This window comes from Tursiops truncatus, chromosome 20 (assembly GCF_011762595.2).
Source record: "Tursiops truncatus isolate mTurTru1 chromosome 20, mTurTru1.mat.Y, whole genome shotgun sequence".
Classification (NCBI taxonomy): Eukaryota; Metazoa; Chordata; class Mammalia; order Artiodactyla; family Delphinidae; genus Tursiops; species Tursiops truncatus.
This window is the reverse complement of record NC_047053.1, coordinates 13,238,476-13,306,523: the sequence shown is the minus strand read 5'-3', so window position 1 is coordinate 13,306,523 and position 68,048 is coordinate 13,238,476. Positions and strand designations below refer to the sequence as shown.

Sequence of the window (68,048 nt, the reverse complement as noted above, 5' to 3'; positions counted from 1 at the left end):
TGAAAAGACAATCTACAGAATGGGAGAAAATATTTTCAAATGATGCAACTGACAAGAGGTTATATCCAACATAAAGACAACTCATACAACTCAATATCAAAAAGAACAATCTGATCAAAACATGGGCAGAAGGTACTTCCCTGATGGGAAATAAAAACAACTAAAAAACTAAAAACAGATCCAGCAATTCCACTCCTGGGTATATATCCATAAAAAATGAAAACATTAATTCGAAAAGATCACCCCAATGTTCACAGCAGCACCATTTATAATAGCCAAGACATGGAAGCAACCCAAGTGTCCATCAATGGATGACTGGATTAAGAAGATGTGGTGTATATATATATACACCGTATATATATGGAATATTACTCAGCCATAAAAAGAATAAAATACCACCATTTGCAGCAACATGGATGGACCTAGAGAATATTATGCTTAGTGAAATAAGTCAGACAGAGAAAGGTAAATACTATAGGATATAACTTATATGTGGAATCTAAAAAATAATACAAATGGGGACTTCCCTGCAGTCCAGTGGTTAAGACTCCACACTTCCACTGCAAGGGGCGTGGGTTCGATCCCTAGTTAGGGAACTAAGATCCTACATGCTGTGTGGCGCAACAAAAAATAATGATAATAATACAAATGAATGTATATGCAAAACAGAAACAGACTCACGGAGAAAACTTGTGGTTACCAAGGGGGAGGGGGAAGGGGGAGGGACAAATTAGGAGTATGGGATTAACAGATACAAACTGCAATATATAAAATAAAGACGCAACAAGGATATACTGTACAGCTCAGGGAATTATAAGCATTATCTTGCAATAACCTATGATGGAATATAATCTGCAAAAATACTAAGGTACTATGCTGTACACCTGAAACAAACACAATATTGTAAATCAACTATACTTCAATTAAAAAACAGAAAAAGAAAAAAAGAGTGAAAGGAGGAAGAGAAAGGAAGAGGGCTAAGGGGGACTAAGGAGGAAAAGAAGGGAATGGTTGCAGAAATGGGCCTGGGAAGGGCCGAGAAAACAGGCAGGGGTGAGGAAGGCCAGCTCCACTGCACACTCAGAGCCCCAGGGGAGGTGGCAGCCCAGGATGGGCAGAAGATATGGCTTTCCTTATTATCCAGTGGTGGGGGAGAGTGCTCCAGGCAGGGACTGAAGGGGGATCTAGAAACAAATCACACCAGGAGGGTCATGTCCCCACATCCATGGCCAGCAGCAATGGGCACAAGGAAGCAGACTCATGGTCCCGTGCAGCCAGGGTTGTAGTAAACATCCTGATCACTAAGATTCATTGGGGCATGAACAGGCAATGTGTTAGGCTCTTTATGGGACTGTTAGAACAGATCATCTCCTGGTCAGGAAAACTGTACAGAACAAGTCTGGAGATGGAGGTGCGGCACTGGTGGCAAAACTAACATAAGGCGCAGAGGCTGTGAAAGGTCCCTGGGATGCATGAGACAGGGACAGGTGACAGTTGGAATGTGGGCAGACGTGCTCTTCTGGGAGTGGGACCACCCTCCATGGACACTGAGGCCTGGTCAGGGCATTGTTTCCTCAAAAGGGCACCCTGGACAGCCCCCAAATCTCCAGGGTGCTCCAGCACCAGCAGAGGCTATGGTGGACTCTGCTCTCCCCCTAAATATTCCACCACACTAAAGGCAGCAACCCCACACATCTGCCCCTACAAGCACAAGAGGAGGGAAAAGGAGAAGGACTATTTGGGGGCAGGCAATTTGTTCCTGTGCGACTTCAATGTGAAGGGAATCCTTGGGACCTCCCTGGTGGTCCAGTGGTTAAGACTCCACGCTTCCACTGAAGGGGGCTCAGGTTCGATCTCTGGTCAGGGAAGTAAGATCCCATATGCCGAGTGGCTCGGCCAAAAACAAAGGAGTCCTTAAGGACACGAAGAAAATAACTGACCAGACAGGAGGTGCCAGAATTGCAATATCAGCAGCAATAACACCCATATATAGAGTGCATATCTACACACAGCATATCTATATACTGCATATCTCAGTAAGATATGCTGACTGCTCTACATGTTATACTCATCTAATCCTCATAATTATATCTCAATCCCCATTTTACAGATGGGAAAACTGAGGAACAGTGGAGGATGCCCAAGGATAATTAAGGGGTAGAACTGGTATTTGAAGACTTGTAGCTCCACAGTCCATACCCTATTTCTATACTATGCAGCTACATGAGGGAGATGGTGTTGCCAGACCTGGTAGAAGACTCTCAGGTCCCACCAGGTCCCTTGCAGGTTAGGTCCCACTCACCACCAAACTCCAAAAACTAGCAGGGTCTCACTCTGCTGAGGAAGATTATCCAGGGCTCCCCCTCATGGCCCTTGCTGTCAGTCTCGACCGAATGCAGCACTCATCTTTGCCCAATGGATTCCCATCTGTCACAAGCCCCAATTCCCCTCTGTGGGTTTCCTGGCCACAGCCAGGTGAGATCTCTTATCTGGAGAAGATGTGGAACTAACTGGGGAGCACTTGTGTGGCTTCCCAGGAGCTGTGAGCCAATGTGAATTTACTGCATTATGGGAAACAGAAAACTGAGAAACCAAGATCTCTCAAAGCCTCCTCTCCACTACTCTGCACTCTCCTCCATCCTACTGCCTTTCTCAGCACACTCACTTTCTCAGATGATTCAACAACACATAAATCATCCAAAATAGTAGCCTAGCACCAGGTTGGAGTGGCTTTCAACTTGGGTCTCCATAGGTACCAAAGAATGTTTTCTGACTCTTAGTTTAGCTTCTCTGGACAGAAACAACTTAGTCCAGGTTATGACTCACCTCCTTGGGTCAGAGAGCCCAAGGGTGAGGTCACAGGATAAAACCATGCCTGTGGGCAAGGCACACAGGGTCAAATGTGTCTTTCACAAGAAGTCCCTGAGCCAGTGGGAAATGAGGAAGGAGAGGTGCCAGCTCAGGGAAAGAAAGGAAGCCAAAGAGCAGTGCCAAAGTATCCTAGGACAGCAACCATTCAAACAGAAAAAGCTAGTATAAACAGCCAAGAGCAAACACTAAAAAAACAAGAAAATGACCTAAGTGATCAACAAAGAGTGAATAAATTCCATTATGGTCCATCTGAAGGCTCAAATATCACGCAGCTGTTCCCATTTTTAATTATGAACACAGGTATCATGGAAATGTGTGACAGAAAGTGAAGGGAACAAAGGATTAAAATTTAAATTGCAGATGCAATCCTTTTCATTGTCAATGTTTTCATTGTGGTAAAATATACATAAAATCTATCATTTTAACTATTTATAAGTTTACAATTCAGTGCCATTAAGTATATTACGATGTAGTGCAACCATCAACACTATTTCCAGAACTTTTTCATCATCCCAAACGGAAACTCTGTATCCATTAAACAGTAACTTCCCATTTCCCCCTTACCCCAGCTCTTGGTATCCTCTATTTCACTTTCTGTCTCTGTGAAATTGCCTATTCTAGGTACCTCATATAATTGGCATCACATAATATTTGTCATTTTATGTCTGGTTTATTTCAGGATATTTCTAAGTTTCCTCCATGATGTATCATGTATGAGAACTTTGTTCCTTTTTATGGCTGAATAACATTACATTGTATTAATATATCACATTGTGGTTATCCATTCATCTTTTGATGAACACTTGGGTTGATTCCACCTTTTGGCTATTGTGAGTAATGCTGCTAGAAACACTTTTATTCAAATATCTGAGTCCAGTTTTCAATTCTTTTGGGTATATACCTTAAGAGAATTGTTAAAACATACGGTAAAGCTACGTTTAACTTTTTGAGGAATCAAAAACTGTTTTCCATATAGCAGCTACAACATAATACACTTCTACCAGCAATGCAGAAGGGTTCCATTTTCTCCACATCTTCACCAAAACTTCTTGTTTTCTGTTATCATAATAGCCATCCTAACGGGTGTGGAGTGGTATCTCATTGCAGTTTGTTTGTTTTTTTTTTGTTTTTTTTGTTTTTGTGGTATGCGGGCCTCTTACTGTTGTGGCCTCTCCCATTGCGGAGCACAGGCTCCGGACGCGCAGGCTCAGCGGCCATGGCTCACGGGCCCAGCCGCTCCGCGGCATGTGGGATCTTCCTGGACCGGGGCACGAACCAGTGTCCCCTGCATCGGCAGGCAGACTCTCAACCACTGCGCCACCAGGGAAGCCCCTCATTGCAGTTTTGATTTGCATTTCCCTCATGACTGGTTATGTTGAGTGAGCATCTTTTCATCTGCTTATTGGTCATTTGTATACCTTCTTTGGAGAAATGTCCATTCAACTCCTTGGCTCATTTCTGAATTGAGTTGTTTTTCTGTTGAGTTGTAGAGGTTCTTTATATGTTCTGGATATCGATCCTTTATCAGATATATTATTTACAAATAGTTTCTCCCATTCCATTAATTTTTTTTTTCTCTCTTGATAGTGTCCTTCGATGTGCAAAAGTTCTTATTTTGATGAAGAGCAATTTATTTTTTCTTTTGTTCCTGTACTTTTGCTGTCATATCTAAGATATCATTGCCAAATTCAATGTCATGGCTTTCGCCTATGTTTTCTTCTAAGAGTTTTATAGTTTTAGTTCTTAAGTTTATGATTTTCATTCGTTTTGGATTAATTTCTCTGTATAATATGTGGTAAAGTTCCAACTTCATTCTTTTGCATGGGGATATCCAGTTTTCCCAGCAACATTTGTTGAAAAGATTGTCCTTTTCCCACTGAACTGTCTGGCACCCTTTTTGAAAACCAACTGACCATACCTGTGAAGGCTTATTTCTGGGCTCTCTATTCTATTCCATGGGTCTATATAGGGCTGTCCTTATGCCAACAGCATAGTGTTTTGATTACTGTAGCTTTGTATTAAATTTTGAAATCAGGGATTCTTGATTTCTCCAAGTTTTTCTTCTTTTTCAGAATTGTTATGGCTATTCCGAGTCCCTTGAGATTCCATATGGATTTTAGAATGGGTTTTTCTACTTATACAGAAAAAAAAAAAAAGACACTGGAATATTAACAGGGATTGGATTGTATCTGGAAATCACCTTGGATAATATTGACTCTGTAACATTAAGTCTTCCAATCCATGAAAAGGAGATGTCTTCCATTTATTTGTCTTCAATTTCTTTCAGCAATATTTATAGTTTTCAGTGTACAAGTCTTTCACACTTTTTTTTTTTTTTTGTCTGCGTTGGGTCTTCGTTGCTGTGCACGGGCTTTCTCTAGTTGCGGCGAGCGGGGGCTACTCTTGGGGGCTACTCTTTGTTGCGGTGCACGGGCTTCTCATTGAGGTGGCTTCTTTTGTTACGGAGCACAGGCTCTAGGCACGTGAGCTTCAGTAATTGCAGCATGCAGGCTCAGTAGTTGCGGCACACTGGCTCTAGGGCTCAAGGGCTCTAGAGCTCAAGGGCTCTAGAGCACAGGCTCAGTAGTTGTGGCTCATGGACTTAGTTGCTCTGCGGTATGTGGGAGCTTCCCAGACCAGGGATCGAACCCATGTCCCCTGCATTGGCAGGCAGATTCTTAACCACTGGCCACCAGGGAAGTCCCTCACACTCTTCTTAAACTTATTCCTAAGTACTTGATTCTCTTTTATGCAATTGTAAGTGGAACTGTCTTCTTAATTTCCTTGTCAGATTGTTCATTGCTACTTTATAGGAATGCAACTTATTTTTGTATGTTGATTTTGTAACATGCAGCTTTGGTGAATTGGTTTATTAGCTCTCACAATTTTTTGTGGAATTTTTAGGGCTTTCCAATATAAGATCATGTCATCTGCCATTGTAAATCAACTTTTTATACTCCAATAAAAATTTTTTTAAAAAGATCATGTCATCTGTACACAGAGGTAATTTTATTTCTCCTTTCCAAATTAGATGCCTTTTATTTCATTTTTCTTGACTAACTGCTCTGGCTAAAACTTCCAATACACTTGTCTTCCAGTGTTGAACAGAAATGGCAAAAAAACAGGGACTTCCCTGGTGGTCGAGTGGTTAAGACTTTGCCTTCCAGTGCAGGGGGTGCAGGTTCAATCCCTGGTCTGGGAACTAAGATTTCCACATGCCACGTGGCTTTTAAAAAAAAAAAAAAAAAAAAAAAGGAAGAAAGAAAGAAATGGCAAAAAAGGGCATCCTTGTCTTGTTCCTGACCTCAGGGGAAAAGTTTTTAGTCTTTCACCTTTGCTCTTATTATGTTGTAGTTTCCTTCCATTCCTATTTTACTGATTTTTTTCTTTTTTATCATTAAAGAGTGTTAAATGTTGTCAACTGCTTTGTCTCCATCAACCGAAGGTATTTTTCCTTCATCCTGTGAGTGTGGAGTATTATACTGATTGATTTTCTTTGTGATTTTTTAAATAGAAGTATAGTTGATGTACAATATTATATATTTTACAAGTGTATAATATTGTGATTCACAAATTTTAAAGGTTATGCTCCATTTATAGTTATAAAATATTGGCTATATTCCCTGTGTTGTATGATATATCCTTGTAAGTTATTTTATACATAATGGTTTGTACCTCTTAATCCCCTGCCCCTATATTGCCTTTCCTGCCTTCCCTCTCCCCACTGGTAACCACTAATTTGTTCTCTGTATCTGTGAGTCTCTTTCTTTTTCTTTTTCTTTTTTTAATTTACTTATTTTTGGCTGCATTGGGTCTTCATTGTTGTGTGTGGGCTTTCTCTAGTTGCAGCGAGTGGGGGATACTCTTCGTCACAGTGTGCAGGCTTCTCATTGCAGTGGGTTCTCTTGTTGTGGAGCATGGGATCTAGCTACACGGGCTTCAGTAGTTGAGGCTCACAGGCTCTAGAGCGCAGGCTCCGTAGTTGTGGCGCATGGGTTTAGTTGCTCCGCAGCATGTGGGATCTTCCCAGACTGGGGCTCAAACCCATGTCCCCTGCACTGGCAGGTGGATTCTTAACTACTGCGCCACCAGGGAAGCCCTGTTTTTGTTATATTCACTAGTTTGTTGTATTTTTTAGATTCCACAGATAAGTGATATCATACAATATTTGTCTTTCTCTGACTTACTTCATTTGGCATAATACCCTCCAAGTCCATACATGTTGTTACAAGTGGCAAAATTATATTCTTTTCTATGGCTGAGTAGTATTCCATTGCGTGTGTGTGCGTGTGTGTACCACATTTTCTTTATCCATCATCTCCTGATGGACATTTAGGATACCTCCATATTTTGGCATTTGTAAATAATACTCCTATGAACATAAGGGTTTCAGATTAGTGTTTTTGCTTCTTTCGGATATATACCCAGGAGTAGAATTGCTGGATAATATGGTAATTTTACTTTTAGCTTTTTGAGAAACCTCCATACCATTTTCCACAGTGGCTGCACCAATTTACATTTCCAACTACAGTTTAAGAGGGTTCCCTTTTCTCAAAATCGTCTCCAACACTTGTGTTCTTTTGATGATAGCCATTCTGACAGATGTAAGGTGATGTCTCATTGTGGTTTTGACTTGCATTTCCCTGATGATTAGCACATTGAGCATCTTTTCATGTGCCTGTTGGCCATATGCATACCCTCTTTGGAAAAACATTGATTCGGGTCTTCTGACCATTTTTTAATTGGGTTATTTGGGGTTTTGTATATAACTGATTTTCATGTGCTGAGCCACCTTTGTATTCCAGGAAAAAACCTAACTTGTCATGGTGTATAATCGGTTTATTGTTGAGGCTCAAATTAGTATGCTAGTATTTTCCTAAGGATTATTACATCAATATTCATAAGAAATATTATCTGTAGTTTTTAGTTTCTTTGTCTGGATTTGGTACCAGAGTAATACTGTCCTCATAGAATGAATTAGGAAGTATTCCCTCCCCTTCAATTTTATGGAAGAGTTTGAGAAAGACTAGTGTTAATTCTTCTTTAAATCTTTGGTAAAATACACCAGTGAAACAATGTGGTCCAGGGCTTTTTTTGTTGTTGTTAGGAAATTTTTAATTACTGATTCAATTTCCTTACAAGTTATAAGTCTATTCAGATTTTCTATTTCTTCATGAATCAGCCTTGGTAGGTTGTATGTTTCTAAGAATTTGGCCATTTCATCTAGATTATCCAAGTTGATGGTGTACAGTTGTCCACAGTACCCTCATAGTCCTTTTTATTTCTGTAAAATTGGTAATGTCCTCCTTCATTTCTGATTTTAGTTATTAGAGTCTTCTTTTTCTTAGTCAATGTAGGTAAAGGTTTGTCAATTTTTTTAATCTTTTTGAAGAAGCAATTCATGGTGTCATTTTTTTTTTTAACGTATGCATTTACAGCGATAAATTCCCTTCATAGCACTGCAGTTCCTTCATTTCTTACATTTTGGTATGTTGTCTTTTCATTTTCATTCATCTCAAGGTGTATTCTATTTTCCCTTGTGATTTCTTCTTTGACCCATTGGTTGCATAATAGTGTTAAAATCCACATGCTTGTGAATTTTCCAGTTTTCCTTCTGTTATTGATTTCTAGTTTCATTCCACTGTGCTTAAAGGTTATTGGTATGATTGAAATCTTGTTAAATTTCTTAAGGCTTTCGTACCTAATATATGGTCTATCCCATGAGTTCCATATGTACTTTAGAAGAACGTGTATTCTCCTGTGGTTGGTTGGTTAGGTCTAATAGGTTTATAGTGTTGTTCCAATTCTCTATTTCCTTATTGATCTTCCTGGTTCTACTATCTATTACTGAAAGGGGGTATTGAAGTCTCCATCTATTACTGTAAAACTGTCTATTTCCCATCAATTCTATTTTTACTTCATATATTTTGGGGCTCATTTGTTAGGTGCATGTGTTTATAAATGTTATATCTTCTAGTTATATTGGAACTTTTATCAACATATAATGTCCTTTGTCTCTTGTAATCTTTTTATATTTAAGTTCTATTTATTCTGACAATAATGTAGCCATCCCAATTCTCTTATGGTTACTATCTGCAGGGATTATCTTTTTCCATCCTTTTATTTTATTTTCATTCTCTTTTGTGTCCTTATACCTGAAGTGAGTCTTCTATAGGTGGCACATATATGGGTCCTACTGGATTTTTTAATCCAATCTGTCAATCTCTGCCTTTTAATAGAAGAGTTAAATCCACTTTCATTTATGGGAATTCCCTGGCAGTCCAGTGGTTACGACTCTGCACTTTCACTGCAGAGGGCCTGGGTTCAACCCCTGGTCAGGGAACTAAGATCCCACAAGCTGTGCGGTGCAGCACAAAAAAGAAAAAAGAATCCGCATATATTTAATGTGATTATTGATATAGGATTTACTTCTATTTGCTTTCTATATATCTTATATGGTTTTGTTCCTCAATTTCACCATTACTGCTTTTTCAAATGTATATGTAATCTTTTGTAGTGTACCATTTTGATTCCCTTCTTTCCTTTCCTATATATTTTTAAGTTATTTTTATAGTGGTTACCTTGAGGGTTACTAACAACCTACTTTGAATAACACCAACTTAGTTTCAGAAATACACATTTTAATCAAAAACCTCTGCCCCTCCCCTTTATACTGTTTTTGGTACAGATGACATCTCTTGTACATTGAATGCCTATTTGCATGTATTCATAATTATTGTTTTATGTTTTTGCCTATTAAATCATATAAAAGGAAGAGAACTTACAAACCATATCTAAAGTACAATAGCACTAACTTTTATATTTACCTACTAGTTACCTTTTCCAGTGTTCTTTATTTTCTTGTGTGGCTGTCAATTACCGTCCTTTCACTTCAGCCTGAAGACCTCCCTTTAGCTCTTCCTGTAGGGCAGGTCTACTGGTGATAAATTCCCTGTTTTTGTTTATCTAGGAATGTCTTAATTTCTCCTTCCTTCTTGAAGAACAGTTTTGCCAGAGAGAGATTTCTTGCTTGACAGTTTTTTCTTTCAGGACTTTAAATATGTCATCCCGTTGACTTCTTGCCTCTATGGTTCCTAAAGAAAAATCAGCTGCTAATCTTATTGAGGATCCCTTACACTGATGAATCAGTTCTCTCTTCCTATTTCAAATTCTCTTGGTCTTCGGATTTCAGCAATTTGATCTCTTGGGGTTTAACCTGCTTGGAGTTCACTGAGCTTCTTGCACATGTATATTCATGTCTTTCCTCAGATTTTTAAAGCTTGAGACCATTATTTCTTCAAATGATTTTTCTGGCCCTTTCCCTTTTTCCTCTTCTTCTGGGATTCCAATATACATATGTTGGTATGTCTGATGGTATCCCACATGTCCCTCAAGCTCTACTAATTTTTCTTCATTCTTTTTTCTATATGCTAAGACTGAATTTTTTTTAATATATAAATTTATTTTTTTATGGCTGCATTGGGTCTTCGTTGCTGCACACGGGCTTTCTCTAGTTGCAGCGAGTGGGGGCTACTCTTTGTTGCAGTGTGCAGGCTTCTCATTGCAGTGGCTTCTCTTGTTGCGAAGCACGGGCTCTAGGTGCGTAGGCTTCAGTAGTTGTAGTACGCGGGCTTAGTAGTTGTGGTGCACAGGCTTAGCTGCTCCACAGCGTGTGGGATCTTCCCGGGCCAGGGCTCGAACCCATGTCCCCTGCATTGGTAGATAGATTCTTAACCACTGCACCACCAGGGAAGTAAAGACTAAATAATTTTAATTGCCTTATCTTCAAAAGTTCATTGTTTCTTCTGCCTGCTCAAACCTTCTGTTGAACCCCTCCAGTGTATCAGTTCTTGTACTTACGCTATTGGTGTCATATTTATTACAGCTACATGCTATTAACCCCAAAGTACAATGTTACAATTTTTGCTTTCAACAGTCATATGCTCTCTTAAAGAAGTAATATTTCTATATTACTCTTTTAAACACTCACTCCTTAAATATCTTCACTTCTGATATCATCTCCTCTCAGCCTGAAGAACTTTATTCAGCATTCCCTACTGTTAAAATCTGCTCCCAAATAATTTTTAGTTTTCTTTTATCTGAAAATATCTTTATTTCACTTTCATTCTTGACAGATGTTTTCAGCAGTATAGAATTCTGGGCTGGCTTTTTGCTTCTTTGAGCACTTTAATATTGCTGTTCTCTGGCTTCTGTTATTTCGAATGAAAAGTCAGTGATTTGAAGTGATACTCGCTTGTATATGATTTGTCCATTTGTCAACATACATGCATGCTGTTTTCAATGTTTTTCGATTTTTCAGCAGTGTGATTATAATGTGAGCAAGTATTCATTTTCTTTGTATTTTTCTTATTTTCACTGGACTTGTTATATATTTGTCTTCCACAAAATGTGAAAAAATTTTAGTCATTCTTTGCATACTTTTCCCATCCCATTTTTTTTTTTCTTGTTTTTTTTTGGCCACACCATGCAGCCTGTGGGATTTTAGTTCCCCGACCAGGAAACAAACCTTGGCCCTTGGCAGTGAGAACGCACAGTCCAAACCACTGGACAACCAAGGAATTCCCTCTCATCCCATTTTTTTCTCTTCTCTCCTTCTGGAACTACATTTACACACATGCGAGACCTTACGATGTGTATACTATCTCACAGGTTCCCCTGAGGCTGTACTCTTTTTTTTTAATCTTTTGCTTTCTACTGAGTTAACTTCAGGTTCACGAATCCTTCTGTTATTTTCCTTATTCTGCTGTGAAGCCCATCCAGTGAATTTTTATTTCAGATATTGTATTTTTTAACTTTCTTTTTTTTTTTTTGGCTGCACTGTGCAGTTTGTGGGATCTTAGTTCCCTGACCAGGAATTGAACCTGGGCCCCAAGCAGTGGAAGCGCTGATTCCTAACTACTGGACCACCAGGGAATTCCCTTTTAACTTTTATTTTTTCCCAGACATTGTATTTTTTAAAGTTCCAAAACGTCCACTTGGTTCTTTATTATAATTACAGTATTTCTACTGAAATTTCCTCTTCTAATTTGCACAAACATATTTTCCCTTTCATCCTTGAACACAGTTACACTAGAAGCTTTAAAATTCTTATCTGCTATGGTGGAAGAACAACAGTAAGACTTTGCTAATTTACTTATCTGGGTCTTCTCAGGGATAATCTCTATTGATTTTCTCGAGTATGGGTCACGTTTACCTGTTTTTTCACGTGCTGAGTAGTTTTGGATTGTATCCGTGTTATTATAAAGAATGGGACTCTAGATTGTCATGTTCCTCTAAAGACTATTAACTTTTATCAGGCAGTTACCCAACTGAAATCAAATTGCAAATTGTCTCACTAGCAATGGGTGGCAGCCGAAATGTCAGTTCAGTCAGCAAAGAGACTTTTAAATGAGAAAATTATTGGGTTTGTTTTCTTTTTTGTGGTACGCGGGCCTCTCACTGCTGTGGCCTCTCCCGTTGCGGAGCACAGGCTCTGGACGCGCAGGCTCAGCGGCCATGGCTCACGGGCCCAGCCGCTCCGCGGCATGTGGGATCTTCCCGGACCAGGGCACGAACCCACGTCCCCTCCATCGGCAGGCGGACTCTCAACCACTGCGCCACCAGGGAAGCCCTGGGCATATTTTTAAAAGCTGACTTTAACATTTCAAGCACAACATAATATAATCTGCAGAACAATTCTGTGAATTCCTCAGAAGATTCATTTCCAAATGTCAACACTGCTGAGAATTTTCCAGCCATTAAAAACAAAAAACAAACCAAAAAAACACCTAATACAAGTTCCCAAATCTCAAAATTAAGTCTTACTGAGCTTCCAACCGCTCCCTGAGAGAAGATTCGGGAGCACAACTGCTCTTGTCCTCTCCTGCTTTCTTTTGGATTAAATAAATAATTTTTAGAATTCCATCTTTGTTATCTACTGACTTTTAGCTATACCTCTTTGCATTATTTCTATATAGTGCTTGCCCTAAGTATTACCATATATATTCTCAACCTCTCAAGGTCTTCTGAGAATTCATATTGTATCACTTCAAGTAAAATATAAGAAATTTACAATAAAATGTATCCATTTACCATCCCTTGGCTGCCTCTTAATGCTATAGTTACCATATGTATGATGCGCCTACATAATCAATCCCACAATATAGTTATAATTTTGCTTTAAACACTTGTAAGATTTTCAAAGAAAGTGAGAAATAAGTCTTTTATAACGTACCTTCGATATTACCATTTCAAGTGTTCTTCCATTCCTTCTTGAAGATCTATTAGGACCATCCATCTCTTCTATTTTGTCCTTAATGCCACAGAGGAAAAACTTTTGGTGCTATTTACATTTCATCACTCCAGAACTTTCAGGCTCATGAACATAAATGCAAAAAAAAAAATTTAAACAAAATTTTAGCGATGCAAATCCAAAAATATTTTTAAAGGACAATACATAACAACTGGGGTTTATACCAGGAATGCAGGGTTTGTTCAGTATTTAAAAAGCAATCATTGTAATTCATTATATGCATTATAGTTCTTTATACTAAACTAAAAAAGAAAACACACATGCTCTTCTCAATAAATGAAGAAAAGGCATCTGACAAATCCAACATCCATCCATTCCTGATAAAAACTCTCAGCAAACGAGGAATAGAAATGAACTCCTCAACCTAATAAAGAACACATATGAAAAACTTACAGCTAACATCATATTTAATGGTGAAAGAATGTTTTTCTCCGTAAGATCAGAAACAATACAAATATGTCTGCTCTTACCATTTCTATATAACATTGTGCTGGAGGTTCCAGCCAGTGCAATTGGGCAAGATAAACAAATAAGAGCAGGAGAAGAAAAGAAGTTAAAACTTTATATTAACAGAAAATGTAATTGTCTTATGAAGAAAATCTGATGACATCTACAAAAACAACAAAACACGGCTACTAAAACTAAATGAGTTTAGCAAGGCTGCAGGGTACGAGATCATTACACAAATATCAATGTTATTTCTATACACTAGCAATGAGCAATCAAAAATTGAATTTTAAAAAGTATACAAAAACAAAGATTATGAAATACTTAGGGACAAATATGACAAAAGAAGTGAAAGACCTGTACACTGAACAGTATAAAACACTACTGGAATTTTAAAAGGCCTAAACTATTAGAGAGATATACCTTATTCATGGATCAGAAGACTCAATATTGTTATTAGAATAGACACCTCACTAAAGAAAATATACAGATGGCAGATAAGCATGTAAAAAGATGCTCAACATCATTAGTCATTAGGAAAATACAAATAAAAAAACACCTACTAGAATGGAAAAATTAAAAAGACTAAGCCAGCTCTACAGTACAATGGATAGTGTGTTGGATTTGCAAAAAGACTAACTACACCAAGTGCTGCAGAGGATGTGGAGGAACAGGAGATTTCAGACACTGCTGGTGGAGATGTAAAATGGTGCAATCATTTTGTAAAACAGTTTGGCAGTTTCTTAAGGAACGAAATACACACGTACCATACTATCCGACCATTCCATTCCTATTTATCCACAGAAAAAAGGAAATGTATGCCCACATAAAGACTTGTCACATTCATAGCAGCTTTATTAGTAACAGACAAAAACTGGAAACAACCCAAATGTCCATCAATAGGTGAATAAACAAACTGTGGTATGTCGTAACAGTGGAATACTTCCCAGCAATAAAAGGAATAAACTACTGACACATGCAACATGGATGAATCTCAAAACAATTATGCTGAAAGAAGCCAGACCATCTCCCCCCTAAAAAAAAAGAGTACATGAATTATATGATTCCATTTATATAAAACTCTAGAAAATGCAAACTAATGTAAAATAACAAAAAGCAGATTAGTGGTTGCTTGGGGATGAAAGAAAGGGGAAACAGGAGGGAGGAAATTACAGAGTACAACAAGGAAACTTTTGAGGTTGAAGGCTATATTGACTATCTTGATTATGATGATGGTTTTACAAGTGCATACATATCCCAAAACTTCTCAAACTGTATAGTCTACATACATGACTTTTTAAGTCAAATAAAACTGTTTTATGAAAAGAAGTTGTATCTTTCAGAAATTTCCTAAAGACAGGCTAATACACATACAGAATATTTTCCTGTTTTATACATATAAGATTATGCAATGTTATGTATCTTACTATTCTCATCTAACATTGTATGCAAACAATTTACAACATTAGTAGAAATGTTTTAGCCTCATTTTTTTAAAACAGCAACATAGTATACATAGTAAGGGTGAACCAAAATTGATGGGCATTTAGGTTATTTCTAATTTGCTATTATAATGCCAAAGTGAACGTATTTTACATTTATTTGTAAGCATACACACACAAGCAAAGGGTGCATTCATTTAAAACTTTCATTTATATTGTCCTGTCTCAGGATCTACATGGAACTATTAGAATTAATAAGTTAATTTAGCAAGGTCATGGAAAACAAGGTCAGTATATAGTATTACTATAAGTAGCAACAACCGGAAAATGAAAAAAAATACTATTTAAAATAACACACACAAAAAAATCAAATAACTAGAAATTTGTCCAATAAAAAGTACGAGACCTCTACATAGAAAACCACAAAACACAGGAATTCCCTGGTGGTCCAGTGGTTAGGATTTGGTGCTTTCACTGCTGCGGGCTGGGTTGGATCCCTGGTCGGGGAGCTAAGATCCCGCAAGCCACACAGCACGGCCACAAAAAAAAAAAAGAAAAAGAAAAAAACATTATTGGAAAAAATTAAAGATCTAAATAAATGGAAGAATATACTATGTTCATGGATTAAAAGAACATAATTGTGTAAAGACTGTTAATACTCCTAAATTTACTTATAGATTCAGTAAAATCCTAATCAAAATCCCAGCAGGTTTTTGTTGTTGCTGTTCTATTATTGAAATTAACAAGCTGATTCTAAGGTGTATATGGAAATGCAAAGAGCCAAGAATAATCAGTACAATCGTGAACAACAAAAAAACTGGAGGACTTACATTACCAGATATTGAATATTGAATTATTTTATTCCTACAGTGTTGCACTGGCACTAGGACAAATAGACCAATGGAACAATAAATGTTGCTGGGTTGATTGAATATCCATATGGAAAAATGTTATTTTTAACGTCTCCCTATTACCATGCACAAAATATATTCTAGATGACTCTAGATCTAGATATGATAGGTCAAACAATGCTTCTAGAAAAACAAAAGATTAACAATCTTGGGGTAGACAAATATTTCTTAAATAGCATACATAAAGCACTTACCTTAAAGGAAAATACAGATATATTGGACTATATTAAAACTAAGAACTCCTGCTCATCAAAAGACATCATTAATAAAAAAGCAGGACAGAATGGGAGAAGATAATTGCAATAACTACAAAGACACACTCTATTCTTAAATATATTAAGATGTCCTACAAATCAGTAAAATGACAACCTACAGAAAAACAGGCAAAAGCAACTATCCAAATGTCCATAAACATATTAAAAAGTACTGTCTCCTTAGTCATCAGGAAAACACAAATTAAATCCAGAATGAGATATCAGTACACACCCACCAGAAGGCTACAACTAAAAACAGTGACCATACCAAATGCTAGTGAGGATGTAGAGCAACTGGGATTCTAATACACTGCTGGTAGGACTGTAAAACAGTACAACCACTTTGGAAAACTGTTTTGCAGTATCTACTAAGCTGAACACATGTATTCCCTATGACCCAGCAATTCCATTCTTAGATATATATGCAACATTAATTCATACATGTATATACCAAAAGACATGTAAAAGAATGGCCACAGCAACATTATTTGTAACATCCAAAATTTGAAAATAATCCAATGTCCATCCATAGAACAAGTAGTGGTATACTAATGCAACAGAATACTACACAGCCATAAAAATACACTATTATTACAGGCAATAATACAGACTAATCCCACAAACCTAATGTTAAGAGGAAAAAAAAACAAGCCATTTATGTGTATGTGCCATTTACATCAAGTTCAAAAACTAAGCAAAATTAATCAATGGCAATATCAAGATACTGGTTCCAGTTGTAGGGGTAAGGGGGTAAATTAATGAAGAGGGCATGGAGTGCTCTACGATGTTGGTCCTGTTCTATTTCTTGATATGAGTGGTGGTTAAATGGTGTGTTCCCTTTGTAAAAATTCTAAGATGTACACCTTTGATGTATTATTTATACTTGAATAAAAACTTTACTTAAAAAAAATACCAACAATAGTCTTATGTATTTCTCTACATCCTCACCACAACAAAGTATTCTATAAATCTAATCACTGCTAACTATAATTATAATCTTAGACAAGGTGAAATTAGCATCTCGTTTTGGCTTACATAACCTCAATGACGAATGAGGTTAAGTGAAAAAAAAAAGTTTTTAAACGTTTATTACTTGAACTCTGCTGAAAGCAAATTCTGAGGAGTTCAGCAGTTGTTGTGGCCTGTTAATGCTACAAATGTACCACTAATTAATGGGAAAGAAGCCTTAGGTGCTGAAATAAGCCCTACCACAACCCTATATCTCCAGAATTCTAAATGGAAAAGGATCTTCATGGAAGACCCAGAAACAAGCAATATGGGATGGAAGCATGAGTTCCAAGACTTTTCAGCACAACTGAAAAAAATGGTCAATGATAGCTTTAGCCAGAGGAAGAAAGCTCCTGGACATGACTCATACTGCATGGGTTGTGCAAGTACACATTCTTAACATCAATTATGTGAGAAACAAATGTCCAAAACCCAAGAACTTTTTAAGAACAGTAAGACTTAGGTTATCTGGAAAACTCAAGTCACAGCACTGCAGCAACTTGACAATCCATAATCACTGGTTATCTATTTGGATTATAGCTCTACCTGTCCAAGCTAAACTGTTTTAAATTGGAAGAATTGCTCCACCTGTTAAAAAAAAAACCTTATTTTAAAATTTCTAAATTAAGCTACAGATTAAGAAACAAACTGCCAAAAAAATTAATCTAGGCAGTAATCCTCTTTTTAGACAGCAGCCACTGAAGAGCCCTAAATATATCATTTATATTCTATTTCCTCAATTCTAATATGAATTATTTATACTTCAGCTTAATGTCTACTATAGCTTTTCAAAAAGGCATATATCGATTGTAAACCATATACTGATCTCAGAAATGTTAAAATGTATTTTTTAGATGATCACTTTAGGGTAGAGAAAATATATTTCAATAAAACACTAACAGCCTAAAAGAAAGAGAATGCTTAATGGTTAAGAGCATGGGCTCTTCAGTCATACAAACCCAACTCTGAATCCTGTTTGAATACTACTAGCTTTGTGGCTTTGGACAAGTACCTCAACTTCTCCCATCCCAGTTTTCCTATTTAAAAAACGCAGATGGAAAACTTACCTAATTATCGAGTACCTATGTGCTAGACACTGCCTAATGAGCACAGTGCCTGGTACATAGCTGATACTCAATGTTAGCTATTAGTTGTCAATACCAATCACAAGTCTAGGAACTCAAAGAAATGACAGCTATGTCTTATCTTGTTGGACGGTTTAATTTTGCTGATCTGGGTTGGATCCAGTATCACCACTTCCTCTAAAAGCTTGCAATTCCTTTTCAGTAGGCAGAGGAAGGGGGAAGGGGCATGATACAGGTAGGGAATTAAGAGGTAAACTATACATATAGCCAACATTTTAACTATAAATGGAGTATAACCTTTAAAAACTGTTGTACACCTGAAACTCATTAACATTGCAAATCAACTATACCTCAATTTTTAAAAAAATTTCGAGGGGGAAAATAAAACTTTAAATCCAAATCAAAGAAGGAAAAACAATTATTTTAATGAAGCACCCCAGAATTTTACCAGGGATCCCTGTGAACTTGTTAAAAATTTCAAAACAAAGCAAGATTCATCTTTATGCAATTTTTTCAGCATGACCACTCTTCTACTGTCCTAGGATCAACAGCATAGCAACTAATATGGGATTTTGTCTTGTAAAACTCTCAAGTGGCATTCGTCTGGAGCAGGAGTCACTGTTTATATCAGTCCATCAACATGCCCTTACTATGATCTAACTTACAATTCTTGTCTTCCTAGAAAGCAGCAAAATATAATTTTGGAGATCTTCCTTTCTGGCCACCCATCACAGAACCCAAGTATGGGTATAAACCCATTTATTGCTGCTCCTAACATTTTAGAAAACCTTTGAATTTAAAACCTTTTTCAAAGCAATTACCAAAAAATCAAAACAACTGCATTCAAGTTGTAATGGTAACTCAAGTTTCTATCAAAATCAACTGATCCTCACAGATGACTAAACCAGGAGCTGAAACAAACACTCCACCTCCCAGACAACAGATACAGGAAGTGAAGTAACACTGTCCTCACAGGGCTGTCACCTTTCTGCAGTCTTCCCTCGCTGTCTTCCAATCTTTGATAGGGATCTTTCTAAAGACCCGTACTAATCACCACTGTCCTTCCTAAGTGCCTTCATTAATTTCTTTGGATGGCAAGTCCTTTTTTCTCCATACCAAAATTGCCACACCACTGAAAATGCTCATGGCCTCCTGAATTTGCTGAACACAAATAGAAGTCTACATAGTCAACTAAGGAACTCTTTCACTAAACAAATTCATGTGACAACCCAACTTGGCAGAATCACCTCCACAAACCAGACTATTTTGTAAAAAGATTACCTACGTGTTCATTCAAACTCTTCCAAGTCCAGGCATTCACACATTAGTGTTTAGTGTGGGAGCGGCCCGCAAAACCCTGAATCTTATCTATTAGCAGTTTCTTTAAAAATCTGTGATTAAAAAAAAAAAAAAAAAAAAAAAATCTGTGATAGAGCTCAACAAATTCCTCTAGTTTTGGACTGAGATGCAGCAGACAACACTTGGCAACATTACTGCTGGAAAAAAAACAAATCTGATTATCTCTTGAAGGTAGCTCCAAAGAGTACAATTTATATTCAATCGTCTCCAATTATCTGACGGAAAAGCAATTCACAAAAACATTGTTTATTCTACATACACTTATTTTAGTAAGAACTACTAAGTACATCACTAATCTACTGATTTCCCAAGTCTTTACTACGAAGAACTCAAGCCCAAGGTATACTTTTGGTGTCAACATCTCATTTAGCAACAAGTCCAGTGTGGTGAAACTAGTAGTCTCATACACTGTTGATGGGGCTATAATGTCGAACAATTCTTGGAGGGAGATAGTATTTACCAATTGAAAAGTATATGTTTTCTAACACAGGAAATCTAGAAATGTATCGTACAGATACACATGCATTTACTGCAGCACCATTTACAACAGCAAGGCTGGAAATAATCTGAATGTCCAAAAGTAGTCAACTGTTTTTTTTTTCCAAAAATCAGGAGTACATCAATGTGAGGCAGTCATTTGAATGAGACAGATCTCAATGCCTGACAATGATCTATACTAACTGAATATCTATATACACTGATGTATATGATCTCTGGAAAATATTACTTACATTGAGTGTTTCTAATAAAGGGGACTACCATACTATTGTTTTACCATGTGTACGTGTACTACTGAGAATGAATTTAATCATTCTTCTCTGCTCCTGTCACTAATTGGGGCAGGGGGGATTTTTCCCTCAGCCTAAGAAGGATTATTCTGACACATTCACATATTCAGCCTTTCGTTGCACAACCCCAAAAATTCCATGCTAGATGATCCACAATTACACCTTGTATTATAAATACACACTTGCACTTTAATGATTAAAATAAACATTGTGTTGTTATCTGGTTTAGAAGACAGGATACTTGCGCTACTTATACTTGTTCTTCACAACCAGGTTACAGGTATTTTCCCCCCAGAAATATACATCATTTTTGGGAAACAGACAAGTGATTTACGGAAGGAAAAAAATAAATGGGATCTTTTTCACATTCAGGCAAACAATATAATCAATATGTTCAGACTAGAGATTTTATTTTAGAAGGATAAAGGATGGAGGCGCAATGATGTTTGGCATTTTTAATTTAGGTTTGTTTTATTTAAGTTTAATGTTAATCCATGCTGTGTTTCAGTAAGAACAATACAGATTCTGTATCTGTGGCTCCAGTCAGATATCCAGTAGTACAAATTAGCTTCAAGTTACACATACTGAACAAAAGAGGTTGAGCGAGCGAAGGAGGGGAGGGGCGGGGCCCAGGGGGAGAGGGAAGGAGAAGAAACAAAGAATTGAACACGCATGCAGGCTTTTCCATTACCACCTTCAATGCTAACCTGCTTCAGAGGGAGAGTAAAGTAGGCAAGAATGAGCAGCCACGGATTGTTGAACTGTTACCAGCACCATGCTTTTCAGCAACATTTCAGCAGAGTTTGAAACACTTTTTACAGCAAAACCATTACAACAAACTCCCCAAACCACCTTTAACCACCTCAAGCTAACATCCAATTATTTTTAAACATTGGTATAAAGTTCAATTTAAACAATTAGAAAAAGGGAAAATGATACCACATAGACCTCTATAGTGTGATTAACTTTTCTCTTAGATGCTTGCATCACCTAAAAGTCTAATGGCTTTCGAATGTAATTTCCATTTCTAATGGTGATCTTGCCACATCTGGCAGGAGACAATACAGTAATGCTGAAAAAGCCTCTATGCAGTCCTGTTAGTGTCTTAAAGAACCTAAAAGCTGGGACCAGTAAAATCCACAGAAATTCACTCTTGCCTTTAAGAACTTTTGAAAACTGTTTTTTTTTTTTTTAAAAAAAAAAAAAAAAAAAAAAACAACAGGGCAGGAACCTAAATTCTGAGACCAAATGTAAAAGTCAGATTTGGTGGTTCTCAGTGACAATGGGGGAATTTCCAAGAGGGGTGGGATGGGAAGGTGTGGGGTGGTCAGAGATGGTTTCTCTTGTTGGCTTTTATGTCTCACTGATTTTCATCTTCCACATCCTGCAGCGCTTCTTTATTCTGCTCTTCACCTGCAAAGAAGAATGACAGTTAATTATTTCATAATGACTAAACTAGGCTGTTGTGGTCACAAAGGTATCATTCCAAGCATAAAGACTCCTTATATTTGCTACAATTGGTTTGAACACAGACAGGCAAAGGATTTCTACCTTGACACCTGAGATGCCTAAGCCAAGAGGTGCTGCTGGATCAAGGTCCTGATGATCAACAGGATGAAAAAAAACTGATGCATAGTAAAAGTCAGTGTTTTTATGCTAAAAAAGCTCTTAGACAGACAGCCAGGTAACCATATTGTTAAAATGATTTTCAAGCTTTCATGTATATCTTGAGTCAAAATACTCTTTCTCAATAACCTCACCTCTTCAAGAACCAAGAGTATGTTATAATTTTTTGCAAAATCTAATTTTTCTGCAGGCCCCATTATTAGAAATGTTTCAGTAAGAGAACTGAGCAGTAAAATTCTTCAAAGGAGTTCTATAGTTTTAGAGGGAGGATTCTGCTTTTGTAAACGAATATTTTACACATTTTGTATCCTGGACAGTCACACCAAACCATAATCACAATTTCTCACTCCAGAGTGGAATAGCATGCTCAAAGTAAACCAGACCACTGAGGTTATTAAAGAAGGGCATTTGGACCAGTTCTCTCATGCCACTTTTCTTTTCCCTTTGAACACGATGATTAGCCTGAGGAGTTTCAACTGCACTATGACATGCAACAGAAAGCCAGCCTATTTACCAGAGAATCATCTACCTATTAATAAGCATTAAATAAGTCAGCCATAATAAGGAAGCATGCAGGCTTCTGCCAAAAAATAAACGTGTAAAAGTTACATTCTTCTTCTTTAACAAACCACTTGTAATTCCTATGTAGTTACTAGTTTGATCAAAATAAATGAAAATCAATTAACTAACCCAACAATCATTATATGATAGTTCAGACAACCCATCCATTCATAGTGCTTGTTAAATTACTTAATTAGAATGGACAAATGACACTAAGACCGGCTGCCTACAGACGTAAAGCAAAACTCTGAGGAATGCTTTTAAACAGTCTTAAAGACCTTGATACAATAAATGCTGTCATGACAATAAGGGTTAAGTAAAGATAGTTTCAGTCATTTTAACATTTTTGTGATAAAAATATTTGACACTGATTGTGTAAAAGTACTTAATGTACATAAAGATTTTTGAATCACATTTAGAAAAAGTCGTGCAAGGAAAGACAAAAGTAACTATTTACTGAGGGAAAAAATGATGGTCCACCCAACTGTTCCCCCAAAGAATAATGTATTCAAACTTAGGAAATGATAGGAACGTTCACTCTCATTTTTAACAGCCATACACTGCCAAAATATGGTTAACATACAACAACAGAGCACACTCTAATTTACTCATAAGCAACCATTAGATTTGCCAAAAGTTCCAAGTAACTTTGGCATAAAAATACTGTCACATAAGTCACACCCAAACAGAGGTAGACAGGGGTAGCAGATCATAAATGTCTTAGAAGGTTTCACATCCTGGAATGTAGAACAGGCAGTTTTTTAAGCGACAAGATGATGATATGCAGGCATGATTAGTGAAGAACCAAAACTAAAAGCAGAATTCACTGTGCCATGATAATGACTTACAAAGTAGAGTTTTTAGGAAAGGAAGAGTTGGATTTTCCTTTAGGAATCTATATTGCAAGGAGAAAGGGAGGGAGAACAATCATATGAAAGCAACATTATAAGAAAAATAAACCAAGAGCAGGACAAAGGAAACATCAATGATTTAGGGGAGTCAGATTTTGATCCTTTTACTTTGTATGAACTTCACTCTAAGAAATAATCTGTTCCTTTTTAAAAGGATGTAATAATATCCTCTTAAAAGGTATACAGAAGGGGGGCAAAAAGGGTTCTTCAGATATATATTTCTTTGCCCAGTTTCTAGATTTGGAGGGGAGGAGGGGAACGGGCAGAGCGAACACATTTCCTCTCTATGGACTTGTGTATGTAACAGTCCTCTGACCACAGGTTAAGAGAAAAGGACTGAAATCACTTGATGAGAAAAAGTGGTGCTCCCTTTAAAGAATTATGTTTCAAAAGACCCAGACAGACATTAACATACTCTGCTGTTAATAACATATAAACGTGTAAGTAAAGGCTTGTGAATATATACTTCTTCCTTTAGAAACCCTCAATTCAAAAGGTTTTTGACACCATTTTTCATATTTAAAGTAAAAAAGGAGAAAACCATCTAAATAATCCTTAAAATAAATGCAAGTAACATCCTGACCAATTTCATGACCAAAATTCTTCTACATTCAGCATTGATTCTAAATCACAAAACCAATTTAATGAAACACGTAATACTCTACCTTTTAGCAAAACTGGCAAATAATTTCCTAGTACCGACAACAATTTGTAAATCCAGATAGCTTAATATTGCTAAAATTTCAAGATAGACCACTTGAATTTTTCACATTAAACTGCTTCTTAATTCCAAATATTTTGTGACAAACCTCTTAAATGAAAATCAGTCTGTTTCGACCAAATTTAATTAATTGGTCAATTTACAAAATGAAAAGGAACTGATGCAACTGAATTTCACTAGATTTTTAAGTGTTTTAGGATTAAAGAGAAATCTACCCTAAAATGTAATAAAACATTTTGTACAAAGAACCTTCCCAACTATGAAAACATAACAAATCTAAAGATACCCTATTTTTAAATGATCCATTTCATAAAACAATGCTCAATAACCAAGAAAAAGCATATCTTTGGTTCTGTATAAAAATGGAGTGACATACAGTCTACCCTCAATCAATTCCGGTTGTGAGTGATAATGAAAAATATAGACTTTATTTTTGTAATCTAGCAACTTAGTTATAAGAGCTGGCATCAAATGTCTAAAAAAAATTGCTTTTCAAAGTCACCTTCTTTTTGTTACTTTTCACCCTCAAAAAAACATCCCCAGAGGTCAAAGGGGTATAGAGCTTACTTATAGGTCAATAACCGCTTACCAAACTCTCCACATGCTTTCCTTTTATCCCCTCAAACAGGCAGAGATATTAGTCTTCTCTGAGCTGGGGGTGACTGTGAAGAGTCCACAGCTATTTGGCCATTCTTCTTAGTAGTTATTGTTAGAATACAATAGAATTTAAAGCTGGAAGGAACCTTAGTCATTAGTTCACAGATAGTTAAATTGGTTTTGAGTCCCACAGACTGGTACTGGTTGCCCCTCAAGTGCTGTGTTGAATGAAAAGTCATCTGTGACTCCATCTGGCTTTGTCGGTAAAGTGTGCAAGTAGGTCACATGTGCCACATATCTCATGCCAACCCTAGTCAAGTTTCTAAATAGTTCATCAAGCTGGTGCACTTTAGAAGCTGAGTCACCTAATTCTCACTTCAGGACCATAACTCAAGGTAATTCTAAAATCTGACTCTATCCTTCCACTGCCAACCTACATGCCCTGACACCCATTTTCAAATACATCTTTAAAAAGTATGCTTCCAAATACAGTACAACATGTTGGTTTGACCAACGGAAAGTACAGCTAGCCTCAAGCAATACAACATATGCTTCAGTTTGGGTAATACACTCTTAAAGGATCTGTAGCTGAAAATGACAAGAAACTTTATTTCCACTCCCCATATCACCACCACCAATTACAAAAACTCTCATAATTATCATGCCACACTAGTTTGTGTCCATCTCCCTGTCCCATCCCCCCTCCTTCAATGATGTATCATGGATTAAAACAATTCTTTAGAAATGGGCAGAATAAAATATCCTTTAAAATCAAGAAACGTGACAAATTTGGCCTTTTACAACTGGAAGAAACATTAAGCACCCACCCCACCCCACCGCCCATCACAAGATTAAATTTTATAAAATATTCTAGTAACTATTTACAACTGCAACGCTAGAAAACAAGACACTACACAGACCTCTTAAATAAGGACCTATGGGCAGGACATGCCATTTGTTGTGTAGAATACAGAGGTAACACTAGTTCTTTTTTTAGATAAAAGATTTCCACACAGAAAAGATGCTTCATAAACATCTGCTTATAACCATCTAGTTGTTTTTGGTTTTTTTTTAACATCTTTATTGAAGTATAATTGCTTTACAATGGTGTGTTAGTTTCTGCTTTGTAACAAAGTGAATCAGTTATACATATACATATATTCCCATATCTCTTCCCTCTTGTGTCTCCCTCCCTCCCACCCTACCCCTCTAGGTGATCACAAAGCACCGAGCTGATCTCCCTGTGCTATGCGGCTGCTTCCCACTAGTTATTTTACGTTTGGTAGTGTATATATGTCCATGCCACCCTTTCACTTTGTCACAGCTTACCCTTCCCCCTAACCATCTAGTTTTAACCTCAGGATTACCACTCAGCCAAAGCAATGATCATGACAATCAAATACAATTAACCTTAGACCCCCTAAAATTGAATCTGTGTAATGATAATATGAACTGCTTCCTCTCCCTCCATCTTTCAAAACACAGTGTGAGAGAAGAGGTAAACTAAGTTTAGCAAACAGTATTAGAGGCAAAACTTTAAATCTTTGAATATTAACAAAAGATTCCCTTTCCCAAACAGGTCTTTTATCATCTTACAGACCAAAATGGAAGACTGTACTTTGATATCATTTCCGGTAAAGGCAGTAATCAAAATTTGATAGTTTGGAGGAAAGGCTGTTGAGTCTAAATTGTAGCTTAATGTAAAGAAATTCCAACTTCTAAGAGTAAACAGATCCAACAACTGAAAGAGACAACACTTTAACTTCAGTCTCCTTACCATCACCCTGCATGTCTGAAGTCCATAGTGTCAGATTATCACGTAACAACTGCATGATAAGCGTAGAGTCCTTATAGCTTTCTTCACTCAGCGTATCCAGTTCTGCAATTGCATCATCAAAAGCTGCTTTTGCCAACCTACAAGTGTTTACATAAATGTATTACAAAAATAAACTAAAAAAGTCCAAAACCAGAATTGGAAATGACATAAGTTAAATTTCAGTCTTTTCTTCAGTTATCACACAGTAATATCGACACTGAATGCTTGGGTTTAGGCACTGAAATAAAGGAAAAGCAGATGTAACTGATGAAAATTAACTTCCTATTAATTCCCTTTTTAATTTTGTAATCCAGCAACTTTGGAACTAGTGGAACTTTTGGAGTTCCACTTATGACTATGCTTTTGACAAGCAGACCAAATCCCATTCTAATCCACCACCAAAATACATGCATATTAAAGGTATTTCCAAATTCTAGTCAACAGTTCACCAAAGTTTTAATGCAAAAAGAAAATTCTGAGACAGTATCACAATTTAATCCAACAGAATTTAATGTTAATGGAGCAAGGAAGAAAACTAGGCAATCTAGAACTCACAAAAATGTGATCACATAAGCGAATTACTACAGTTAAAATGAAACAAAATTCACATTCACTTATTGAGTACTGTGTACTATGTACACCAAGTGACGATGGACACGGGTGGGGAAAAGAAAAGAGGAAAGAGAGACATAACCTGGGTCCACAATGAACTTTTTAAAACATCTAAGAATAGAGGGACTGACACATAAATACTATAATAGGAGGATGAAGTGCTATCCTGGAGAAAGTACTTTAGGGACCCAAGAGGAGGAGCAAATGGGGAAGTCATATTTGAACTAATTAATGGGTAGGAAAAGAGCACAAATAGCACACTTCCGATTAAAGCAAAAGCATGGAAAGGACTAAGTTGAAGCTACGTGTGGGACAGCTAGCCTGGAGAATGGCAATGAGAGATTCAACCAGTACTATCAGCTAAACAGCTATAGCTTCTTTATTAGTCAAGACATATTACCTGTTTGGACAAACTCGACTAGCAACATTTAGAATATTTTCAGATAAATTAATATTTATTTGCATTCAAATGAATCCACCTTACATCAGGAAAATCTCTCCTTTCATGGAATATGTGATTCCTACATACTCAAGAACACTGAAGTTACAAAGAACAAATACATTATTCCTATTATATGAGATATCTAAAATAGGCAAACTCATAAAGACAGGAAGTAGAGATTACCAGGGACTGGGGCAGAAGGAAATATGGAGTTATTGTTTAGTGATCAGTTTGTTTCAGGTGATGAAAAAGTTTTAGAAATAGTGGTGACAGACAATACTGTGTGTGTACTTAATACCACTGAATTGCACATTTAAAAACAAAATGCTAGGGCTTCCCTGATGGCACAGTGGTTAAGAATCCGCCTGCCAATGCAGGGGACAGGGGTTCGAGCCCTGGTCCGGGAAGATCCCACATGCTGCAGAACAACTAAGCCCGTGTGCTACAACTACTGAGCCTGCGCTCTAGAGCCCGCAAGCCACAACTACTGAAACCCACGCACCTAGAGCCCGTGCTCCGCAACAAAAGAAGCCACCGCAACGAGAAGCCCACACACCACAACAAAGACCCAATGCAGCCAATAAATAAAATAATTAAAGAAAAAAAGAACGCTAAACTTCATGTTATGTATATTTAAAAAGTAAAAAGCTATGTACATAAAGATATTCCTTAAATTTATATGTGTATCAAAAATTGGGAACAGCGCTTCCCTGGTGGCGCAGTGGTTGAGAGTCCGCCTGCCAATGCAGGGGACATGGGTTCGTGCCCCAGTCCGGGAAGATCCCACATGCTGCGGAGCGGCTGGGCCCTTGAGCCATGGCCGCTGAGCCTGCGCGTCCGGAGCCTGTGCTCCGCAATGGGAGAGGCCACAACAGTGAGAGGCCTGCGTACCCACCCCCACCCCCCCCCAAAAAAAAAAGGGAACAATCTGAAGTATAAATGGGGGAGTACTTTTACATACGTCAATAGGATGCCAAATTTTATGACAGAAAATACAAAATGACATGTACACTAAGAGCATAACTATATTAAACACATGCTATAAAGACTGAAAGCTAATATACAGAAATGAAGATAATTCTATTATGAAAATTTCTCATTCCTTCCTCTTACTCTGTAACAAGATTCTTTTCAATCTACCAATCAAATTTTTCCCCATCAACATAATTATCCTAACTGCTATCCTAGTGAAATGAGATAGGTCTGTCTTTATATCATTCAAAACAGCTGCATTAAAAGCCAGAATAATTCTTTATTACAGGGCCAAGCCAACGAAGGCAGTCCCAAGGAACAAGACAAAAAACAAGTTGCTATTCTCCTTTGTAACCCTTTTTTACTTTCATAGTGAGAGCGTTTGTTCTCCTTCATGACCTACCTGCAGGCACGGTCAGGGGAATTAAGAATTTCATAGTAGAATACGGAAAAATTGAGAGCAAGACCTAAGCGAATGGGATGTGTTGGTGGAAGTTCTGTCATTGCAATATCACTAGCAGCTTTATAAGCCACTAGGCTGTTCTCCGCAGCTTCCTTCCTGTCATTTCCTGTGGCAAATTCAGCCAGATACCTGTGGTAGTCCCCTTTCCTAAAACAAAACAAAAACAAAACACAGAATTAGGAATAATGCTTTTTAAATAAGTTGTTAAAAGTTTTCTGTATTACATAAGATCACGTATGTGACAAAAATATGAAACCGGTATACTTCAATAATTTCAAAAAGCCTCTTTCAGGAATGACTGACTCATCTATTTAGTTTTCCTCCTCAGAGATTTCACATTGCCAAATATAAGCCAAATCCTAGAGAAATTAACTGAAAAGGCTCAAAAATGAACAAATTTATCACTTGATAGACGAGAATTAAATATAAAAAGTGGTTCCAAAGAATGGCACAGCAGTTTGTTAATCATGAAATAAAACTTCCATATAAATTGTTAAGACTGAACTGTGGGGCTTCCCTGGTGGCGCAGTGGTTGGGGGTCCGCCTGCCGATGTGGGGGACGCGGGTTCGTGCTGCGGAGTGGCTGGGACCGTGAGCCATGGCCACTGGGCCTGCGTGTCCAGAGCCTGTGCTCCGCGGCGGGAGGGGCCGCAGCGGTGAGAGGCCCACGTACCACAAAAAAAAAAAAAAAAAAGACTGAACTGTGTAATGCACTGCTTGTAGCTAGGGGGGCAGCCCCACACAAGCAAATGACTATGAATAGGTAAAGCAAAACTTAGTACATTTTTACAGTAATAGTTTGACCACCTTAAATGCAGTAATATTGACTCTTCTTAGCAGTGAATCTGCAAATGAGTATTCAAAAATTAATTTAATTATTGAGACTCACTCCTCCCGTAACTATCTTTCCAACATTAAATAAAATGTTGTAAACCTACATAAAAAAGTGATGATTCTAAGAGAGCCAACATTTAATCTGACATTTTCCCTTCTAGTATAGAACCTACATTTTATAATAGAAAACCTTGGACTCGCCAGTGTTAGCTGCTGGAATGAGGTGTTTGTCCAGTACATCCAGAATGTCACAACAGATTAACTTTAGCTCAGTCTCAACCTGAAAAAAAAGTCAAAAAAATTGTTTAAGAAATTATATATAAATTATCACATTCTATCTCTGGTTTTGGAGAAGATAACATGCATACCCCTCCCTCTCCAAACCCCCTTTCCCTCTCTTGATAAAAAAGCAGAGACAAGCTGTGTCCGGTTAATGAAAGTCTTTCTTCCTATGTGCCATTACTTAAGTGCTTAAAAAAACCTCACAGTTCAACTACAGAACTAACAGTGATTACTACTTACTAAGTGCAGCACATTTATATTAAGTAGCTTCTTTAACGAGGTAGCAACTATTGTCTCCACTTAATGGGAAAACAAAGATTACTATATTCGTCCAAAGATCACTAACTTAAAGAACTTAGAGGCAGAGTGAGAACTTGAACCCAGGTAAGGTTGCATGGTTAGTCACAGTTTGTAAGGGATGGAATAAAAATTCAAACCAAGGTATTCTGCTTCCAAGGCTCACATTTCTAACCACTACTATGCTCAACAGCCAACCACCTGAGTGGTAGATCCATAGCCAGTTACAACGCCAAAAATCTGTATACTAAAGGAAATATTGCCACTCGTCCCAATTCGTTTATCATGCCCAAAACGCACACTACTCCTAAACATATATACACAGTCTGCTTTCCATTTTCTATTACTACAGTGACATTGTTCAACCTTTCCAAATTCATTTCATGCCCTCTGGAACCTCCTCCTTCCCACTGTAAATAATTCGCCCACTCTCTCTTCTCCTATAATCTCTTTCTAATCCTAAGTAAAACCAGCTTTCTCCTGAATAAACTACCTTCTTTATGGCTTTTCAAGAAAAGATAGTCTGCTCTAAGAGAAGGATGATTTCTGACTCTCTTAACTCCTCACTGACTCAGTATGACTGCTCTCCTAATACTCCAAAACCCTTCCTCCTTGGAAGCTCATCCACTATGTTTTAATTTCTCAATTTCTGTTATTAGTAGATCTCCACAGGCTCTTCACCCACATTCACTGAGTATCTACAGCTTACCTCTCCAATTCCGGGTATCACATCAAGGTATTATCATGTTCGTTTCAACACAGTTCCTTCATCTCAACTCCATGACCCTCACTTGTCCATACTCCTAACTGTGCTGTTCTATCCTGGAAGTCTTAAATTCCAGCCTCTTGACTCTTTCATCTTCTCCCAATTTATCAGGTCCTCTCTTTGCTTCCTGCTTCCTTTCCTACTTATCCCAAATCCCACAATCTAGTTCACAGACTTACCTCTTTAGCACTTGCTCATTTCCTCATCCCTCTGAGACACCAAACTTGTCTACCGACAATCCATATTCTTTTTTCAACATATTTGAAAGTAATGGTCACACTGGTACCAGCTAACCACCTTCTCTGTAACCCCAGGTATGTTAATCACTCAGAACACCTCTGTTTTCCCATCTATGAACTGGAGTAATACCCTTTACACGGTCATTTAAAGATTAAATACAGTATCTTGCACAATTATATATATTACAAATATCTCCCCATGTTAGTCAGTAAACGTTTCCCTTTTCCCTCCCCCTACCAAATTTACTACTCCCCATGCTAACTTTGTGACTGCTTCTGTTATTTCCCTCACTGTACTCTTAAGAGTGTGTTTAGAATCAGTTCCACTAGAATCAGTTTCTCAACAGTGGGAGCTGTTCTATGCATAACAGGATGCTCAGCAGTATCCTCATTTCTACCCACTAAAATACCAGCAGCACTGTCAAGTTGTGACAACCCAAAATGCCTCTAGACATTGCCAAATGTCCTCTGAGGAGCAAAGTCACCTCTGGTTGAGAACCACTGCACTAGATCAAACTTTTTTGACCAAAACCCACAATAAAACATTACATATCCGTATATACCCACGTGTAATATATGAAACAATAACTTTATGAAATAACGTCCAATGCCCTCGGATACTTTCTATTCTATTAAAAAAACAATGACTAGACTGATCTTCCATGAAGATATTAACTGTAACTGTCTCAACTTTGCACATAACACCTAGCAACTGGTGTGGCACATAATAGGCACACAAATATTTGTTAAATTGTCCTGAATGGTAATTTCAAGTCACTCAAGGAAGTATTTTGTAGTTACCACAATAAAAACAGAGATTAAATTAGTTCTTTACTTGTGTGGTGCTCAACACTACTCTCTGCAGCTTCCAAGGAAAAAAATTTCTTCTCCTCTGTCCTGAAATAGCCTATAATTCCCAATCCAGGTGGGTGAAAGATGTAAATACATTAAAATGTAAAATATACATTACACAGGTATACAACGTGTGTACTAGGCTATGATTTAAACAGTCCACCACCTAAGACATCATTCTTTAAACTTGTCTAGGATATGACAATCTCACCATTTGCCGATATTCCCGAATCATTTTTAGTTTGTCTTCTCCTCCCTTGTTTTCTTCTTTCTGTTCAATGCTGCTGATTATCCTCCAGGAAGCTCTTCTAGCTCCAATCACATTTTTATATGCAACAGATAGGAGGTTTCTTTCTTCAACTGTCAACTCCACATCCATCCCTGCTACTTTCTTCATTGATTCCACCATTTCTATAAGTGAAAATAAAATGAGACCGTACAAACTATGTTTTGTTGAAACATCCTTTTTTTTTTTTTGCAGTACGTGGGCCTCTCACTGTTGTGGCCTCTCCGGTTGCGGAGCACAGGCTCCGGACGCGCAGGCTCAGCGGCCATGGCTCACGGGCCCAGCCGCTCGCTCCGCAGCATGCGGGATCCTCCCGGACTGGGGCACGAACCCACATCCCCTGCATCGGCAGGCGGACTCTCAACCACTGCACCACCAGAGAAGCCCTGAAACATCCTTATCACAGTAGATCTTTTTGCTGTCAAGCTAATGTAAAACAAAGAAAAAAATTTTTAACAAAATAACTTCACAATCATCAAAACTAGTATGAGTAAAAAACTAAAACCATGTAAAAGATAAAGTAAATTAAGAGCCCAGAAAAAATAGTATCTAGAATATAAATTGTATGGAACCAAAATGACTTCATACAGTATCAAGTATGGCTTGGAGGCATCTCTCCCATATTAAGAGAACTAGGAGCGCATACCTATCTGTTTCCCAGTAAAAATAATTCAGCTGGCAGTTTAAAACAAAAGTTTTAAATTTACAGGCTCTAAAATGCATTTTCTCTCAAATAAATTATTCCCCAATTAAATACAAATAAATTGAACTTCCCCAAAAAGCAGTCACTGGAAAAAAGGGAATTCATTCATATAGCAAGCATATACTGAGCATTTGGTTAGTCACAAACACAAACTTATCTTTGGGTATTTGCAATCCTTCCTCCTTTAGAAGGGCACACTGTCCACTTCCTATGCATTCATTCATCAGTAAAGTTTTGTATGGTTCTTATTTGTCACCACTAGGTGGCGAGCAAAGAAAGGGGCCCAGATAAACCTTGGGTGATCCCAAGTATAGGAATAGTTAATAAAATGTACGTGAATGCAAAGGAAGAGCCAAAAACAGCTCAATAAACACTAACTGAATAAATAATGAAAACTATGCTTTTAGAAAAGACTAAGTGCCATATTAGCATGTGGCTCTCCAACTTTTACTGTGTCAGAATTTTTGGTGATGAGACCCAAGGATCTGCGTTTTAACAAGCACCCTTAGCACACATTCTAAGCATAAGCATACCTTAAAGTACAATGCAGATGGTGACTTTATGAAACACTGCTTAATGATATGATAAATTATGTGTAATCCCAGGAAATGATATGTTTCCAAAAATTATCCTTTCAGGAATATCAAGAAGTTACATAGTGGGGGGAGTTCCCTGGTGGTGCAGTGGTTAAGAATCCACCTTCCAATGCAGGGGACTTGGGTTCAGCCCCCGGTCGGGGAACTAAGATCCCACATGCTGCGGGGACAACTAAGCCCAAGTGTCACAACTACTGAGCCCGCGTGCTGCAACTACTGAGCCCGCAAGCCACAATTAGAGAACCTACATGCCACAACTACCGAGCCCACGCACTCTGGAGCCCGCGCACCACAACTAAAGAAAAGCAAGTGTGCCGCAACAAAGAGCCCACACGCCACAACGAAAGATCCTGCATGCTGCAATGAAGATCCCATGTTCTTCAACCAAGACCTGACCCAGCCAAATAAACAAATAAATATTTTTTAAAAACAGAAGTTAGATAGAAATATTAAGATGGTATGATCTTTAGAAAACAATTCAGTAGTTTCTTACAGAGTTCAACACTGTAAGACTAAGCAAGCCCACTCCTCGGTATTACCCAAGAGATATGAACATATATCTTCACAAAGACTTTTTTACATACATGTCCACAGCAATTTTATTCATAATAGCCAAAAGGTGAAAACAACCCAAATGTCCATCCATACAATGGAATACTACTCAAGAATAAAAAAGAATGAACTATTGATACAAGTAACAACATGGATGAATTTCAAAAAAACATGCTAACTGAAAAAAGCCAGACCAGGGAGGGAGCCTCAAGAGGGTGGGGATATGGGGATATATGTATACTTATAGCTGATTCACTTTGTTGTACAACAGAAACTAACACAACATTGTAAAGCAATTATACTCCCATAAAGGTATTTTTAAAAACAAAAGGAAAAAGCCAGACCAAAAAGGACTATGATTCCATTTAAATCAAGTTATAGAAAATGCAAAACTATAAAGGCAGAAAGCAAGTAAGTGGTTACCAAGATATGGGGGTGAAGTGAGAGGCTTGTGAGCAAAGGAGTACAAGGGAAATTTTGGGGGGTAACAGAATTGTTCTACCGTGGTGGTTACACAACTGAATACATTTATCAAAACAATGAATTTGGGACTTCCCTGGTGGCACAGTGGTTAAGAATCCTCCTGCCAATTCAGGGGGCACGGGTTCGAGCCCTGGTCCAGGAAGATCCCACATGCCGTGGAGCAACTAAGCCCGCACGCCACAACTACGGAGCCTGCGCTCTAGAGACCGTGAGCCACAACTACTGAAGCCCACGCACCTAGAGCCTGCGCTCCGCAACAAGAGAAGCCACCACAATTTGAGAAGCCCGCGCACCGCAACCAAGAGTAGACCCCGCTCGCCGCAACTAGAGAAAGCCCACACGCAGCAACGAAGACCCAACTCAGCCAAAAATAATTTTTAAAAAAACAACGAATTTTATGTGTATAAGTAGTGTATTATAAACTTTACCTCAATACAGCTGAATTTTTTAAATGCAATTCTGAAGCATTAAAAAAAAAAGTATTAAGACATATTTAAGACCATCTGTGGGAGCCTGAGCACATTCATTTGAAACATCCAATTTTTTTTTTAACCACAGCCATGTAAAAAAGCCTAAATTTAGTGGCAGTGGAGTAAAGAGGGTATCATTTCAAGCTCACTGCCATACTAGTTCTCAAAAACTAACAACAAATAAAACACGCCTCAGAAGTGAACCAGTAATTCATCTAAGTTGTTCCAACAACAAAGCAATTTAAAAAGTAACCTAGCTACACCAAAAAAAGACCATAATTCTTTTAAACTGTAGAGCTCTGCAACATTATATATGGAAAAACTGTACCCAAATATCTAATACCACTAAAAATTTAACAATGGTATGTCTCTGGGTACTATTCCAGATGACAGATTTTTTTCATTTTTCTGTGCTCTAGAAATTTTCAACAATGATCATATAATAGTTTTACAATGTGAGGGGAGAAATATATTTTAAATACTCAATGATATTCTACTACCCCAGCTTCAATTAAGTATACAATTCCCTTCATTGAAAAAGCCACAAAACAATGCACAAAAGACTGTGGTACAAATACAAAAGTAGCAGTTATCTGTTATTATTAAATAACAGCTTTACTGATCTATAATTCACATACAACTCACCTATTTAAAGCATACAATTCAATGGTGGTTATATTCACAGAATTTGCACAACCATTACTATAATCGATTTTAGAACATTTTCATCATTCGAAAAAGAAAAGCTCCATACACATTAGCAGTCATTCCCCATTTACCCCCAAATACCTCAGCCCTAGGCAACCACCAATCCACTTTCCATCTCTATGGATTTACCTATTTGGACATTTCATATAAATGGAACTATATAGTATGTTGTCTTCTGTAACTGGCTTCTTTCACTTAGCATGTTTCAAGGTTCAGCCATAGTGCAGCATCTATCGATACTTCATTTACTGAATGTATACAGGTGTATACCACATTTTACTTATCCGTTCATCAGTTAATGGACATTTGAGTTGACTTTCCACTTTTTGGCTATTATGAAAAATGCTGCTATGAACATTCATGTAAGTATGCATTCAAATCTCTTGAATATATACTTAAGGAGTGGAACTGTGGGGTCATATGATAACTTTCTGAGGAAGGAACTGCTGAACTTTTTTAACAGGGGCTGCACCATTTTTACATTCCACCAGCAATAGAGGAGGATTCTAATTCCTCCATACTCTCACCAACACTTGTTCCCCTTTTTTTTTTTAATAGTCATCCTAGTGGGCATGAAGTGGTATCTCTGATTTTGATTCGCATTTCCTTGATGGCTAATGATGTTGAGCATCTTTTCATATGCTAACTGGCTATTTCTGTATGCTCTCTGGAAAATACCATTCAGATGTTATGACAATTTTTGAGTTATCTGCCTTTTTATTACGGAGTTATAGTAGTTACTTTTAAAAGCCAAACTACTCCTCATAGCCCTTTATCTTCAGGAATTTCTTCACTCCCGAAGGAACTAGATTAAGGGACAGTAGTAGCACGAAGCAGAAGAGAAAAGAGCTAAAAGTTCTACGACCAGGCTTTGTACCAATTTGTACAAATTATGACTATAGAGAAATTCCCATAACACTGGTGTCATCCTTATCCTTTTTTTTACACCAGCAACAGAAACACAACCCTAACTATAATATACCCCAAAAGTATGTGAAAACCCTAATTTATCCAAAACTCTAGACTAGCCACAACCTTAAAACCTCCATCAGCAGAGGACTAACACCAGTTATATTCACACAACCTTCTCAAACACTAGTATTTCATGAAATCATTATTGCAGCAACTATTTTATCAATGCGATCTCAGCATTTCTCAGATGGCAGAAGACTGTCAAATCTATCTGCAGTAGATATGATCACAATTTATGAACCAGAGAACTGCATCTCATGGTCAAATCACTACTTGTGGATGCGCAGTTTGGTACATGAGTTTTGGGCAATAAAATATCATTTCTGGGACTCTTGATAGTTTGGGGACAACGGGTAGCTGACTGAAAATCACCACTGTTACAGAAACTCTGAAACATTATAATCCTCACAACTCAAAGGACATCTTAACCAAATACTAAGCTTGTTTCGTTCCAGGTCATTTCTCCTTCATTGAGTGGTAATAGCCTAGTTAGACATCCATTACATTAAACCAGCTTACTTCTTTTTGTTACTGACTATCCTGCCAGGAGAGTCAAATGTTTTGCACCCCAACTTTAATTTAGCTTTGGTTCTTGGTTTTTGCTCTCTGAAGTATTTACACATTCCTTCGATAAACTGATTCACAAATAAAACACCTCACGGTAGGCACTGTTCCAAATGCTTTACACCAGAACAGACACTGAATCTGAATGCACTGAATCTGAACACACCTTTGAAGTAGGTACCAGTATTATCCCCATTTTATAAAAGGAAACTAAAAACTGTGGGGGTGAAACTTGCTCAAAATCACAAATTCAGTGGATTACAACAGGCACTCTGACTCCACAGTCATGCTCTGATTTAATCATATTATCTCAGATTTGAACATTTATTTGAATTCATCTGTATGGGGATCCTTTCGTTTGCTTTTATAAGAATAGATGCAAGATAAATGATTTCAATGACAACAGACATACAAGCTTAATACATTAAAATGTGGTTTATTCCTGCTTACATCTTCTTCCACCTACAAGTTAACCTCCCAGAACATTATCTTCAAAAACCTTAACTGCCGGGCTTCCCTGGTGGCACAGTGGTTGAGAATCTGCCTGCTACTGCAGGGGACATGGGTTCAAGCCCTGGTCTGGGAAGATCCCACATGCCGCGGAGCAACAGGGTCTGTGAGCCACAACTACTGAGCCTGTGCGTCTGAAGCCTGTGCTCCGCAACAAGAGAGGCTGCGAGAGTGAGAGGCCCGCGCACCGCGATGAAGAGTGGCCCCCATTTGCCACAACTAGAGAAAGCCCTCGCACATAAACAAAGACCCAACATAGCAAAAATTAATTAATTAACTCTTACCCCCAACATCTAAAAAAAACCTTAATTGCCCATGCCTAGTAGTAAACAACATCCCAGTAAACTTGATTCTCCCAAGACTGTCCCTGCCAGATGGTAAAACAGGTCTCTGCTGAGGTCCAATCGTCTTAATTTTATAAAGACAGAGTACAAAATCTAAAGGGGGGCCTACAGTTTCTAGTAAGAGCCAGACTCAGGATGGAAGCAAACTGTTCAGAATCAGTCACAGGAAAACAAGCAGGCTGTGTATTGGATGATGGGACTCATGTACCTCCTACCAAAGTATACAGGGTCATAACCATAATTTCTCTGAACATGGAAAAAAGTGTCTGCCGGCTGTCAGAACACATAATTCTGACTTTAAAGACAAAAAACTGAAAAAGTAACTTGCCTAAAGTCACACAGCTATTAAGTGGTAAAACCAGAATTCGAACCCAGACAATCTAACTTAAGTGCCTGAGCTCCCTCTTAACAACCACATTCAACTAACTTTCCAAGTAGTGTGCTCATAGAAACAAATTCTTAAGTCCAAAAACACTAACGGCAAACACCCCAAGGACAGAAAGGGCCACAGAATCAAACACTGCCTTAAAAAGGTTCTGTCACTCAAGGTTCTGGAGAGGTCTTGGGTTTGCTTTATGTAAGATTGATCAGTTGACCCATGACCTTTCCTCTTTGTCTAGGAAACTATTCATCCCTCTGGATCAAGTTCTTATTCTGCAAAGCCTTACTGTGCTCTCCAACCCATGTTCATACTTCTTTCTGGGTTGAGGATCAGTGTTTTCTTCCCATCAAATACTACCGTCCTAAAAGGGCATTAACTGTGTCTTTATCTCTCTATTCCCAGAAAAGCACAGTATCTAATGATATAAATGGCACACAAACATTTGATGAAAGAATGAAGAATGTAAACTGAACTATGTTAACAGAGATTGAGAAATATATTCTGGTGGGCCTGACTATATCACAGATAAATGAAACCTATTTAAGGATCCCCCCCTCCTAGATAGAACAAGAGATTCTATAGTCCCTTCTCAGCAATTTCAATAGGCCCTTTTTCTGCAGCCCATTTTATTTTGTAGAAAATTTAGCTATGTATCTGCCCCTAAAGAAGTTTCTGAGACCCAAAGAATCATCCTGAAGGTCTGAATTCTGTTCATTAAATACATAAAGGGGAATTTAGTATAGGTGTCCTATGTTATCAAACTTTAGCTAAATGCCTATAGTATATTCAAATAATATACCCAATTAACAAGACCATGGCATCTTAGGGACTTACGAAGTATCTAGTATTATATGATCTGATCTTGAATTCTGTACATGAAATGACTAAAGAAGACCAAAACTCTTTCATAATACAAAAAGTCAAGGCATTTGGAGTTATTCTGAGAACTGGGTATACTGTAGTCTAGAAGTCTTACCAATTCATCTGCTATAGATTATCAAGAAAAGGCACAAAGAATGCGAAGGGTTATAACTTGTCTTTTATATGGAAAAGTGGCTGGTTGATGTTAAAAAAAAAAAAAAGGAAAGGGTAGGAAATAAGCCCATCAAAGCAATCTATAACAGAGGATACAAAAGTGCCATTTTAAATAATTACCAGATTTGATTCCCAATCAAGAGCCTCCTAGGGTGCATTCAGAGCAAGACAATCAAGGGGAAAAAACATCTAGCTCTTTCCTTTATTTAAAAGACTAAGATCATCTACCACTTCACACCCATTAGGATGGCCACTATCAAGAAACCAGAAAACAGGTGTTGGCAAGAATGTGGAGAAATTGGACCCCATGCCCTGTTGGTGGGCATGTAAAATGGTACATTTGCTGCGTAAACCAGTATGGTAGTTCCTCGAAAAATTCTGAAAACAGAATTACCATATGACCCAGCAATTCCACTTCTGAGTATATACCAAAAAGAACTGAAAGCAGGATCTTGAACAGATATATCTGGATATTTTCATAGCAGCATTATTCATGATAGCTACAACATGGACGCAACCAAGTGTCCACTGACGTGTGGAGAGATAAGCAAAAGGTAGGTACATACATGCAATGGAATATTAAAAAGGAAATTCTGCAATATGCTACGACATAGATGAACCTTAAGGACACTATACTAAGTGAAAGAAACCAGTCACAAAAAACACAAATATTGCATGATTCCACTTATATGAGATACTTGAATTAGTCGTAAAGAAAGTATAATGTTAGTTTCCAGGGGCTAAGGGGACAATGGGAAGTTACTGTTTAATGGATACAGTTTCAGTTTTACAAGATGGAAGAATCATGGGGATGGATGGTAATCGCTTCACAAAAATGTGAATGTATTTAACACCACTGAACTATACACTAAAAAATGATCAACATGGTGGGACTTCCCTGGTGGTCCAATGGTTAAGACTCTGAGCTCCCAATGCAGGGGACCAGGGTTCGATCCTGGTCAGGGAACTACATCTCACATGCCGCAACAAAGATCCCACATAACGCAACCAACATCCAGCGCAGCCAAATAAATAAATAATTTTAAAAATATATATATCACTGTTTAAAAAAAATGATCAACGTGGTAAATTTTGTTGTGTGTATTTTCTCACACACACACGATGAAGATGAAGTAGCTCTGTCCCAAACCCTGTAGTCCCCCCTTCTCAATGAAAAGTAATCCAGATGACAGACATGATGATGATAGTATTGATAAAATCTTCAGTTAACTAGGGACTGTTGAAAAGAAACTCCTCCAAAGACCCAACATGAGAAGAAACTTAAGACAATACATTTATTTCTGGCTTGCATGAAGGCAAGCTTCCCAAATCATTATGTCAAATGGAAAGAATGCAAAGTTATCTCAGGGGTGATGCAGAACTACCATGGGAAAAGCCAGGGGGAAAAAACCAAGGTACCTCTGTAAATTGTATAAAACTCTCTGTAAAATTCACCTTGTTGAAATAATAAAAATCACCTCAGTAAAAATCTCTCTAGACCAATTATTACTTATCAGGCATGGTTGTTTGAAATTGTTAGTTTGGGATCTATCAGAATATATATAATATTTTTTTTAATTTCTTTTGGATGGGGACTTTTTTTTTTTCTTTTTTGCTGTACGCGGGCCTCTCACTGTTGTGGTCTCTCCCGTTGCAGAGCATAGGCTCCGGATGCGCAGGCTCAGCGGCCATGGCTCACGGGCCCAGCCACTCCGCGGCATGTGGGATCTTCCCGGACTGGGGCACAAACCCGTGTCCCCCTGCATCGGCAGGCGGACTCTCAACCACTGCGCCACCAGGTAAGCCCTGGATGGGGACCATTTTTAAAGTCTTTATTGAATTCGTTACAATATTTCTTTTAATATTTATTTGGTTACACCACGTCTTAGTTGCAGCAAGTGGGCTCCTTAGTTGCGACTCACAAGCTCCATAGTTACAGCAGGTGGGCTCCTTAGTTGCGACTCACAAACTCTTAGTTGTGGCATGCATGTGGGATTTAGTTCCCTGACCAGGGATCAAACCCAGGCCCCCTGCGTTGGAGTGCAGTCTTATCCAGTGTGCCACCAGGCAAGTCCCAGTACATACATACATACGTGTGTGGGGTGTGTGCGTGTGTGTGTGTGTGTGTGTGTGTATTGCCTGCGTTGTGTCTTCATTGCTGTCCGCGGGCTTTCTCTGGTTGTGTTGAGCAGGGGCTACTCTTCGTTGTGGTGCACAGACTCCTCATTGCAGTGGCTTCTCTTGCTGTGGAGCACAGGCTCTACGCGTGCGGGCTTCCGAAGCTGCAGCCCTCGGGCTCAGTAGTTGTGGCACACAGGCCCTAGAGTGCACATGCTTCAGTAGTTGTGGCTCACGGGCTGTAGAGCGCAGGCTCCGTAGTTGTGGCACACGGGCTTAGCTGCTCCACAGCATGTGGGATCTTCTGGGACCAGGGATCAAACCCATGTCCCCTGCATTGGCAGGCAGATTCTTAACCACTGCACCATCAGGGAAGTCCCAGAATATATTTTATATGCATACATCTGGACTGACATATAGAGAAGTCTTTACCCCTCCCCCAAGACATATTAATATTTCTATCAAATGAGAGTACTTCCTCAAAACAGGAAGATCTATTGTTAAAATAGAAGTGTAAAAACTATACTTTTCAATATAATAAAATAAAAACCATTTTCCCCTCACGCTGAGTTTTTCACTTTATCACATGATGACTATTATCTTAGAGACACTTTACAAAATAACTAAAAACCTCAAATAAGGATAATAAGATAATAAAGAGAAAAGAATCATCATCACAGAAAGCCATTCTGCACTAGAAGAGAACAGCAAAAGGAAGAGAACGAATATCTTGAAGTATTTTCCCAGTTGCTGAAGAAAAAAGTTTTTTTTTTTTTCTTTCGGTAGCACCGCACCACATGCGGGATCTCCCACCAGGGATCAACCCCGCACCCCCTGCAGTGAAAGCATGGAGGCCTAACCACTGGACCACCAGGGAATGTCCCAGTTTCAAAAGTTTAAATTTTGGGAACATTTCCATCTTATGATTATCAGAGAAACTTAACACTGAAAGCTGGGATGTATGAAGGTGATGCCTCTTGTACCATACACAGAAAAAATATTTGTGTTTTCTGGGTCAAAAGTGGGGAAGATAAGTACAGCAGCAAAGGAAAACCTGATGTTTGGCATGGGTTGGGGTAGGGGGGTGGGGGAGTTCCCAAATGAATAAAAAGCAGAAAACCAGACTTGTGCCAGCAACAGGAGAGAATAGCTAGATTGAGGACCAAAGGGAGAACTAAAAGGCTTAAGATGAAAGAGCTCAGGCTGGCCAGAGAGCTTAATGTGATGAACATCTCCCTTAAAATCTCAATACTTAGTTCTGAAGAGATACGGTTTAGAAATTAAGGAATGAAAAGAAGGAAATCCACCAGAGACTTAGTGTGCAGAGAAGGGGGAAGTGTTATGCCCTTTAATGATTCATTCATATTGAGGCATGCCATGAAAGCAAAATGTCCTTCATATAGCATGCACATATTTAACATACCAGCCAAAGGATAACCTTTAGAGAAGCTGGCATATAATTTTGAGACAGCTCTGCCTCCCCTAAGATCTGGAAAGCAGAGGCCTAGATGCAATCTATTTAATATCTCAAAACTGAAAGTACAAGAGACAGTAAACATGTTTTCAACCTATTCTGAATTGTGATTGATAATTCTGTATTCCCAAAGGAGAGGTGAGCTTGGGAACCAAATTATTCATCAAATTTCAGAGCCTTGACACAACAAAGGTTTCTTTTTCACTCAAATGTTTGTGAGAGTCCACCATCTTGAGGCTGTATGGTTCGGTACTTGAGGTTTCTCTAGTCAAGGAAGCAAGGGAAGAAACAGAAGAATCAGGAAAGAGTTCATCACTGTCTCTGTTAAGTCCCCTACATACGAAACTTCAAGCTGTGAACTTTCAAAGATACGAACATGCGTTAGCATGTCCGATCACCTGAGTCAGTTCACCTGTCTGGAGTACACTGTCATGTGCATGCATCCTTTACAAGTGGTTGTGCTTTTGTATACTTTACAGTACTGTATAGAGTACAACAGTATAGTGTCTTTATTTCAAGCTAGGTCTGCAAGAGGATGACTTCACTGAACTCCTGACTTCACTGAACTCCTTGCTGTGCAACATGAGGAGCTTACTAATGAAGACCTGATGGAATAGGAGACGCACAGAAAAGACGAAGAGAGACAAAAGAAGTAGTAACTGAAGAATCAAAGAGACTCACAATGTGGGAAATGGCAAAGAGATTTTACTTGAGGATTTTAGTTTTTTGAGGCACAGGACCTAAACGTAGAACGGTACTGCAGCAGCCGTTCAGATTGCAATCCAGTCCTACTGTGTCATTTATGACGAGAAAAAAAGAGCTATTACCCAGACATGACTGGATCATTTTCTCAAGAGGGTAGGTAGAATTGAATCCATCAAGGAACTAGAACCTGTGCCATCAACGTCAGGTGTGAGTGAAACTGCAGCTTGCCCTCTGTCTCCTATTGCTGACGATCCTTCAGGTCTACCATCTCCCACCTCCTCTCTCTCCTCCAGCCAGTAACTCTTCTTGCCTGTTCACTCGATGCCCAGCCCTTGTATGCCAGCTGTTGTACTGCACTACTGTGCTTTTCAAGGTACTGTTTGTTTTCTTTATGTATTATTTCTGTGAAAAGTATTATAAACCTATTACAGTACAGTATTATATAGCAGATTGTGTTAGTTGGGTGCCTAGGCTAACTTCGTTGGGCTTAGTAACAAATTGGGCTTAAAAACGCGCTCTTGGAACAGAACAAGTTCGTATGTAAGGGACTTACTGTACACAGTTACACATACAATTTCTGCTCACATTTCACTGGCCAAACAGCTCACATGACCCTGCTGCTGCCCAAGTACAAGAAGCTGGAAGAAGGGGGGAGGGCGCACTACAGTGTCTCAATATAGCTTTAAAGAAAAAAAAAACCAATGAAACCACACTAAGATTTATTTAAAAAAAAAAAAAAGGCTATCAAACCAGACATTACTTATAAGGTCACAGATACGCATAGGAATTATGGGCAATTAATTAACACAGACCACGAATTTTGTCTATGGTTAATGACAATTGAAGCAACAACTTAAAATGTCCCAAGCTGGACTTTCCTGGTGGCACAGTGGTTAAGAATCCACCTGAAATGCAGGGGACATGGGTTCGAGCCCTGGTCCAGGAAGATCCCACATGCCACGGAGCAACTAAGCCCATGTGCCACAACTACTCAGCCTGCGCTCTAGAGCCCACGAGCCACAACTACTGAAGCCCGCACGCCTAGAGCCCGTGCTCCACAACAAGCCACCACAATGACAAACCCACGCACTGCAACGAAGAGTAGCCCCCATTCGCCGCAACTAGAGAAAAGCCCGCATGCAGCAACGAAGACCCAGTGCAGCCAAAAATAAATTAATTTTTTAAAAATTCCCAAAAAAGAAATTAAAATAAAAAATGTCCCAAGCTGAATTTTGTTCCTGTATTTGATAACAAGAAGTACGCAAGTTTGTTGGAGGAAAAATTTCCAAGGTACTAAATCTAAGAGGAATTTACCATATGGATCTTTACGTAAAAAGAGTCACAGAAAACGTTTGACTAGATTTACACAAGAGAAGCAGTCTTCACTCAGACACTTCTAATCTCATAAAATCAATAAGAGCATTTCTACAGGAAGTTACCTATGTGAATGTCCAGGTGTTATGCTGCTTTCAGATGATCTGATGGACTTAGACAACCTCCAAGAAATGAGTGAAATTACCAGCTAAGCAAAATTTGTACAACCACTAAATATAATCAATGCATATGGATAATGCAATGACAATCACCATCCTGTCTTACAGATTTCTAAGAGTCATATCTCTTGGTAGCAATGACTGTTAATATTTAGGAATATACAGGTAAGAGCCAAATTTTTTCTAAAACTATGCATTTTCTCTGTCACACTGATGAATACTCTACTGGCACCAATAATTCTGTACCATAAGGCATGGAAAAGAAATTTGATTTGGACAATTTTAAGGGCAGGTATTGTCAGCTAACCATAAAAGAAATTCAGTATGATTCCCTATGGAACATGATTTTTGACAGAGCTATACTCTCATAAGCCCATCAGATTAAGCTGGTTACAAAACATTCTCAGAAAACTAACGTGACTTAAATTGGCTGCTGAACATTAAATCCCTGCCAAATTCGACAATTTAGTTTCATCACTAATAATTCAGCTGCCTAAGTCTGCACAAAGTTTGTGATGCCATCACTTTAAAATGTTTTTTGCACTTGTGTGAGTGTGCTTCCAAATCACTGAAGAGTTCTGAGGTGCCAAAACACAATTTAAGATTTTACATTACTCAAAATTGTAAGTCAATCTATTAAAAAATTCTTAACTGGGAATCCCCTGGTGGTCCAGTGGTTAGGACTCGGTGCTTTCACTGCCGAGGGTCCACGTTCAATCCTGGCTGGGGAACTAAGATCTCACAAGCCATGCGGCGCAGCCAAAATAAATAAATAAAAATTCTTAACTACTTTAATTCCAACAGTAAATAATGTGGAAAGGATCTAAAAATACAATTAAAAGCTGATGTTTGTAGCTTTAGGAGACTTATGTCACTTATATTTTCCTAGAGAGATAAAAAGCTATAGTAATCACTAGTTATATTTTGTTAAAACCAACAAAATATTGAGATATATGTTAAGATGACTTATTTTAAAAAGCAATCTGAGTAAACAGTTTGGCCAAGATTTGGAAGCCACTCCTGGCTTTTTGTTTTTTTTAATATTTTATTTATTTTTGGCTGTGTTGGGTCTTTGTTGTGGCACGTGCAGGCTTTCTCTAGTTGCAGTGTGCGCGCTTCTCACTGCAGTGGCTTCTCTCGTTGTGGAGCATGGGCCCTAAGCACGTGGGCTCAGTAGTTGCGGCGTGCAGGCTCTAGGATGCGCGGGCTTCAGTAGTTGTGGTGCACAGGCTTAGCTGCCCCACAGCACATGGGATCTTCCCGGACCAGGGATAGAACCCGTATCCCCTGCATTGGCAAGCGGATTCTTAACCACTGTGCCACCAGGGAAGTCCCTGGGATTCTTCTTTAAGCAAAAGTTTAAATGTCTTAAAGTTGACAGAATAAATCTGACATCTAAATACAGTTTGTGTTGAGTACTATATGAAATGAATAGGATGCTGAACAAAACAGGAGATCTGGGAAGCCTCTCTGAAGAGGTCTTATTTTACTCCAGTAACATTTTTACTATTCTTGTCATATCTACATACCACTTGTACTGTTACTAGGTGGACCAAAAGACACACACACTTTGGGAAACAGCATGGTAGGAAACCACATTTATAGCCAGAATGATGCAGATTAGATTTTCATTCTGGCTTAGATATTCACTTACATGCTATTTGACCTATATCACTTAACCTCTATGAACTTGTTTCCTCACTTACAACTTGGAAGATACCCCATCACTCATTGGGTTATGAGAGTTAAAATGAGATTGCATCGTAAACTCCCTGGCACATAATAGGAACTCAACAATATGTTAAAATCCTTTTATTTGCTTGCCTCTTTTTTTTTTTTTTTTTTTTGCTGTACACGGGCCTCTCACTGTTGTGGCCTCTCACGTTGCGGAGCAAAGGCTCCATACGCGCAGGCTCAGCGGCCACGGCTCACGGGCCCAGCCCCTCCACGGCATATGAGATCTTCCCGGACCAGGGCACAAACCTGCGTCCCCTGCATTGGCAGGCGGACTCTCAACCACTGCGCCACCAGGGAAGCCCTGCTTGCCTCTTTTAAGACTTAAAAACATACAGGAATCCAGGAAGATGTAAGCACTTAGAGACGTGTTAACACTGTGCTTGAAGCAGTAATAAGCTAAATAAAGAACAGTGAACTTAGTCTAAATGGCATCTAGAATGTTGAATCCTTTCCAAATGGTTTTCAATTTACTTTGCTCAGATCCACCAGAGGAATCACTAACTATGGAAGCTACAGCCTTACAAAATATGTTTCATAAATAGTAAGACTTGAAAGTTGAAATTACTCCTTGATCCATGGGCTGCAGAATGGATGTTGTGTTAGCAGGCATGAAAACAGCATTAATCTCATTGTACATCTCTTATCAGAGCTCTTGGGTGATCAGGTGCATTGTGAATAAGCAGCAATATTTTGAAAGGAATCTTTTTCTCTGAGCAGTAGATCTCAACAGTGGGCTTAAAATATTCAACAAACCATGTTGTAAACAGATGTGCTGTCATCCAGGCTTTGTTGTTCCATTTACAGAGCTCAGGCAGAGTAAATTTAGCATAATTTTTAAGAGCCCTAGGATTTTCAGAAATCAATAAATGTGGGGCTTCCCTGAGGGTGCAGTGGTTAAGAATTCGCCTGCCAGTGAAGGGGACATGGGTTCGAGCCCTGGGCTGGGAAGACCCCACATGCCACAGAGCAACTAAGCCCGAGCGCCACAACTACTGAGACCACACGCCTAGAGCCCATGCTCCACAACAAGAGAAGCCACTGCAATGAGAAGCCCATGCACCGCCAACGAAGAGTAGCCCCCACTCGCCGCAACTACAGAAAACGTGCGCGCAGCAACAAAGACCCAACGCAGCCAAAAGTAAATAAATAAATAAATAAAATTTAAGGAAAAAAATCAATAAATGAGCATTGGCTTCAACTTTAAATCACCAGCTGCATTAGCACCTAATAAGAGTGTCAGCCTGTTTTTTGAAGCTTTTAAGCCAGGCACTGATTTCTCTCTAGCTATGAAAGTCACAGATGGGATCTTTTTCCAGTAGAAGGCTATGAAACATATGTTTGACAATGGCTCTCAAAGTTCCTCCAGGGTCATTCAGTTACAGTTGCCCACAGTGGTAGTTAGCCTGATAATACACCTTTATTGACTATCTGCTGGCCCTCACTCCCCAAATGATGTTTCCTTGCCCAACAAAGTAAATCATTGGCTCCTGAATCTTTGCTTTAGGGTGCACTTCTAAGGAAACTCAAGCTAAGACAAAGTTGCGGTTGAAAAACATAGTCTACAATCCTTGCTACAGGAAGTGTAGTCTACAGACCAGGAACATCAGACATCACCTGGGGGCTTAACGAAAAAGCAGAAATCCCAGGCACCATCACAACCCTCCTGTTATAATCTCTACTTAAAGACGACCTCTGGGGGCTTCCCTGGTGGGGCAGTGGTTAAGAATCCGCCTGCCAATGCAGGGGATACAGGTTCGAGCCCTGGTCTGGGAAGATCCCACATGCTGCGAAGCAACTAAGCCCATGCGCCACAACTACTGATCCTGTGCTCTAGAGCCCACGAACCACAACTACTGAGCCCACGCGCCACAACTACTGAAGCCCACACGCCTATAGCCCGTGCTCTGCAACAAGAGAAGACACTGCAATGAGAAGCCTGCACACCTCAACAAAGAACAGACCCCGTTCGCCGCAACTAGAGAAAGCCTGCATGAAGCAACAAAAACCCAATGCACCATAAATAAATTTTTTAAAAAACATAATATGAAAATACAGAGGCAGATACAGGGAAAAGCGACAGAAATCAATAAACTACATAAATGAAGAGAAAAAATAGTAAGAGGTCCATCCTCAAAGTATGCAGCACCACTCAAAAACAAGAGTTAACTGATCATGTTTTTTAAAAAACTGGACAAAAAACTATGCAATATTGCCACAGAATTTCCCATATTCTCCAACTCAGGGTCTCTGGCAATTCACTGCTGAAAAAACAGCTGAGACAGCCTCTAAGAAGGGAGCTCTACAAGGTCGTCTACTCAAATCTAGCTGTATACCCGGAGATATGTATTAAATTTGAGTACTGATCAAATGCCTTAATTTTTAATAAGCACCCTCAGTAACTCTTAGTCAGGGGTTTGAGAAACGATCTACTCCCGTGTTTCTCAACCCTGGCTGCACAGTAAAATCCCTTGGGAAGATTTCCTCCTTTAAAGGTAGACTGACATAGGTGAACAAACCAGACATTTTAAATGTTATGTTAGTCTGGTTGAAATGGTCCAATTTTTTAAAAAATAAATTTAATTATTTATTTATGGCTGTGTTGGGTCTTCGTTGCAGCGCACGGGCTCTAGGTACGCGGGGCTTCAGTAGTTGTGGCATGCGGGCTCAGTAGTTGTGGCTCGCAGGCAAAGTAGTTGTGGCTTGTGGGCTCAGTAGTTGTGGCTTATGGGCTTCGCTGCTCCACGGCATGTGGGGTCTTCCCGGACCAGGAATCGAACCCGTGTCTCCTGCATTGGCAGGCAGATTCTTAACCGCTGCACCATCCGGGAAGTCCCAATTTTTGTTTTAAAAAACCTTTGTTAGGGCTTCCCTGGTGGCACAGTGGTTAAGAATCCGCCTGCCAATGCAGGGGACACGGGTTCGAGCCCTGGTCCAGGAAGATCCCACATGCCGCAGAGCTCCTAAGCCTGTGCACCACAACTGCTGAGCCTGCACTCTGGAGCCTGCGAGCCACAACTACTGAGCCCACGCGCCACAACTACTTAAGCCTACACGCCTAGAGCCCGTGCTCTGCAACAGGGGAAGCCACTGCAATGAGAAGCCCTCGCACCACAACGAAGAGTAGCCCCCGCTCGCTGCAACTAGAGAAAGCCCACGCGCAGCAACAAAGACCCAACGCAGCCAAAAATAAATAATAAATAAATAATTTTTTTTAAAAAACTTTTTTATATTCACAATGTTTTGTTGAGGGAAAAAGGCATGTGGCTGAATAACATATATAATGTGATTTCTATGAAAGAATGCAGTACATTACGTGTATGTACTATAAATATGTATCTATCTTTAGGACACTTTTTTTTTACATTAACATCTCTGAAACCCAGATTTCTCTTAGTCAGTGGCATGTCATGATGCAGTTAGCATTTTTCTGTATTAGTATGATGCATGTTATATCAATAACATTAGAGTCAATAAAACAAGGTATGTTTGTGAATACACGAATTGGCACTTGAGCGAAGTTCTAAAAGTATATTCAAACTGTCAACAATCGTTACATCCGGCAGGTTGGAGTAGCTGTCAATATTTTACTTGATAGAGCTGTATTTGTTTAACTTTTTTACATTTAATTTTAACTTCTGTAGTTAAAAAAAAGAATCAGGGAAATTGTGAACTTCCCTGGTGGTCCAGTGGTTAAGAATCTGCCTTCCAATGCAGGGGATGCAGATTCGATCCCAGTTCAGGGAACTAAGATCTCACATGCCACAGGGCAACTACAGAGCCTGCGCGCACCACAACTAGAGAGAAGTCCGCACACTGCAATGAAAGATCCCACATGCCGCAACTAAGACCTGATGCAGCCAAATAGAAAATAAGTATTTTTTTTAGAAAAGTGGGGAGAGCTTCCCTGGTGGCACAGTGGTTAGGAATCCACCTGCCAATGCAGGGGACACGGGTTCAAGCCTTGGTCCAGGAAGATCCCACGGAGCAACTAAGCCCGTGTGCCACAGCTACTGAGCCTGTGCTCTAGAGCTCACGAGCCACAACTACTGAGCCCATGTGCCACAACTACTGAAGCCCACGCGCCTAGAGCCCGTGCTCTGCAACGAGAAGCCACCGCAATGAGAAAGCTGCGCACCGCAATGAAGAGTAGCCCCTGCTCGCCGCAACCAGAGAAAGCCCACATGCAGCAACGAAGACCCAATGCAGCCAAAAATAAATAAATAAGAAATTACAAACAGTGGTATTTTTCTCCTGCTCAACACTGTTTAATCTCTCTATTCCTTTTTTTAAATTTATTTATTTATTTATTTATGGCTGTGTTGGGTCTCATTGCTGCAGGCGGGCTTTCTCTAGTTGCAGCGAGCAGGGACTACTCTTTGTTGTGGTGCACGGGCTTCTTATTGCGGTTGCTTCTCTTATTGTGGAGCACGGGGCCTAGGCGCACAGGCTTCAGTAGATGCAGCACACGAGCTCAGTAGTTGTGGCTCGCAGGCTCTAGAGCACGGGCTCAGTAGTTGTAGCACACGGGCTTAGTTGCTCCGTGGCATGTGGGATCTGCCCGGACCAGGGCTCAAACCCGTGTCCCCTGCACTGGCAGGCAGATTCTTAACCACTGTGCCCCCAAGGAAGTCCCATAATCTCTCTATTCCTTGATTAAATAACATGTGAACATCTTCAATGGCCATGTGAAAAAGCCAGGGGGTTTAGGAATAAGCACTAGTTAAGACTTCAAAGCTAGAAAGCAACAAAGAATCTCACAATGCATAAGGGGAAAGGAGAAAGACAACAGTAATTTAAAATATAAAACAGTAAGAAAAATTCCACATTAATAAGTGGGATTCTACTGGTTACACTTAAGGAACCATATTAATACTACATAATCTAATAAATCCAAACATTTTCTTACAACTGCATTTTACCAACTGTAAAGTATAATACTGAGACCAACTCTCCTCTGGAAAGAACAATGAGGGTAGCAGCCTTGTACATTCTTTCTCCTGACAACTAGCACAACAGGATGAAATTACATTCATGTTATTCGGGAGAAAAAACAGTATTTTATGCAGCACCTTTTCTCCAAAATGATCAAAATACCTATGTTGCACAGTTCCAAGAGAAGTTTATCATGCCAAAGTGACCATGATAGTGCTGCATTAAAAGAATTGCAGGGCTTCCCTGGTGGCGCAGTGTTTGAGAGTCCGCCTGCCGATGCAAGGGACACGGGTTCGTGCCCCAGTCCGGGAAGATCCCACATGCCGCGGAGCGGCTGGACCCATGAGCCATGGCCGCTGAGCCTGTGCGTCCGGAGCCTGTGCTCTGCAACAGGAGAGGCCACAACCGTGAGAGACCCGCGTACCGCCCAAAAAAAAAAGAGAGAATTGCAAATACAGCAAATGCGAATCCATTATTCTGAGAAAAGAAAAAAAAAAAAACAGAGAACAGACCTACAAAGTGAAAACAGGTCAACTCAAGTAAGGTAAGTAAAAAAGCTAAACCAGCCTCTGAGGGAAAGTATTCGTGCACAGTCCCTCATTAATCCTGGTGCTTCCTTAAAAGCTTGATGCCTTTTGGGGTATATTGAAGCCTCATCTTCCAGACCTTCCAACCACAACTTAACATTACATTAAATCATATAAAATCATCATTTTTGTAGGTCAAAAATGGCTGAAATTGACAATTTCATATAGTTGAACCTTGTAATTCATTCAACACAAGCAGGAGTATATATGAAAACTTGGCAAATGGGAGTTCCTCTATTAAATGAACCAGTAGCTTAGCTGACTGGAGTAAAACCCACAGTTGTAGACACAATCCACAGCTGAATTTAAATTTCTTTCATAGCCCTCCACTCTGCTGGTCACAAGGCAAAGATTACTTTTTTTAAAGTTTCTGCCTGCAAATTGCATAAAACAGCTTTCAGAAGTCTATTATACAGGGACTTCCCTGGTGGTCCAGTGGTTAAAACTCCATGTTCCCAATGCAGGGGGCATCAATCCCCAGTTGGGGAACTAAGATCCCGCATGCCCCACAGCACGACCTAAAAATGATAATAAAAATAATAGTAATAATAATAGTAGTAGTACCAAAATGTTCATTGCAGTTCTATTTACAATGGCCCGGAGATGGAAGCAACCTAAGTGTCCATCATCAGATGAATGGATAAAGAAGATGTGGCATATATATACAATGGAATATTACTCAGCCATAAAAAGAAACGAAATTGAGCTATTTGTAATGAGGTGCATAGACCCACAGTCTGTCATACAGAGTGAAGTAAGTCAGAAAGAGAAAGACAAATACCATATGCTAACACACATATATGGAATTTAAGGGAAAAAAAATGTCATGAAGAACCTAGGGGTAAGACAGGAATAAAGACACAGACCTACTAGAGAATGGACTTGAGGATATGGGGAGGGGGAAGGGTAAGCTGTGACAAAGCGAGAGAGAGGCATGGACATATATACACTACCAAACGTAAGACAGATAGCTAGTGGGAAGCAGCCACATAGCACAGGGAGATCAGCTCGGTGCTCTGTGACCACCTAGAGGGGTGGGATAGGGAGGGTGGGAGGGAGACACAAGAGAGAAGAGATATGGGAACATATGTATAACTGATTCACTTTGTTACAAAGCAGAAACTAACACACCATTGTAAAGCAATTATACTCCAATAAAAAATAATAATAATAAAAGAATTCTATTACACAGATGAGAAAAACAGGCCCTGAGACTAAGTTACATGTCTGAAGGGACAGTAATCAGAAATAAAACATGGACATGACAGACCTCCCCTAAATTTAATGATTTCTGGTCCAGTGCTCATTCTACTATCTCATCTCTCTCTTCAATAAAAAATATACTCAAACCTACATACCCTTCTGCCTTATTCATATATGAAAGAAAACACAAATTAAGCCAAAAGACTGTTGAAAATAACCTTTAAGTTATAAAATTAAAACCTAAAGAACAAGGCTTCCCTGGTGGCGCAGTGGTTAAGAATCCGCGTGCCAATGCAGGAGACACAGGTTCGAGCCCTGGTCCGGGAAGATCCCACATGCCACGGAGCAACTAAGCCCATGCACCACAACTACTGAGCCTGCATGGTGCAACTACTGAAGCCCACGTGCCTAGAGCCTGTGCTCTGCAACAAGAGAAGACATCGCAATGAGAAGCCCACGCACAACAACGAAGAGTAGCTCCCGCTTGCCACAACTAGAGAAAGCCCACCCGGCACAGCAGTGAAGACCCAGTGCGGCCAAAAAAATAAAATAAGAATAAATAAATTTATATATATTAAAAAAAAAAAATTAGAAACAGGGACTTCCCTGGTGGTCCAGTGGTTAAGAATCCACCTTCCAATGCAGGGGGCTCGGCTTCGATCTCTTGTCAGGGAGCTAAGATCCCACATGCCGCAGGGCAACTAAGTCCACAAGCCCCAACTAGTGAGCCCGCGTGTCACAACTACAGAACCTACACGCCACAACTAGAGAGAAGCCCACATGCCACAACAAAGACCCGACACAGCCAGAAACAAATAAAAAAAAATTTTTCTTTTTTTTTCATGTAAGGAACAGAAAGAGAGCTTCAAGTGGTTTGGACTAATGTTTACATACAAGTATGGAAGTGGATGGACTTATGAGCTTGGGAATAAAATAGACTAGCTGAATCCCAGTGATCCCTACTGCTGTCACCTTTCCTAAAGTTCTTAATCCTTATCTGTAAAAGTACCTACTCTGCAGGGTTGTTTTTGAGGACTGAGGGAATGTTAAGCACCTGGAATAGTTTTCAATAAATTGTAGATGGTACTGTTACAGGGTTTTATTATCACAGAGTCCATGAAAATAATTTTTTGAGGAAACTTTTGTTTGTTAATACCACTTAACACTAGTAGTCAATGAAGAAAGAATTTGATATGGGACAGGGACCAGCACCAGGTATAATGCCTTACATTGTACCAAACACCACTGTTGTTATTGACTAATTCAAATTAACTCTTTTTTTTTTTACATCTTTATTGGAGTATAATTGCTTTACAATGGTTTGTTAGTTTCTGCTTTATAACAAAGTGAATCAGTTATACATATACATATGTTCCCATATCGCTTCCCTCTTGCGTCTCCCTCCCTCCCACCCTCAAATTAACTCTTAATTACACATACTAACAGAAAAGTAATTCTAAAAGCATTTATGCATTCACTGCAAAATAAGCCCCTTGAACAGACCTTTTGTCTGTTTTGTTCACTGGTGAATCCCAAGTTGTTTAGAACAGTGCCTGGTACATACCCTGAATACTAAGGCTTTTCAAAACACAATAATCTTGACACTCAAATATGTACCATTTTTCTTCTTCATGCACCAGCCTAAACAGAGGAGCCTCTCACTCTAAAATTAACTCATACCTTCCCTTAAAAAAGAGTAAAACAATTTTTAGCCTTGAGAATTCCCTGGTGGTCCAGTGGTTTGGACTCCACACTTTCACTCCTGAGGGCCCAGGTTCGATCCGTAGTTGGGGAACTAAGATAACACAAGCTGCGCAGCTGGCCAGAAAAAATCTAGCCTTAAAAAAATTTTAGGGCTTCCCTGATGGAGCAGTGGTTAAGAATCCGCCCGCCAATGCAGGAGACATGGGTTCGATCCCTGGTCCGAGAAGATCCCACATGCCGCGGAGCAACTAAGCCCGTCCGCCACAACTACTGAGCCTGCGCTCTAGAGTCCACGAGCCACAACTACTGAAGCCCACGCACCTAGAGCCCGTGCTCCACAACAAGAGAAGCCACCGCAATGAGAAGCCCGCACCCCCCAACGAAGAGTAGCTCCCGCTCGCCGCAACTAGAGAAGCCCGCGCACAGTAACAAAGACCCAACACACCCAAAAATAAATAAATTTATTAAAAAAAAAATTTTAAACGTTCCTGATTAGCTTCTGATAGGTAGAAAACAGACATCCTTTTACAGCGACTCTACAATTTTGACTCCAGAAAGGTATCTCGCCCACGAGTCTCAATACTGAGAGGAAAAAAAAGATCCCTCTTACTCCATCAGAACTGGAGATTTCTCCTCTTAGAATTTACGAAGATACTCCCTCAGGCATGCAAACATGTTTACCTGTACTAGAACCAAAAAAAATGTAAAAGATTGGGGAAGTAAATGACCTAAGGTACATATGGGAGTGGAAAAAAAAGAGCTTAAAGTCAATCTCTTTTCATAATTTTTGTAGAATTTGATACTGAAATTTAAAAACCTTAAAATTTTGTTTTGGAGTACATGAGAGGTAAAATGACCAGAAATAACCCATGCACTGATTCAGGAGAAGAGTTATACTTCTTATTCAGATTTATTAATCTGATTTATTTTCCTAAGTCTTTGAACAGCCAAGAAACTCTCATCAAAATTGCAGCACTTTCATAGTAACGTATTTTAAAGTTGTGGAGGGAAAACTCTACTCTGCACAAAAAAATAATTTGTATTAATGAATACCTTTTGAAAAACTTATAAAAGCAAAATTATAACTGTCCTAAGTGATATTTTATAGTCAAAGGGCATAAAATGTGTCGAAATTTTCATGGTAATCCTATTATAAATTTTTACTAATTTATGATTTAGCCCATTATGAGCAAACAAAATCAATCAATCACATAAACTCTTAAGCAGTACACATTTCTACAACACAAAAGTATTCACCACCACCATTCCAAGGTCCTTAAATCTTCAAATGACTAACCACCAAGGATTACGTAGTATTAATTGGTAGCTTATTTTCATACAAATTTATTTATTTTATTTGTCTTTGGCTGCGTTGGGTCTTCATTGCTGCATGTGGGCTTTCTCTAGTTGTGGCGAGCAGGGGCTACTCTTTGTTGTGGTACGCGAGCTTCTCATTGCAGTGGCTTCTCTTGTTGTGGAGCAAGGGCTCTAGGTGCGCAGGCTTCAGTAGTTGTAGCGCATGGGCTTAGCTGCTCTGCGGCATGTGGTATCTTCCCAGACCAGGGCTCGAACCCGTGTCACCTGCACTGGCAGGTGGATTCTTAACCACTGCACCACCAGGGAAGCTCATAATTGGTAGCTTTCTTTAATCAGAACCCATTCACTGCCCAAGGCTTACACTAAGCCTTTAAAATCACATCTCACGATACTGGTTACACATAATATTTTTTCCTAGTCAGTAACGTGAGACTGCTAACATGCAAATATTTAACACTGATTTACTTTTATGTTTTTGTACTGTGGAACCTTTCATCCCAAACCCATAGACAACAGGTGCTATATCTGCTAGGGAGATAAGTATATCCTCCTGAATATTAACCTGGAATTAATATCAAAGAACTACAGGGACTCCCCTGGTGGTGCAGTGGTTAAGAATCCGCCTGCCAATGCAGGGGACATGGGTTCAAGCCCCGGTCCAGGAAGATCCTGCATGCCACGGAGCAACTAAGCCCATGTGCCGCAACTACTGAGCCTGCGCTCTAGAGCCCAAGAGCCACAACTACTGAGCCCGAGTGCCAAAACTACTGAAGCCCACGTGCCTAGAGCCCATGCTCTGCAACAAAAGAAGCCACTGCAACGAGAAGCCCATGCACTGCAACAAAGAGTAGCCCCTGCTTGCCGCAACTAGAGAAAGCCCGCATGCAGCAATGAAGACCCAATGCAACCAAAAATAAATAAATTAAATAAATTTAAAAAGAAAAAAGGAAGAACTACATACCAGGGACTCCCTGGCGATCCACCAGTTAGGACTCCGCGCTTCCACTTCAGGGGGCGCAAGTTCCATCCCTGGTCAGGGAACTAAGATCCTGTATGCCACAAGGTGCAGCCAAAAAAATCAGGTACTACATACCTCAACATGGCCAAAGTATAGGTTAAACTGCTTGGGAATAAATTTGGACAACCTTCATACTCTGGATATGCAATTTTACAGATGAGTTAAGATTAAGGATTTTGTTTTGGGAACTAACCTTTATGCAAATCTAACTTGGACACTAAACCCATGACAGTACACTTTCTAAGAATAACTCAAAAAAGGTACGTCAGGGCTTCCCTGGTGGTGCAGTGGTTAAGAATCCGCCTGCCGATGCGGGGGACGCGGGATCGTGCCCTGGTCCAGGAGGATCCCGCATGCCGCGGAGCGGCTGGGCCCATGAGCCATGGCCGCTGGGCCTGCGCATCCGGAGCCTGTGCTCTGCGACAGGAGAGGCCACGGCGGTGAGAGGCCCGCGTATCCCCCCCCCCCAAAAAAAGGTACGTTATCCTCTAATATGAATGTAGATCAACAGAAGAACATTTACTTCATCTCTGACAATGGGTAAAAGTAAATTTTCACAATTAAGACTACTATCTGATAATTATACTTCGCAGTTTACAAAACCCCACAACTTCATAACCACCCTTGAAATTAGCAAGCAAGGTAGATATCATTAATCCCCATTCTACAGATGAGGAATCCAAATGATTCCAAGGCCTTTGCACTACATTACATCCACCAAAGTATGAAAGTCATTTTTTTAAGTATTATGACTTCCTAACAAGCAAATTTAACAAGGTAACTGTTTATTATAAATTTATTTATTATTTATTTTTCGCTGTGTTGGGTCTTCGTTGAGCGCGCCAGCTTTCTCTTGTTGCGGTGAGCGGGGGCTACTCTTCGTTGAGGTGCCCAGGTTTCTCATTGCGCTGGCTTCTCGTTGCGGAGCACGGGCTCTAGGCGCACGGGCTTCAGTGGTTATGGCACACGGGCTCAGTAGTGGTGGCTCACAGGCTCTAGAACGCAACGCAGGCTCAGTAGTTGTGGCGCACGGGCTTAGCTGCTCCACGGCATGTGGGATCTTCCCGGCCCAGGGGTCGAACATGTGTCCCCTGCACTGGCAGGCGGATTCTTAACCACTGCACCACCAGGGAAGTCCAAAAGTCATTAATTCTTACTCATAGTAACGCATCTCCTCCAAATTTTTATATGTGAAGAGAAGGGCTTAACACATTTCATATTGCTTTAGCTAGATAAAATCCTGTCCTGATCACAAATGAAGCCTACCAATGACAGATATGCCCAGCTACTATGATGGATCGATCACTGGAAGAAGAGCAATAAATTCAAGATTAAATTTCAAAAAGATAAACCAGCATCATGATCATATTTTTTCTAAACTATTCAGGATTCAGTGTTCTAAACACAATGATCATAACAAGACGTGGGTGAGACTTTAAAAATATTATTTGGAAAGTTCTAAACTTAAGACAGACCCTGCTGCTAAGGGTCTACACCTAAGTTTTTTTCTTTTTTTTGCGGTACGCGGGCCTCTCACCGCTGTGGCCTCTCCCACCGCTGTGGCCTCTCCCACCGCGGAGCGCAGGCTCAGCAGCCATGGGGCACAGGCCCAGCCGCTCCGCGGCATGTGGGATCTTCCCGGACCGGGGAACGAACCTGTGTCCCCTGCATCGGCAGGCAGACCCCCAACCATTGCGCCACCAGGGAAGCCCTAAGTCAAGTATTTTTAAACACAGATCTAGCTCAAGGTAAACATACATAAAACATACTTGGCTTTGACACTATCAGTCTGATTGACTAGTTAGTATGCCAGTAAGCTCTATTTTCAGCAACTACTGTATTCTTGACTTTTCCAGCTCCCATTTGGGGGAAAGGGGAGTGAGAGGAGGAAAGCTTTCACTTTGCCTTTGATCTGTCTTATGTTCTGCCAAATAATAACTTCATTTGAAAGAAGAAAACCAATATTGTGGGGATTCAGATCTAAGATATCTTGGTGGTAGAGGGATAGGCAAAGCTTAGGAAACTTTCTAAATGAGACAACTAGTAGCAACAAATGGTCTTAAGTAGGACGACCATAGGGCAAATTTGCAGTTTCAGCACAATTATGAATTGGCACCCCTTCACTTCAAGGTATTCTGACTTGAATAAATTATGATGACCCTTCTATTATTATGGCAGTTGTTATTACAACTTAGTAAACTTAAACGAGCTTCTGAAATTGCTCCTAGGACTTGCATGAATATTTAGTTAATGAGCTCAAAGTAATGTTATCTTGGTAAACCAATCTGTCAACTGGGATGTATCTGTATTTAACTGTATCAAACTGTTAACTGACCATTTCAAAAACCATGAAAACAATTTTGTTTCTGTTCCCCACTACCCCTGAATAGATTCTGCTTAACAGCTAGCTAGGCTACTATTTGGAACATTTGAGAATCATTTGCCAACCTCCCTGCCCCCCAAATTTTTATGACTATATCATTAATTTAAGGGCTGCATTCATTAAGACTAAGGTGAGGGGCAGAAACGTTTTAGAAGTACTTTACAGAAATGCATGGCATTAAGTTGTATCTCAATACAGAAATTGTGGTAAAGCAAAAAATCTAAATATAAACACACTCTGAGACTACCTAAAATTCATCACTCTAACTTCATTCACTGTGCCTTGTTTTTGAAAGAAAACAAGAGGTTTCTTTAGAAAAGTATGAAGATATCTTACCTATTTACAATGGATACGAGTCAAGTCATAAATACCAAAACATATTATGTGAAGTAACTGCTAAAAAAATAAGTATACCCCTCCTCCCACAAGGCACCATCTGATTTAGTTACACATGGGTCTTTTGTGAGTGGCTCAGGAGAAATAAGAGTACCAGTCTAAAGGTCATCAGACAGACAAGTTCTGGCTTTGCCATGTACTTGCCAACTAATCATGTGATACAGGAAAATTAAAAAACAAAACAAAACAAAAAATCACTAAATCTTCTCAAATTCACTTTCCTGAACCATAAAATGGAATTAACATTACCTACTTCAATATCACATGAAATAAGTAAAAACTTTTCTGTTAAGTGGTCTGTGAAATGTGAAGTTCTATATAAATATGAAATTATATAACGTAAACTTTAAAATTTTAACCTTTATCCTATGCCTGTCACTACTGTTTAAATACACTTTACTTAAATATAAGGCTAAAAAATTGCTGGAAAATCAGCCTTACAGCCCTTTAAAAAAAAAAATCATGCTTTCAGATCAGCTTCTTAAAGTATTTGAAATTCATTTGTAAAATTAGATACACTAATTCACTGTGCTGAAATTTCACTTGCTATACCAGGTTAAAGTCAAGAAATTTTCTGAATATTTCATATTCCCTTGACCAAGCTATAAAACAATTATGAAAAGCCTGCTTATTCGTATGGACTTTCAGCGGGTTTGCTTGTACTTAATGAATCCAAAATTTGCTCAGCTTAGTATCTGTGTTCTTCCCCATACTAGAATTCAAAGGTGAAAAGGGTGCCTAGAAATGTCCACAGTAAGAATTTACCCCATCACCACCTCAAATTGCAATGATTCATGATTTCATTATATTCTATAGTTTTGTAAGCCAACAGAATAGACTGAACTATATATTGTGTATATGCACTAAAATATACATAAAAGAGCATCTACCTTAAACACAAAGACTAAACGCTACTGTAGGAGGAATTTTTAAATTGCATTATCCAACTCTGCTTATGTTTAGATAGGAGAAATGTATTCAATAAATTTAACTCCATTAACTAAAATAGCAATTTCAGCATTAAGTGAAATAGCAACAATAAAAATTATTACTGGCCTATAGTCAAAGAACTGATAATTAACCTGTGCTTTTAAACTCATTACTAAAGTCAATTTACTCTTACCCATTTTTTTTCCCCTAACAAGATGTATATTAAGGAGGTAATTCAAAACATGCCCCCCACCCCTCACTGACTACCAAAATAAGCCAGAGATGAGGCTCTGGTGTCTTAAAAGGACAGCTCTCAAGTGACACAGAACAGATGCATTCCTGGTGTTCCGTTCACAGACTGAATCAAACTCGACCATCAAAATGTTACCCCTACCTCATGTGGAGCTAATCATCACATGGAGAAGAAAAGTGAGAAAAGGCCAAAACCAGCACTACCCCACAACCCAAATGTAGCTTATGGTGACTGCTCTATTCTCAAAAAATGTAGAAAGTACTCATTTTCTCCCCTCTATATTCCCCACTTTCCCATACTAATATGGTTTATATACATGAGAAGTTAAGACTTCAGAAATGCTAAAAGATGATGGGTTTGCTTAATATGGTTATGAATGATATAAAAACCATCCCTTAGGCTACTGTTGTTACATGATAAGATGCTAGATTTAATCTTCAAAGTGAACAGTCCCAGCCCCAAACTTCAATATTTCCCATCTGCAACACCAAACTGTCCTTTTCCTGAACACAGCTTAGCTCGTCCTCCAGTACCATTAAATAATCTGCATCAATTGATTCCAATTCACCAGGACAAAGTTAAATGATGCCACAAAAAAGTTGAAGTACTAGGTTCAACATACCATGCAAGATAAAAGCTAAAGGTACTGCGAGAACAAGGAAAAAAGCCAATATGTATACCCAACTACACCAAACCAAATCATCAAAAGCACTCTTCACCTTCCCCATACCTGATATATTGTTTGGCAACTTATAACTATGGGGTCATTTTTTTTGTGACCACAAACAAAACTGAATTATTGCACCCAATAAAGGAGTGGACAAAGGTAGAGGATGATTCCTAATGACTGTCTTCCTCTTCTTCCTTTCCAATGAATCCCTCCCAATTTTGTGCCCAAAAGTCACAAGAGATCCTCTCCACCTGGGAGATCCTATATACCCCCCACCCTTAGATCCTGAAGGACAACCCTAATGTTTAAACAACAGTAAGGATGTGGCTCTATAGTCCTGTGATGAATAACCAATTAAGCCTTTGGTCAAAAATCCTCAACACCCAATTCCAAAAATATGATTTTCACACTAAACTGTCACTTACTTGGAAGCTACAATCACAAGCTTCCAAATCAGTTTTTAAAATAAGTTCTTAAAAAAACCTTCCTCCATGTCCTTTTTGGTGATCACAGCAGGTTTACTCAAAGCCTAAATCCCTACACAACAAAAAACATTCAAATACAATTTAGAGTTTCTTCCCAAGGGCACTGGTAGATTAAGAGAGGAACCTATTTGGGGCAGGAGAGGGGAAGAAGAAAAAAACTTCCATTACAAGCACACCTACATTTGTTTGACTTTTAAATACTGAAATAAAGGCAAGTCTGACCTTGAGCTGTATTTCCCCATCTTATTCCCCTCCTCCTCCCAACAGAAATCTTGTTCAATACAAACAGCAATTTAAGGATTTACAAAACGAAATTTAGTGATCTTTCCTAAATTTGAGTTCGAGGTCTTTTCTCCTAATTTTCAAATTCCTGAATCCTAAGGTATGATGACACACTGGGACTAGCCCTGAAGCTATTCACATGACCAAACAGGCATTCAAGGAAAGCAAGGTTCCCACACAGCATGTTGAAAAATAAATGGTTTAATGAAGCAAAATCTAAAGATCACTGACACTTGATTCCAACCATGTCTCACCCCACAACAGCATTAAAAACACAAAAAAGCATACATGTGATTTTTTGTTTTGATAATACTAGTTTAAAGAATGTGGGGATAATTCAAATACCTAGGTCCAAAATGGGGGAAGGGAGGGACCCAGGCCGGGAGGGGCAATTAAAAAAAGCAGCAGTTTGGGACTGAGCAAACAGACACAATGGCCACTTCGATAAAGTTCTGAAAAATGACTATAGCACCTTTAGGAACAAAGGAGCGATGAACAAAGAAGAACTGTTCCAATCTGTATATAAAGCCGTCTATTAAAACTGGAGAAAAGAAAACAGGATCTGCTGGGATCCCTTATGTTCTTAATACAAAAACCGAAGTCTCTGCTGAGTGCTTTGGAATAACTGAATATCCCCAATGAAGTACGAACACGCATTCCAAGCCAGGGGAGTCAACCAAAATAGTTACTACACGTTATTTGAAAAAACTTTATTTTTCAACAGGTCCTTCCATTTGTCATAACGCTGCGTGTAAACAGGAAAGTCATCATTTTTAAATACCGGTAGATTGAAGCACAGGCATGGAAAAGGGACTAAGAGTCATGATCTCCTTGTTTCCTGTTCAATGTTCTATCCAGCAGAACCCACAACTTATGGAGCCAGAAAATGATTACAGAAACTTCGAGCTCTCTGGGATAAGTCTGAGAACAGGGAACGTGAAAGAGATTTTTCTAGACCTCCCTAGAAAAAAGCGAGGTTGAACGGAAAGCCTAAAAAACACCGCTACAAGGTGTGCCGGCCTACGGGAAGGAAATCCGACCGTAGCATCTCAGCTGGCCTCCGCCCAAGGATGAACTGCAGTGATTCCCACTCTCTCCCCCCTTCCCCCACCCTCATCCAAGACGGCCCCCCACCACAAGCCCAGAGAAGCCCTCCGCTTGCAAGGGTTCTCCTTTGTGAGACTCCACAGCCGCCGCCCCACTTTGGGCCTCCGGGGAAAAGCCACCGCCCCCACCCGCCATATTTCCCTGAAAGGCGCCCGCGCTACAGCGCCGAGTCGTCACTCTCCCCCATGTGGCGGGTGTTTCTTCCCTCATCACGCCACCAAATTGTTCACCACGTCCCAAAACCGGCCCAGAAACTCCCCTGGGGATTGCTCGCCCGGAGACAGCACCCGCCATCTCCTCCCCCGCCCCCGCCCCGGGACTCGCCCTCCCCCCCAAGCCGCCATTTTACAACCAACTCCTCCACCCTATGGCCTTGGTCTCCTCGGCTCGCGAATGTCTGCAGCTGAGGACTGCGAACAGGTCAAATTCCTGAGCCTGGAGCCTCCCACCGCTCCGGGAGCCCAGAGGCCATTTCCTGCTTCCCGAATCCACGTCCCCGGGCTAGGCTTGGAGACGATGCCGCCATTTTGTCTCCTGCTCCCGGCCTCTGTGGGCGGCGGCAGAGGGTCCGAGAATTCCAGCCCCCCGTTGCCCCGCCAACTCACCGTCGTATCGCTCAGCCTGCTCGGCCAGCTTCGCCTGGTACACCAGATCCTCCCGATCATCCATAGCGGCAGCGGCTCCGGCAGGGTCTGCGCGACGGATGGAAGCGGATAGCGTCTCCAACTCTCAGCCTCTCGCTCCGCGCCCGGGCTGCAAAAATGGCGGCGCCTCAATCCGGGACTTCCGCCTGCGCACGCGGACAACTGCTCAGCTCTATGGCAACCGCTCCCTGGCAACTGGCGCGGGGGGCGGGTCCGCGAGCTAAGTGCCCGAAGAGGCTGGAACCAGCTAGACGCCCCTCTTCCGTGGGCTCAGCGGCTGCTCTGGGCGGGAACTGCGACTGCGGGGAGGGAGAGCGCCAACGAGGGAGCGAGGGAGGCCAGGTGAGGCTAGCTTGGACTGCTCCAGGAGAGAGTGAGCAGGAGAGCCTGGACTGCGGACTGAGAAACGAGAGGCTGTAAAGGTTTTTGAAATCGCAAGCTTTCCTCTCCGAAACCAACTTCTCTCCCATTGCCCCTGTTTTCTCAGCCAAGCCCAGTCCTGGCCCTTATTCAGACCCGTTTAACTCCGGGGTAAAGAGTTGGGCCCTGCTGTAGTTGATAGGGGAAGAAGGGCTGCAGATTTCACACTTGACCTTCGCACTTTGCAATCTTTTCCTGTTCCTCTCCCTCAGCCGCCTTTTTCCCTTTAGGCCCACCATGGGTAGGAACAGGGAAGTTCTTACAGGAGCCTGGTCTGGAGTGCAAGGTGCAGAAGAGTAGGTCCAAGATCAGACTGAGATCCAGGAGGCAAGAATGGGAAAGGACCTGGTCTGTTTTGCTTCCCAATGGATTCGCAGCACCTTGTACTCAGTACAGTATGTGTTGCAAGACTAAGGCTTAGGTAATTAGAGCATATGCCGTGTGGTAAAGTCTGCAATAAATGTGGAATAAAAAGCTTGGAACAAAATTATGAGGAGCCCTGGATGGCAAGCTGAGAAGTGTGCACCTTATTCAGTGGGCGCAAGAAAGCTGTTTGATGATTTTGCGAGGAGGATGACACCGTCATAGTTATTCTTTTAAAAGATTATAAATATTGTATAGCAGTAATTAAAGAGCAGCATGAATTATCAGGTTATTACAATAATACAGGCAAAAGGTAATAGAATAGCAGTGAAAATGTGAAAGAAAGGACAAATAGGAATAGTACTACAGAGGGAAACCACAACAGTTTCCAGCTAATCAGATTTGAAGACCTTGTGAAGGGAAAAAAATTAAAATTGACCTTCAGTCTTCCCACCCTGAGTCACTGGGATAATGAGTGGCAGTACCATTAACAACAAAAAAAGGAATGCTAGGAAAATTTGCTGACGGAATGCAGAGAAAAACGTGAGTTCCTTTTATCACATGTTGGTTCTAAGGTTCTCACATATCACTAAAGTAGAAATAACAGGCATGGAATTGGAAAAGGGGACTGGCATTACAAGCTGGAGGGAGGCTGCAATGGAAGCAGCTAGAGAATGTGTGGAGGTAGGAGGACAAACAAAACCTTGGAGAATACTTACTTTCAAGTGATAGGAGAAAGCAGAAGAGCCAGCAAAGTTTGGCTCCTTAAGCCCCTTCACACTTTTAATACACCTTATCAAATGTCAATGATGAATGACTAAGAATCAAAAGACCTGGGTTCTAGCCCTAATTCTATAACTAAACAAATGTGTGACCTTCAGAAAGTCATTTCACCTCCAAGCTTCATGTTCATCTGTAAAGTTAACTGGAGACCATATGTTAGGCCACAAAACAAATCTTAATATTAAAAGATTGAAATCAGGGCTTCCCTGGTGGCGCAGTGGTTGAGAGTCCGCCTGCTGGTGCCGGGGGCACGGGTTCGTGCCCCGGTCCGGGAGGATCCCACGTGCCGCGGAGCGGCTGGTCCCGTGAGCCATGGCCGCTGAGCCTGCGTGTCCGGAGCCTGTGCTCCGCGACGGGAGAGGCCATGGCAGTGACGGGCCCGCGTACCGCAAAAAAAAAAAAAAAAAAGATTGAAATCATACAAAGTGTCTTTTCTTGTCACAAAGGAATGAAGTTGGAAATCAGTAAGAGAAGGAAAACTAGGAAAATCTGCAGATATGTGGAAATTAAATAACACTGTTAACTAACTGATGGGTCAAAGAAGAAAATACAAGGGAAATTAGAAAATACCTTGAAATGAATAAAAATTAAAATACACTATACCAAAAATTATGAGATGCAGCAAAAATCCTGCTAAGGGAAATTTATAGCTGTAAATATCTACATTAAAAAGAAGGGAACTTCCCTGGTGGCGCAGTGGTTAGGAACCCACCTGCCAACACAGGGGACATGGGTTCGATCTCTGGTCCAGGAAAATCCCACATGCTGCAGAGCAACTAAGCCTGTGCGCCGCAACTACTGAGCCTGCACTCTAGAGCCCACAAGCCACAACTACTGAGCCCGCGTGCCGCAACTATTGAGCCCGCGTGCTGCAACTACTGAAGCCCATGCACCTAGAGTCCCTGCTCCGCAACAAGAGAAGCCACAGCAACAAAAAGACCACGGACCGCAACGAAGAGTAGCCCCCGCTC

General features: G+C 39.8%; 1 protein-coding gene across 1 annotated transcript; it reads right to left on the bottom strand.

Annotated features, from left to right (window-relative positions):
• Positions 1–20,917: 20,917 nt before the first annotated feature.
• Positions 20,918–65,632, bottom strand: YWHAE (tyrosine 3-monooxygenase/tryptophan 5-monooxygenase activation protein epsilon). The gene is made up of 6 exons (XM_019926939.3): positions 65,473–65,632; positions 32,680–32,879; positions 30,206–30,312; positions 29,139–29,345; positions 26,671–26,807; positions 20,918–21,890 (listed from the first exon to the last, which is right to left on the bottom strand). The coding sequence occupies exons 1-6, from the start codon at positions 65,534–65,536 to the stop codon at positions 21,838–21,840; spliced, it is 768 nt and encodes a 255-aa protein (XP_019782498.1). The 5' UTR covers positions 65,537–65,632; the 3' UTR covers positions 20,918–21,837.
• Between the last annotated feature and the right edge of the window lie 2,416 nt (positions 65,633–68,048).

Excerpts from the sequence above, each read along its gene's own strand:
- YWHAE (XM_019926939.3), bottom strand. The coding sequence starts at position 65,536 with ATGGATGATCGGGAGGATCTGGTGTACCAGGCGAAGCTGGCCGAGCAG. Across the intron at positions 32,880-65,472 it reads GCAGGCTGAGCGATACGACG|AAATGGTGGAATCAATGAAG; the intron begins GTGAGTTGGCGG and ends TTTCACTTATAG. Across the intron at positions 21,891-26,670 it reads TTCAGACATGCAGGGTGATG|GTGAAGAGCAGAATAAAGAA; the intron begins GTAAGGAGACTG and ends TCTTCTTTGCAG.